Consider the following 70,946-nt stretch of genomic DNA (forward strand, 5'->3'; position numbering starts at 1 on the left):
GTCCTCTGCTCTTCCTGCAGGCCCTGGCATCTCCTGTAGCTCTGGGGGCCTGGATTTGAACAGGAAATTGCGTTGCTGCCCTAAATTCTGTTAGGCAATGTGGGGCTGTACCTGAGACAACTGGCAATGTAGTTAGCGGAGACCTGGTAAATACAGCGGAAGGAGAAGAGGGAGACTGAGCTCTCCCTATGGTGCATCCCTCCAATTGTTCAGATGAATAACTCTGTAAGCTGCCCTGAACATAATAAGTTCAACTGCCCTTCTTTTGGGCATCAGCTCTCCTTTCAGAAGGCCAAAGGAAATTCTCAACAGCCTCCAAGAGGATGCCCCCAGATCCTGCCCTGTCTGTATGAGCTGCTCCATTTCAGTTTACAGTTCCCTGCCCATGTCTTGGACGACCCCTGGCACCTCAAATGTCACCAGACATTTGCATCTCACTCCTCGCATCCCTCTCCAATGATGAGCATGGGTGCTGAGACAGGCCGCTCACATGCAGGTGCTTGTGTTCTGCACAGCTGAAATGAGGCAAGAGGAATCCCACCTCTGCTGCATTTGTGGCAGGCATGGGAGGGAGCTGAGTCCCTTTCCACCACCAGCACTACAGATCCTGATTGAGATGCCTCGATTGACTCTGTGAATCCCTTCTTTCAGAAAGTGTAAATTTTTCTGTCACTGTCTAGGTGTCCTGTCTAATGATGGGACAAGGAAAGGTGATTCTCATGCCCAAATCTTTTCCTCATAGGAGAAATGACAGTGCTAGGAATACTTGTCTCCCCTCAGCTGAGAGAGGGAACATCAGTGATGCCTTCAGCCAGTTTCACAGCAGGTTCCCCTGGAGCCCCAGGGACACCTGGAGGGAGCCCAGAGGGGCAGAGAAAGTGCTGCCTTGGGCAGGGCCTCTGCTGCTGAGCTGGGCTGGGCTCCTGGGATGGAGGGAGCTGCTGGCAAGTGGGCAGCGCTGCAGAGAGACAGCTCTGCCCAGGAGCAGCTCCTCTGCAAAGCGCAGCAGGGCTGAGGACACTGCCTGCAGGCACCGAGGGGAGAGGAGTGAGGCAGAGAGAGTTTAAAAAAAAAACTGGAGTGGGAAGACGCTGAGAGCTCACCAGCAGAGAAATCTTCACAGATAGAAAGTCTGTGGCTGCAGGGCATTGCATCTGCAGATCCTGGAGGGATCTCCTAAAGCCGGCATGTCACACAGGCTGCAAGATTTGTAAGTACCACTCTCAGAGATTCTCTGGTGTAGAGGCAGAGGATGTGCTCCAGAGCAGGGACTCCCTGCTGCACCATCAGAGGGAAAGAGCAGGATGGCTGCCTTCTCCCAGGGATGGCTGCAGGGGTGTGAAGGTGGGTGTGCAGCAAGGGGTTCCCAGGGCTGTCCTTGCGAGCAGGGTCCCTGCAGCCCAGGGGGCTGTGTGCTGGGGCAGGGACTCTGCCTGCCAGGGTCAGCACTCAGCCTGTCAGAGGAATTCACCACGGTGCTGCAGGGAGAAGCTGTGGGTGGAAGGAGCAGCCCCCAGCAAGGCAGGGTCCTTAAGCTGTTGAGTGGGTGCTGCATGGGTCAGGGCTGCTCACAGGCCCAGATCAACCCCAGAATATTTCCAAGGGGATATCTCAAGGAGAAGATCAAGGCAGGGATTAGTAGAACGATAAGGAGATTTCCTGAGTGTGTCTTTTGAGTTTCCTATTCCAGGGGGGTAGGGAAGGGGAGAGAAAAAGATCAATGGAAAAGGATCTCTGAAGTTTTAATAAGTCACTGAGACTCCTGAACTGCAATACTGAGTGATCAGTAGGTCTGTCAGAAGCCACGTAACATGCCTTCAGCCACTGCTCTGCCTATGGACAGCACCAGCATCACCTCTGCTGGACCCATCAGGGTTCTTCTGACCTGCCCTTTTCCACCTGCAAACAGGAACATGCACCCAGCCAGTGCCCTGCAAACAGGCAGGTTTCTGGAGGGCCAGGATGAGTGCACAGAGGTTGGGATGGGGTCTGTGAGCACTGACAGGGAAAAGACATGGGACAGGGAAACACCTCCCAGCAGGAAAATCTCCAGGCAGCAAGGATATGATCTGGGAATGAGAGGAAACTAAAACCAGAAGTATGTAGGAGGCGGAACGCAGAAAACTCCATTTGATCCCTTCCAGTGCAGACCCCTTCCTCTGAGCAAGCCCCCTTGCCTCCTCTCCCACCCACCAAAGCCTCTACCCTCAGGGCTGGGGGCTCCAAGGCGTGAACCACCTCCTCTGCAGCCAGAGCTCCAGCAGAGCCGTGGTGCAGCTCTGCAGCCACGGGCCCAGTTCCCTCTGCAGAGCACAGGGGCTGAGAGCAGCTGTCGGGCAATGGTGGTGTCTGGGAGGTGGCGTGCACAGCTGGGGAAGGGGAACGCTGTCTGAGTGCCCCAATGCCTCTGCCCTGGCCTCTCTCAGCCACATCCTCAATGTATATTTTTCCTTGTTTCTCCACTTGTCTTTATGATTGTTATGTCATTCTTGCTGCCAGGATCCCTGGGGCGGTGGAGCTTCAGCTGCAGAGTCACACACTGATTTTGTGGGTCCTTTCATGCATTTGTGTCCATGGGAACAAGTGTCCCAGCTTTCCTCTAACCTTTGTCGCTGTGTGCAATGCAGTGTGTGGGACTGGAGAATAAGCTGGTTTTCCCTTGATCAGATGGTGTCATTAGGACACTTGGCTATCTCCCTGAGGTTTCCTTCCCAACTTCCCTCCAGGTTGCAATCCTGTCCTATAGCACCTTTGTGTTATCTGAAATCCCCATGGAGAAGTGCAGAGATGCTATGACAGAGAACGTTCTTTTGGGTTTGTCAAATGAGCCCTGTGTGTCCTTGGGTGGAAGTGGGGTGCTGAGACCTTGAGAAAAGGTGAGACATTTAGTGGTCTGCGCTGGATCCCTCTGCTCACAGCAGTGTCTGTTTTTTTTTTTTCAGGGTAACACAAGAGTGAGATCACCCCCATCTCAAGAACAAGCCCAAGGCAGCTTGGAGGGAACAAGTCGGAGGGACAGAGCAGCTCCCCTCAGTCTCCACTAAGCCCCAGGCAATCCTTTTGCCTCGCAGGACTCCCTCTGCTCTCCCTGAGTGAAGCAGAAATGCTGAGGGTTTCTGGCATCCAAGAAAACTCCTCAGGTGAGATGGGGGGAGCTTTAAAAACCCCAAACATTTCAAACTGCCATCCGCTATCCCCGTTCCTTAGCACTGGGAGTGCAGTTGCTGACAGGCCCTTCTGCGTTAGGAGCAGTCTCATCTGACAAAGTTGAACACCAGGACTGGCCCCTGCCCCACCGTTCCCATGATCTCACTGCTGCAGAGCAGGGCTGACTCCTCAGCAGCCAGCAGGCAGAGGCCTTGCTCCCCACACTGTGCTCAGCCAGAGCTGCAGCCACTGAGCTGAAGGAAGGTCTCCTGGAAAATGAGTAGGCGGGGTGGAGGCTGTGGTAGAGCAGGGTGAAAGTGTATGAGAAAGGCTTAGATTTTGCTCAGAGAAGTCTCCCCTAATGCTTCATTGACTCTTCCTGTAGGAACAGGACCCCGTGCACAGAGGCAGCAGATGTCCAACAGCAGCTCCATCATCCAGTTCTTCCTCCTGGCATTCGCAGACACACGGGAGCTGCAGCTCTTGCACTTCTGGCTCTTCCTGGCCATCTACCTGGCTGCCCTCCTGGGCAACGGACTCATCATCACTGCCATAGCCTGTGACCACCACCTCCACACCCCCATGTACTTCTTCCTCCTCAACCTCGTCCTGCTCGACCTGGCATCCATCTCCACCACTGTCCCCAAAGCCATGGCCAATTCCCTCTGGGACACCAGGGACATCTCCTACATGAGATGTGCTTACCAGCTCTTTCTCTTTGCCTTCTTGGTAGTAGCAGAGTGTTACCTTCTCACTATCATGGCCTATGACTGCTACGTTGCCATCTGCAAACCCCTGCACTACGGAATCCTCTTGAGCAGCAGAGCTTGTGTCCACATGGCAGCAGCTGCCTGGGGCAGTGCATTTCTCAGTTCTCTCCTGCACACGGCCAATACATTTTCACTACCCCTCTGCCAAGGCAATGCTGTGGACCAGTTCTTCTGTGAAATCCCACAAATCCTCAAGCTCTCCTGCTCACATTCCTACCTCAGGGAGGCTGGGCTTCTTGTGGTCAGTGTCTTTGTGGCCTTTGTGTGTTTTGTTTTCATCGTGCTGTCCTATGTGCAGATCTTCAGGGCCGTGCTGAGGATCCCCTCTGAGCAGGGACGCCACAAAGCCTTTTCCACGTGCCTCCCTCACCTGGCCGTGGTCTCCCTGTTTGTCAGTACTGGCATCTTTGCCTACCTGAAGCCCCCTTCCATCTCCTCCCCATCCCTGGATCTGATGGTGGCTGTTTCCTACTCAGTGGTGCCTCCAGCAGTGAACCCCCTCATCTACAGCATGAGGAACCAGGAGCTCAAAGATGCTCTGAAGAAGCTCATTCAATCCGTAGTCTTTCAGCAGCAATAAGCTGCCCATGTCTCCTCACAAGTGATTTCCAATGTATCTGGGGAACCTCCTGTGCTTTGGGCATTTTATCTGTGAGAATTCTTTTTGTCCAGGAATGTCTGCATGCAGTCCACTTCTCCAGAGGCATGAACCCAGTCTGGCTGACCTAAAGCACATGTGCGTGGCCCGATGGTAGAGCTGGCCTCCCATGTCACACCTCTGTAATAAAAGGGGATTTCCTCAGTGCTGGTGTCTGGAGGTTGGGCTCTTCTTCCAAAGCTGAGGTCAGGAACAGGATAAACCATTGCCCCCGTGAGTCTGTTCTGCTGTGCTTGGTTTCTCCATGGGCTGAGGGCAGTAGGGCTCAGGGCAATGTGTTAGGGAATGGGACTGGAGGGAGCTTTCAGTTACTGGAGTGAGCCTCCCTATTTGTCCACTTGCAGCACTCTCCAATCTCCACAGGTTTATGGCTGAGTTTTGCTGCACGGCCATTTTTGCCTCCTCCTGCTGGGCTCAGGGCCTGCGCTGGGGGAATGGCCAGCCCTGCTCGACCTCTCTCCTTGTCCAGACCCTGGCAGACCCCAGAGCAGGGTTGTCTGCAAAACCCCACATGGTGTGCAGATAGGGCTGATTATGTTCCAGGACCTGGGGGAAGCTGTCTGAAATAGGAGGAACAGAAGGGGGACAGGGCACAAAGGGACGTCATGGAGATCATGCAAGAGAAGCTGTTCCTCACACTGAATACACCCTTTGCTCCCCAGTGCCAACAAGGCACTGACAGGGGCCATGAAGCAGGTGCCAGGGGGTGACCTCCTGGAGTTTGGGGCTGCAAGAAAAGTCAAGAGCAAATAGAAGAGCGTCCATTGCTGTGTTAGAGACCACGGCTGAACAAGGCAAATGCAGGGCTGCTGCTGAACAACAACAGTGATCTAATAAACAGGAGACACCAATGGGGCTGAGGGACTCAAGGCCTTCTTTGCCTGAGTCTTTACTCCCAGGTCTCTGTGCTCAATGAAGGGGTTCAAGGAGGAGAGCACGTATTGGCAGGAACCTCATGAAATCCCGCAAGGACAAATGCCAGTTTCTGCCCCTGCAGGGGACTCACCCTGGCAATGGCACAGGCTGGGGGCTGCCTGGCTGGGAGCAGCCCTGTGGGAAAGGTCCTGGTGGTCAGCGAGCTGGACAGGAGGCGGTTGTGTGCCCTGGCAGCAAGGGAGGCCACCAGCATCCTGGGCTGTGTGATCAGGAGCATGGCCAGGAGATGGAGGGAAGGGATTCTCTGGAATATTCCATCCAAATTTCAGATCCTCAATTCAGGAACAATACTGGCAAGCTGGAGTGGTTTTAGCAAAGGTCCCTGAGGACAGCCAGGGACTGGAGCACTTTGCCGGTGAGGAGAGGCTGAGGGAGCTGGGCTTGTCCAGCCTTGAGAAGGGAAGGCTGAGGGGGAGCTCATCCTGGCCTGCCAGTCCCTACAAGGAGGATATGGAGAATACAGAGCCGGGGTCTTCACCATGGTGCATGGTGGGAAGACAAAAGACAATGGGAGGAAGGTGAAAGAGAAGAGGTTCAGCCAGGACATAAGGAAACCTTTTTTCCCCATGAGCTCAGCCAAGTGCTGGAACAGGTTACCCAGAGAGGTTCTGCAGTCTCTGTCCTTGCGGGTTTTCAAACTTGGACTGAATCAAGCCTTGAACGGCTTGGGTCTGATCCTGCTTCTGAGAGGGTGGGCTGCAGCCTTCCTGAGGTCCCTTCAACCTCAGTTCTCTTACAAACCTATGAAGCTGGGCCCTGTTTCTAACTGGAGCAGAGCAGATGTTTATGGGACATGAATCCTCCTGCGCTGTAAGTGACCATCTAACCCAACATCTAGAGCAGTGAAGAGAGGTCGACACCTCAGTGTGACTCACTCTGTGCAAAGACTGAGGAGTCCTGGGCAGGGAAGGTTCTGGGGACATGGGGCTCTGTGCAAGACACAAAAGGATCTTGTTTTAATGCCTGTAGGCCTGTCAGATGTCAGTTAATGTCAATGAAAATGGAAGCAAGAAGAACTGAAGAGAAAGATCCAAAGCAAAGAAAGATGTCAACACATTTCTCAGCTTTTCTTCAGTCTGTTGTGGTTTAACCCAGCAGCGATAATGGAACCAGAGCTGGCTTCAGCATGCAACGATCCAACACCACTCACCATCTCTCCTGCCCTGAAGGACTGTTATGCCAGGTCGAGCCCAAAGTCATGGACCAAAGGAACTCAGCAGACACTTTAGAGGGATGGCCCATAGACCAAGGGACTGATCTCTGTGTGTTTATATCAAAAGAGAGGAAAAGTGGTGGTGATTCATTGGAATGTATTGGAAAGTGTGGGACCTGGGCATGAGGTATATGGTATAGAATATGGGGTGGATACTGTCCTTGGTTTGGCTGGCATAGAGTTAATTTTATTGGGTTTTTTTTCCTGGTATCTGGTATAGTGCTGTGTTTTGGATTTAGTATGAGAATAATGTTGAGAACACAGTGATGTTTTAGTTGTTGCTGAGTAATGCTTACACTAGTCAAGGACTTTTTAGCTTCTCGTGCTCTGCCAGCGAGAAGCTGGGAGGGGACACAGCCAGGACAGCTGACCCAAACTGGTCAAGGGGATATTCCATACCATATGACATCATGCTCAGTATATAAACTGGGGGGAGCTGGCCAGGGAGGGAACCAGTGCTCAGGAACTGGACGAGCATCAGTCAGTGGGTGGTGAACAATTGCATTATGCATCACTTTTTTTGTATATTCTTTTATCATTACTATTATTCTTGTTATTATTATGATGATTTTCTCTTCCTTTTCTGTCTTATTAAACTGTCTTTATCTCAAGCCATTAATTTTACTTTTTTTTTTTTTTTTTCCCCTCTATTCTCTCCCCCATCCTGCTGGGGAGGGTGAGGAGTGAGCCAACACCTGTGTGGTGTTTAGCTGCCTGCTGGGTTAAATCACGACAGTGTCTTTGGAGGGGATTTCTTTTTTTTTTGAAAGGAAGGTGTTTTCCAGAACTGGGAATGGACGTAGGACACAAATGTCTTCAGCTACAGGGACACAGACACCTGGTGCCAGTAGAGATGCCCTGGGAACCCCTGCCCAGCCTCCACCTGCAGCCTGCAAGGTGCTCTGGTCTCCCCCAGGCCCTCTGGGATAGATGCCAATCCCAGGCCAGCACCTCAGCTACACTGAGACCCCTGAAAGTGGCACTGCCTTTTTGTGGTCTGACAACTGATGTCTGCCTGGAAAGGTGCACAATTCTTTTTTTTTTTAATAATTAAAAAAAAAAAAAAAAAATACGAGCACATTTGCATCAGCTGAATCACTGGAGTACTTTCAAGAAACAACAATGTTTTCCCACCATGACAGGATAGGAATTTCCTGGAAGTGTACTAATGGCAGGAGAAGAAATATTGATCTTCGCCTGGACTTGTCTTACCACTACTCTGTCTAGTATCTCATCTCCCTCATCATTCAGGTGTTTCCACCTCTCCTGAGTAAGTGGCCATGCCTAAGGACATCTTCTCAGCAGACTCTCTGGATGCATGCCCTTCCCATTGTTGTCAGGTTTCCTCCTCCGCTTGCTCTTGGATCATTCAGATGCCTCTCAACTTTTTGGTTTCTGCTTTGAGCTTTAGGGAGTTAGAGACTTGCCCCATTTTTCAGGAGTCTAATTAACTCTTTAGTCAACACCTTAATCATGTGTTTATATCTTTGCTTTCTTATCTGTCTAAAAGTGTTCTTGTACAGAAATCCCTTGTAAAAGGCGGACCACGTTAGCTGCTGCTTGGACTCAGCAGACAGCTGAGGAGAGAGTTTTCAAGCTGATTAAATGGCATCATGTTTAACTTTTGTTTGTTGGCAATGAAGAGAAACCTTTCAGTGGCTGTGTGCAGCCCAGTTCTCTAAGGAAAGCAGGTGGGAGCTGGTGCAAAGGAGCTGTAACATCCATCTGCAGAGCTCAGTCGAGAAGTCTGGTATGAGGAAAGGGATGCAAGTCCCAGGTGGCCGATGAGGGAACTGGTGGGCTTGGGGAGGTGAGGAGCAAGGTCGTCCAGGCAGACCTCAAGGGACTACTTTTCCTTCCCTTCCAGACCTCCTGACGAATCATCTTAGATCAATATCCACTGGAGCATGCTGCTTCTTCAGTAGGCTGAAAAATCAGACAAAATACCCTTAAGAAGCAAAACTGATTTTTTTACTGAACTTTTCCTCTTTGCCTACCCCACTGAAACAGCTCCAATTAGCTGTACAAGACATGAAGTCTTGAAAAAAAGTGCAGGAACAGCAAGGCACAGTAGGGCTTTCTGCATTGTAATGAGCCCCAGGGTGCATTTGGTGCTGAGTCCTTGAGCCTGAGATACTGAGGGGAGATTTGCACAAACCTTTCCAGAAGTCAAAGTCAGAAGCAAAACCCAAAGTACCCTGAAGCATTAAGGGGTCCCTCTGAGGGCCATTACTGACAAGGCCTCCCCATGGACTCGTTAGAGCAGAAAATTGGAGGCAGTGCTGGAAGGCAGGCAAAGGCAGAGTGCAAGCGGCTCTGATGCTTTCTCAAGCCTTGATGTGTTTCTCAAGCCAAACCCCAAGCCCTGACCCTTGATCGTGTCCCTCATGTGTGGCTCAGGGCTCTTCCTGGGGCACTGGGATGTGGGCTGTGCAGTGCCAAGTAAAGGACAACGGTATCACACTGCCTGGCCTCTCTGCCAGCGTGCAAGGAGGCAAGGAGGCTCCGGTGGCATGAGGACAATGTGTCTCCTCACAGGCCTTGGTGTCAGAGGCATCAGCCATAGCCCAGGGGACCAAGGCCTCCGTTCTGTCAGGGACTTCTCAGCACCCTTGGCCATCTCTACCGCAGGCTGTCATAGGCTGTCCCACGCCTATGGCTGTTTCTCTTCACGCTGTAGACACCCAACCCGCTTCCACGCTGCAGCATCTTCCTCCCTGTACTGATGTCTCTCTGTCCTCACTGGTGACTCTTCTTTGAAACAGACTCATTTCCTGATCCAGACTCCCTCTGGGTGACCTCTTGCACCACAGCACTGCCCTTGGAGTGACATTGCTTTCTTCCTCATGTCCAGTCTGGACCTCCCAAACTGCAGGTTTTGCTGGTTTTCATTCTTCAAGCTCTTTCCCAGGTGCCACCACCTCTGAAAGCAACTTTCAAGCTGTCGTGACCTACATGATCCCACACTCCCCAGATCTTCCGATTCACTAGGCCTAAGAAGCCCAGGTCTCTCAGTCTCTCTACACATGGCCCCTAACCCCAACTTGGCAGACCTCTGGATCATCTTCAGTTTCTTGCCATTCCTCCAGAATGGGGAGCCCCACACTGGGACACACTATTCCAGATGTGGCCACACCAGTGCTGAGGCAAGACGGATGACAACTCCCTTTGTCTGATGGCCATGCTTCTCCCAGTGCAGCCCAATATGCACATGGGTATGTTCACGTTTAGCACCATCACTGGCTGCAATGGCACCCCTTGTAATGCCCAGGCCCTTTTCTTTGAGGTTGCTCCTCATCCAGCCGAGTCTGAGCCTGCCTTGATGAGGACATACTAGTGAAATGAAATTGCAAGCCAAGACAGGTATTACCACGGAGGGCATCCCAGAAATACCACATGAGGGTACAAAGCAAGACAAACCATATCTGATGAGAAAAGGGTAACCAGAGGTGGACTATTTGTATGGGAGGGCATGAGCATGATCAAAGGGAAGAACTTGGGAGGGGCAAAAGAGGGAAAAAGAAAATACAAGGTGAAGCCAAGGACATGGCCAGGGCTGTTCAGGGGTACCTGCCAAGCAGCCCTTCACCTGCAACAGGCTGATTGGAGTGGGACAAGAAAGCTGCACTTGCTCTGACCATAGTTATGCCTGACTGACTTCCAGGGTCATGGGGAACCTGAGTGCTTTCCCTCAAATCCTCAAGAGAAAAGCCATGGTGGCTGGAAACACGGAATCGTTCAGGCTGCAAGTGACCTCCGGAGGTTTCCAGTCCACCTCCTGCTGACAGCAGGGTCACCCGTGGGGTCACAGCAGGTTGCACAGGACTTCATTCACGTTGGGCTTCAAACCCACCAAAGATGGAGATGGCACCTCCTCTCTGGGAAACCTTGATCATTGGCCCTCATCATCCCATCATGCACAACAGGGAAGAGCCTGACTCTTCCGGATCACCTCCTGGTAGGTGTGGGAAGGCTGTTCCAATGGTCTCCCCAAAGCCTTCTTTTTTTCCACTGAGTCAACAAATCCAGCTTTCTTAATCTAGGAAAATTGCAAAATGACAACACTGTGACAGCGATTAGAGGAGATGTTTCTGTTTACTTTTGGAGAGACCTTAAGGTACAGTTTTAACCCTCATGTCTTCAAAGGATGGCCCCCGTTGAGCAAGAGTCCCTCGCTTGTGCAAATCACCAGACGTTGCCCAGCACGTGGGTCAGTGCACCTGGCATTAGGTATTGAAAAGTTAAGCTGCTGAGCCTGTGTTAAGTACAATTCCCTGAAGTGCCATAGATGACTATAGGAGGAGATGACACCATCCTCTGTACTGCTCCTTCCTCCTCGCTGTCAAAGGAGACCAGGCAATAAACTCATCTTTTTAGACATTACAGTCATAAAAGGCTATGTTGGAATAAGTTAATTCCCCTGAATTTGCTAGATCAGCTGAAGTATTGGGTGTGGGAGCATTGTGTCAAGGACTGGACATTTACTTCAGCAGACCTGATCTGCAGACAGCTGCCTTGTTACTCAAAACTACATTTCTGACCAATATTCAAGATTTTATACCAAAGTAGAAGAGAGGTAATTTGAGGCAGTTAAGTTGGACTTTATTTCAGGCATGTTTTTGTTCTAACCAGGAGGTTAATGGAGATGTGTCACTTGATAGAGAAATAAAGCCATTATTGTTCTTTTGATTGTCTTCCACCTATTTTCTGTCATTTCCTAAAGGCTAAGAGGTTCAACAAAGATCTGCCACCAAAATAATCAGGAAACCAGGTTTAGAAGCAAGGAGAAGTTGCATCAGAACTGGAGGAGGGTGAAGCTTGTTGAGACTTGGGTGTGCCATGGAGACATGAAGCCCTCTGCTTGTTGCTTTCTGTCTCGGTTTCCACACGTAGAAAATGCCATAGTGGTATTCACCAGGGTTTGTAAAGTGCTTGTAGGTCATTTGAAAGGCATTGCTAGGTAAGGCCTTCTTATGGTGATGTATTGCAGGAGAGAACCTGGTGTGATATTCATTTCAGGATTCTTTACACTGCTAAGAAAGAAAGGTTGCATTCCTGCAAATGTATCATCATCATGTGTTTGCCCTCCCCACCCCTGTCCCCTTCCAAAATCCACCTACAAAAACTCTTCTCAGGTGGAAAAGTGTTGCCTGAAGGTGATCACCCTTCTCTTCAAGCGTGCCTTGAGGGCATCTTTCATCATCTGGTTCCTCAGGCTGAAAAGAAAGAGACTCATCAAAGGAGTTACCACTGTGTTGAGAAGGGCCGCTGCCTTGTTGTAGGACATGTGGTGACCTGAAGGCTGGGCATACATGGATATGCAGCTGCCGTAGCCCAAGATGACAAAGGTGAAGTGAGAGGAGCATGTAGAGAATGCCTTGTGCCGTGAGGAAGCTGAGGGCAACCTAAGTATGGTGTTAATGATATAAAGGTAGGGCACTGCTGTCATGCCCAGTGAGCCAAGTAGGATGATGGATGAGGCCATGAAGGTGATCAGCTCAACAATGTGTGTTTGCACCCAGGACAACTTGATCAAAAGCACACTGTCACAGAAGAAGTGGTCAATACGATTGGCATTGCAGAAGGGCATCCTGGCAACCAGGACAGTGGAGACAATGGTGGCCAGGAAGCCTGCAGCCCACGAGCCCAAGAGGAGCTGAAGGCAAAGCTGACCGTTCATGAGCATGGGGTACTGCAGAGGGTGGCATATGGCCACATAGCGGTCATAGGACATGAGAGCCAGAAGGACAAACTCGATGTAGCCCAGAAGGGAGTAGAAGTAGCCCTGAGTTAAGCAGCCTGGGAAGGAAATGGCTTTGCTGCCCATCAGCAAGTTTCCTATGGCTTTGGGTATGATGGATGTAGTGATGAAGATGTCCAAGCAGGAGAGGTTACAGAGGAAAAAGTACATGGGCCTGTAGAGGTCTCTTCCAGGCAGAACGAGGGCAATGATCAGCAAGTTTCCCACTAAGATCACCAGGTACGAAGCAGGAGAGGGATTGCCATTAGGCGCTGCTGATGGTGGCGGGAGGGGAAGCCCAAGAGAAGGAACTCTGTGACAGGTGTGTGGTTCAACATTTCTGCATTGGAGCTGCAGTGAGCAAGGGCAGATGGTCAGTGGAGGAAACAACGCTTGAGGAGGTTACAAGAAGATGAGTCAGAGCGAAAGAATGTAGAAGGATGAGAAAAGGTATACACGGAGATATTCATGCAAAGGCTGGAAGGAAAACAGAAGAGAGGAGAGAAGAATCAAGCTAGAGCAAGAAGGCCCCATTTTACGCACTAGGAGCAAATGTAGTACGGGGGTTAGAGCAGGGATCCACTATAAACATGATGCAAGTTATTGTATTTGAGCTCTTTACCCAACAGTCCCTTTACAGGCAGTGGGGAAAAAATAGATGTTTCTCAACTGGTTTTACTCTAATCTATTTAAAGGTATCCTTTAGGATGAGCTACAATGCATTCTAGTGCAAGAATAAAACAGCTCAGCCAAGTGCCTTTAACCTTTTGATTAGGACAGAAGCAGAGAGAAGGCGGCATGAAGATGGTGACAAATGCGGAGGCGTGTGGGAAGGAAAGGTAAGAAGGCGAGTGAGAGAAGAGGAAAGTTTTATTCCCTGGGAAAGGTTTGGTTTTCAGGGAAAACCAAAGCCAAAGAGGGAGAAGACAAACATTCAGTGTTTAAAACTAGTCCATTTTCAGGACTGTCCTTCCATCCACGCTTGAACTTTGTCGGGTAGAACAGAAAGCTTTATAAACAGATTCCTCCTCTGTCACTGACAACTTTCCTGCTGAAAAACAGTTTTGATAAACCTTTCTGGCTGTCGGAGGGAAAAAGAAAAGAAGATTTGAAAAGCAGCAGAGAAGAGGGGAATAAACAAAGGAAAAACCTTTGAAACAAGGAAAAAAAAAGAGCATAACAGGATTGAAAAAGATGGGGGGGTAGGGAGGCGGAGAAGGGAAATTCATTCAGTTGGGGGATAAAAATTACCTTGTAGAGCAAACAAATAAAGAAACCAAATAAACTAATGAGAGACTGAGCCTTCTCTCTCCTGTGGTGTTTGGGGTTTTGTTTCTTTTTCTGTTTTTCTTTTCTTTCCTGTGGAATGAAGCCTGGTTTGGTAAGGAGTTCATCCTTACCAAGTCAAGAATTTATTATCTGAGGGCTTGGAACGTTTGAATTCCTGGTGCAGCGCTTCTTTCCAAACAGCCTTCCCCTATGCGGGCCATCTCCTTCCTGTCCTGCTGGTTTTGCTCACAAAACCTACACAAGCCTGAAAACCTCAGACCCATCGGGCTCTGTGCAGCTTAGCTGAGATGGGCCAACAAGCCCACATCAAAGGAAGGGGCAGAGATCCTGACACAGGTCTCGCTTCCCAAGAAATATCACAGGGAAAGGAGGAATGTCAAAGGAGGGTGGCAGGTAAGAAGGCAGGCAGGCCAGGAATTAAAAACAGCCAAATCAATGAAAACCGAGGTGAAATGTGACAAACCACTGACATGAATCTATGATGTGCTGGGAGCATTAGCGGGGGGAAAGAGAAGCCCAGCAGACTTTGTGTGAAGCACCATCTCCTTTCCTCCCACAACCCCTAAAGAACAGTCTATCAGGGCTCCTTTCAAGGCCCTTGTAAAGCCTTTGTGGGTCAGCTGGGAATGCCATTTGTGCTGAGGCACTTCCTCCAGACTGAAGGAGTCTCCCATTTTTCTTCCCCTTTTGTGGAGAACATTTCTAAGGCCTTCGGTATGTTCCCCGAGGAGTCATGGCCTTGGGTGCTAAAGGGTTCCTCAGCAGAGCAGCTCTGAGAGGGTGAGGGGAGATTAATGACAATGATAGCTGGTAGCTCGGTGACCTAATCCCTGCAGAAGTCAAGACCCATTCTGAAAAGTATTCTGTGAGGGAGAAGCACCAAATCTTAAAAGGTGCTGTCAAGAGATGTTTAACGGTGAAAGCAGCTTCTGTGGAGTGACTTCCATGCTACCCGCCTTGTCTTTATAATGTTGGACACCTAAAGGATAGGTGGTTTTTAGTGTCAGAGTAATCTCCTTAGTTTTCCTTGGGTTTGTCAATGAAGTTCAGGACACAGTTCAACTTATTGCAGAAATGGATTTCTAAAGGTAGAGGAGAGGAGTGGATTCCTCTTCTGCACTTGCAAGGGGAGCCCTGACTGACCAATCGACACCTGGCCTCTTCATTGCAGACCTCTGGGAGATTTGCAGAGATCATTCATTGCTGCCTAAGGGCCACCTGACTGTCTCCTTCCAGTCCAGAAGGAAGCCGGTGTCCTGAGGGTTTGGTGCTAAAACTGGAAACACTGTGAAGGCCTCTCAGCCCATCTTAGTGCATGTCAAAAAAGGACAAGGTATCTCTCTTTGGGTGGAATTGTTCCCCTAAAGCTGAGAGAGAGGAATCTCATTCTTCAAGGCTTTGGGAGTCTCCTCCTTGATGACATGGAAGAAGACTTTCCTTCTCCCTGAGTACAGACAGGCTCTTAGTCCCTCTTTCTCCACAGGGCTCATGAAAATAGGACCTCCTTTGCACTCCATGTCGGCAGGCCAGCCCCATCCTCTGGCACTCTCTGGCAGAGCACAAACCTCTGCCCATGGACTTCTTCCTGATCTCCCGACTTCACAGTGGACTGGATGACCCTGCACTTGTCTAAACTGGGCCCCAGATCACTTCTCCTTTCAACCCCTTTCTTCCTTTCCCAGTGCAGGCAGGGGGTGTAGAGCAGGGGCTGATAGAACCCACTGCTCCCTCCATTTCCTCACAAGTCTTCCAGGAAAGATGGACCCATGCCTTTGCACTTCCAGCCAACGCGCCACTTTGTGACGAGCTGGCACACAGAGATGTTTAGCCAGTCTTCCCACACCTCGAGACCCATTTTGACCACAGCACTTTGTTTGCAATGGGTTGGCAGTCGGGGGAAGTGAAGAATGCAGAGAGTGTGATGTGAGTAATTGTCCGTATTACACACATCCACCCGGACTGGAAGAGTGAAACCATGTGCACCACCAAGGGTGATGGTTAATTCACAAGCAGGGTGGCTCCTCTTCTGTGTGAGGCCAGATTGCAGGGACGAGGGGCCCATGAGCGTCCATCACTCAAGACCCAAATGCAGGACCCGAGACTTAGCCCTGTTGGACCTCCTACAGTTGGCCTCGGTCCATCGACCCAGCCTGTCCAGATCCCTCTGTAGGGCCTTCCTACCCTCCAGCAGATCAACACTCCTGCCCAACTTGGTGTCGTCTGCAAACTGTCTGAGGGTGCACTCGATCCCCTCATCCAGTCATTGATAAAGATAATAAACAGAACTGGTCCCAATACTGAGCCCTGGGGAACACCACTTGTAACCAGCTGCAAACTGCATTGAACTCCATTCACCACCACTCTTTGGGCCTGGCCATCCAGATAGTTTTTTACCCAGCAGAGAGTACACCCATCCAAGCCATGAGCAGCCAGTTTCTCCAGAATGCTGTGGGAAAGAAAATCAAATGGTGCCAAACACGCAGTTGTGCTGGAGAGCCCTGGCATCTCGCATAGCACTACAGGCCTGTATTTGGCCGTTGAGTAGCTGCCCTGAATTAGGTTAGGCAACGTAGGGATGTCCACGGGCGTTGTGCCATTACAGTCAATTGTGATCTAGTATATGCAGCTGATGGAGAAGATGGCTGATGGCTATGGCAATGGCTACATCTGCCCCCCTGACTACCTCAATAGGCTGCCCTGAACATAAGGGGTAGGGAAAAGTTCAGATGTCCTAAACATGGGCATCTGCTGTTGGCCAAAGGAAGTCCCCTCTAAGCTCAAGCATGATGCCTCCAGATACTGCCCTCTCTGTGAACCGCTGCATAACAGCTTGTAGTTACCTGCACATACCTCGGACCACCTCTGACACCCCAGATGTCACCAGGTGTTTGAGTCTGAACAGCTCACTCCTTGCCTCCATCCCCAGCAATTACCATGGGAGCTGAGACAAGAGGCTCCCAGGCACCAGGTTCCTATTTCGTGTCCACCTGAACGGATGCAAGAGGAATACCACCTCCTGTGGGTTTGTGGCAGCCATAGATGAGAGCTGAGGTCCCTTCCAGCCCCAGGACTACAAACAAAGGATGAGGAGCCTCAATTGACTCAGCTGAATCCCTTCCCGCAGCAGGGGTAAAGGAGCTCTGTCACTGTCCAGGTTTTCTGTCCCATACCAGAAGTAAGGAACGGTGATTCTCATGCCCAATTCTCTCTCTGATAGGAGAAATTGCATTGCTGGAAAGAAGTATCTCTCCAGAGGTGGGAGAGGGGCCACAAGTTATTACTTCAGTCTGTTTCACAGCAGGTTTCCCAGGAGCCCCAGGGACACCTGGAGGGAGCCCAGAGGGGCAGAGAAAGTGGTGCCTTGGGCTGGGCCTCTGCTGCTGAGCTGGGCTGGGCTCCTGGGATGGAGGCAGCTCATGGCAACCAGGCAGTGCTGCTGAGAGACAGCTCTGCCCAGGAGCAGCTCCTCTGCAAAGTGCGGCAGGGCTGAGGGCACTGCCTGCAAGTGCTGAGAGGAGAGGAATGAGGCAGAGAGACTACAAAGGCAGCCTGGAGTGGGAAGATGCTGAGAGCTCACTGCATGGGAGAGATCTTCACATCCCTGTATATGGTAAGTCCCTGGTTGCAGGACAATGTAACTGGTGTTCCTGGAGGGATCTCCAAAAGCTGCTACATCCCACAGCCTATGGGACTTTCAGGATGACTCTCAGAGTTTCTCTAACGTAGAGGATGAGGACGTGCTGCAGAGGAGGACTTCCCTGCTGCACCATCAGAAAGAAAAGGCAATACAGCTGCCTTCCTCTGGGGTTTTGAAAATCAGTGCGCACCTGTGGGTGCCCAGGGCTGTCCTTCAGAGCAGGGTCACTGCACCCCAGTGGGCTGTGCACCAGGGCAGGGACTCTGCCGTCTGACCGGGTCAGCACTCAGCCTGCCCAGGGAGCGCCCTTCAAAGCTGCGGGGAGAACCTGTGGGTGGAAGCAGGGCAGGATCCCTCTGCTGCCCAGAGGGTGCAGCGTGGGTCAGGGCTGCTCAGACTTCTACATCACCCAAAGGACATTTGCAGAGGGTCATTCTAAAGAGGGATGTCAAGGTAGGGGATTGCCTGAAAGGGAAGAAATCCCTGCTTTGAGTTTTTCCACTCTTGGTTGTCTGGGTGGGCAGTAGGAGATGGGAATTTATGTCTCTGCTCTGGAGTAGGCAATGAGACCCCAGTTCTCACTAGGACTTGTCTGAGCTGTTGCTTAGCCCCTGCACACACAGAGATGCCCCTGGGCAGTGCCCTGCTGCCAGGAGGTGCCTGCAGGGCAGAGCTTAGCACACAGCAGGTGGGATGGCCTCTGTGAGCATGAAAAGGGAGAAGATGTGGGTATCAGGCATCTCCCTGCCATCCCCTGCAGTACAGATGCTTTCCTTTGAGCAACCCCCTGGTCTCCTCACTCACACAGCAGAGCCTCTGCCCTTAATGGCACAGAGACATGCTCATGATTTACCTTCCCAAGCAGCCTGACCACCAAAGAGAGTTAAAACTCAAGGGTCTCTCTCTGTCTCCCTCTCCTGCCTCCCTTGGCAGGGCTCCTTTGGCATGTTCTCCTCTTCTCCCTGACGCCCTTCTCACTGTTACACTCACTGGTGTGGGGGGTGAGGATTCACGTGCAGCTCAGACACCAACGCTGTGTGTGCTGTCATGCACATACGGCCATGGAGGAAAAGCATCCAGCTCGCACCCTGTTCACCTGTGGGGCTCTGGGTACTGCAGTGTGTGTGGCTGGCAGTGATCTCACCCTCCCTTCAGGACATAACAAATTCAGGACAGTTGATTCTGTCCTTGGGAGGTCCTGCTGGGCTGCAGGCTGCCCTCCCGTGGGGCACAGCTCTCCCAGGGCATCTCTATGTTTTGCAGGAGCCCCATGGAGAATGCTGCTGGGTGGCTGCATGTGGGCAGCTGTAATGAGCCCTCTGTGTCCCTGGTTGGGAGGGCAGAGCTGAGATCCTCCTCAGGTACGGTGAGATGGAGTGAGGGCGTTGGAGATCTGCACTGGGAAACTGGATTCCTCTGCTCCCAGCACTGGCTTCTTTCTTTTGGGGGGAACATCCAAGTGCGATAGTCCTCCAGGTGGAAGAGCTGCCAGCACAGGGCAGCTGAGAGCAGGGCTGATGGACAGAGCAGCTGTCCTCACTCTGCACTAAGGGACAGTCCCTTTGCCCAATCTCAGGACCCACAAGGTTTCCCTTGCAGTGCAGCAGAAATGCCAGGCATTGCTGCATTCAAACCACTCCTCAGCTGTGCTGGGGCAACTAGAACAGAAGGCACAACCCAAACTCCCCACAGCTCTGCTCTACAGTCAGGTGAATCGAGAGCCACAATGCTGAGAAGTTTTCTTATATCACAAGCAGATTTAATCTGAGATCACTCCGAGTTCCTATTTACCTACTGCTGTAGGGCAGGACTGAATCCTGCAGAGTCCCCAGCAGAGCCTCCTGCTCCCTGGGGCACCCTCAGCCAGCACCAACCAGAGCTCACCAAAGGTCTTCTGGAGAAGTGAAAGGCAGTTTGGGGGCTTTCTATAAGAAAGTGAGTAGATTTTTCACAAACCAGTCTGCCCTAACTTCTCCCTTCTTTTACCTCCTTGAACAGATCCCCATGGGCAGAGGGACACAATGTCCAACGGCAGCTCCATCACCCAGTTCCTCCTCCTGGCCTTCGCGGACACACGGGAGCTGCAGCTCTTGCACTTCTGGCTCTTCCTGGCCATCTACCTGGCTGCCCTCCTGGGCAACGGCCTCATCATCACCGGCGTAGCCTGTGACCACTGCCTCCACACCCCCATGTACTTCTTCCTCCTTAACCTCTCCCTCCTCGACCTTGGCTGCATCTCCACCACTCTCCCCAAAGCCATGGCCAGTTTCCTCTGGGACACCAGGGCTATCTCTTACTTGGGATGTGCTGCCCAGCTCTTTCTGTTTGTATTTTTGATTTCAGCAGAGTATTTTATTCTCACCATCATGGCCTATGACCGCTACGTGGCCATCTGCAAACCCCTGCACTACGGGACCCTCCTGGGCAGCAGAGCTTGTGTCCACATGGCAGCAGCTGCCTGGGGCAGTGGGTTTCTCCATGCTCTCTTGCACACTGCCAATACATTTTCCCTCCCCCTCTGCCAAGGCAATGCTGTGGACCAGTTCTTCTGTGAAATCCCACAGATCCTCAAGCTCTCCTGCTCACACTCCTACCTCAGGGAAGTTGGGCTTCTTGTGGTCAGTGTCTTTGTGGACTTTGGGTGTTTTGTTTTCATTGTGCTGTCCTATGTGCAGATCTTCAGGGCCGTGCTGAGGATCCCCTCTGAGCAGGGACGCCACAAAGCCTTTTCCACGTGCCTCCCTCACCTGGCCGTGGTCTCCCTGTTTATCAGCACTGGCGTGTTTGCTCAACTGAAGCCCCCCTCCATCTCCTCCCCATCCCTGGATCTGGTGGTGGCAGTGATGTACTCATTGGTACCTCCAACAGTGAACCCCCTAATCTACAGCATGAGGAACCAGGAGCTCAAGGATGCCTTATGGAAACTGATCCAGTGGATGCCGTTTCACTGACAATAACCTGTCTTCCCTCCTCTGCCTGTTTCCCTGAGTGTATCTTAGGCCACAAGTTTACTTTTTTTATCCTGTGATAATTCTACTTAGGGATAGTTTTCTGGTTTTATACTCCTGTGGAAGTTTGATCCTGTTGTGTCTGACCCTTGCAGAACACCATGTCAGATGTGGCCCATCAAATTGTAGCTCTTCAAGAAAAGGGCACCTCCTGGGTGCAGTGCCTGAAGGCTGGGCTCTTCTTCCAAAGTTCCTTCCAAGAAAATGTCCAAGGAATTGGTCTTTTAATGTTTCCGGTCTCCTTGTGTTCTCAGTCATTTTGGGGTTAAGCTCATGGTAACGTTGGTTTCCATTGAATAAAATGGTCTGGTTTTAAAGGCTCTCTTCTTGGTGTCCAATGGCAGGGGAGACGGTCCATGAGCTCCCCATTATCTCCTCAGGTTCCTTCGTGTCTGACAGGACTGATGGTATATACCAGACTTTTTGGAAATGAATTTGGAGGCGTGAGGAGAGGATGGGGACTCAGCACATGCTCTGGTGTTGGAATGAATGGAGACTCAGAGGTGAAACACCCTCAGAGGTGAAGTCCCCCAAATGTAAAGCACTAAATTCATGTATCCATGAAGAAGGGCTAAGGCAGTGCCATAGGAGTCAGTGGGAACCCAGCAGGCACAGGGAAGGGAGGGTGGGGAGAGCTGCAGAAGCTGCCTGAGGACCCCCAGGGCCAGGACTCTGGGGCTGTCCTGGGGAGTGGGGCTGGCGCGAGTAGAGGAGGGGGCAAATTCAGTCAGGTTTGGCGATCACCTACAAGATGAATTGAGGAGAGCCAGAGAGTGCCTAGCCTCTGGTTCCTCATGCCCTTGTGGCCAGCACCAGCCGTGGGGCTGATGGGGAGCCTGAACCCCGCTGCCTGCCCCCCAGCAGCTGCTGTGGCCTTCAGAGGGGCTGGGGCTGTGGGGTGAGTGCCCAGAGCTCTGCAGCAGCCTGCCCTGGGCAGTGCCATGGAGCCAGCCCAGGCTGGGCTGCTCTGGTGGGCTGGGCTGGAGAGAGGGCAGGGGAGGTGGGGAGAGGTGGGGAGGGGCTGGGCTGGGCTGGAAAGAGCCTGAGAGAGAAAAACACCAGTGCAGAGCTAAGGTGTGTGAGTGTGCGGGGTAGGGGCAGCCAGCACTCCCAGTGCAGAGCCAGGTGTCATGGTGAAGAAAGCAAGGCATCAAAGGTGCAGAAGAGAGGGGCGTTGTCTGCGCCATGTTTCCAGGACACCCTGGGGAAGCTGCCCCAGGAAATTTGTCCCAGACCAGTCCCACCCACCGGCCATTTCCATCTCTGGCCATCCACCCCAGCCCTGAGGAGGATCCTTTGCTGCATGGTCACCACCATCCTCCTATGGGGCTCAGTCATACCCAGCTCCACTGCCATTATTAATCAAAAGGGATGCAGTTTCCTACTGACAGCCATTACACACCAAGTCCCACAGCTCTTGCCACAGCTGGACTCTCAGCCAAGCCTCTTCTCAGACACCTCCAGCTCAATCAGGTGCTTGTCTCGACTGATTTTTAAAATCTCCATTAACTGAGTTTTTACCAGCAGGCCTGGGTCTTTGCTCCGATGTTTGGCTCTGAGAGAGTTCGTATAAACTCAGCTTTCTCAGCCTCTCCTTGTCCATTATGTGATCCAGGCCCCAACCTTCCTTCCGGCCTCTGCAGCACTTGCTTCAGTCTGTCAGGATCTTCCTTGTGCTGCCGAGCCCCAGGCTGGACACAGCAGTCCTGCTGTGGTGGTCCTGTAGTGGGTTAGCCTTGGCCAGCAGCCAGACACCCACCCAGCTGCTCACTCACACCCCCAGCTCAAAAGGACAAAGGGAGAAGATAAGGTGGACTAGCTCATGCGTCAAGATAAAGACAGGGAGATCACTTACTCATTACTGTCATGGGCAAAGAAGAGATGACTTGGGGAAGATCAGTTGAATTTATTGCCAATTAGAAGACATTTGGATAGAGAGAAAGCATAGCAAAAATATTCAAGACCGTTTCCCCACCCCACTCCTTCCCAGGCTCAAATTACTCCATTGCTCCCAATTCTTCTACCCACCCCAACCCCAAGAGGAGCTGGGGGGATGGTGAATGGGGGTTACGGTCAGCACAGAACATCTCTGCCACTCCTTCCTCCTCACACTTCTCCCTTGCTCCAGCGTGGGTCCTCTCCACAGGATCCCACTGTGTTTGCCATCAAGGCTATGTGTTGTTCATTTCTTTCCGTCTTACTTTTCTCCTTCACACTCACAGAATGACAGAGATGTTGAGATTGGAAGGCACCTCTGGAGTTCATCAAGTGCAACTCCCCAGCTGAGACACGGTCAGCTAGAGCAGGTTGCTCAGGACCTTGTCTAGGTGGGTTTGAAATACCTTCATGGATGGAGGCTCCTCAGCCTCTCTGGGCAACCTGTTCCAGTGCTTGACCACCTTCACCGTGAAAAAGTGTCTTCTTGCATTCAAATAGAATGACATGAGTTTTCATCTGTGTCCATCAGCCTTTGTCTTGACAGTGAGAAGAATTTGGCTCCCTTGTCTTCATTCCTTCCCTTCAGCTATTTATGCACATTCATAATATCCCCCAAGCTCTCCTGGATAATTAGTGAAAAAAGTATGCTTTTTCTAATGTTTCTCTGGAGTGTTCCATACAGGAAAGACATGGACCTGTTGGAGCTGGTCTAGGGTGGGCCACAAAAATGATCAGAGGGATGGAACACCTCTGCTGTGAGGAAAGGCTGAGAGAGTTGGGGTTGTTCAGCCTGGAGAAGCAAAGGCTCTGGGAAGGCCTTCTTGCTGCCTCTCAGTAATTAAAGGGGGCTTAGAAGCAAGATGAGGACAGACTTTTGAGTAAGGCCTGTAGTGATAGGACAAGGAGTAGTGGTTTTAAAGTAAAAGAGGGGAGATTGAGACTAGATATAAGGAAGAACTTTTTTATGATGAGGGTGGTGAAACACTGGCACAGGTTGCCCAGAGAGGTGGTAGATGCCCCATCCCTGGAACCATTGAAGGTCAGGTTGGACGGGGCTCTGAGCAACCTGATCTAATTGAAGATGGCCTTGCTAACTGCAGGGGGGGTTGGACTAGATGACCTTTAGAGGTCCCCTCCAACCCAAACCATTCTATGATTCTATGATTCTTTCTATGATTCTGTGATAAGTAAGTACAGTGCTGGGATATCTTAGGTGACTGAGGAGCATTAGCAGCAGAGCCACCTGCACATTGCCTTGGTCACCTGGAACCAGTGCTGACCTCTTGCCAGTTTAAGGCAGCCCCCAGGGAGGGGTACCTCCACCCCTGCTTCCCTTCATGGCTTCATCTGTGATGGCCCTCAGGGGGCCCACTGACACCCTCAAGAGTCCTGGAGATTTGAATCACATTTTAAAGGCTTCTGCAGCAGCTTGTTCAATCTCCTTTCGGTAGCTGCAGTTCAGGAACTTGGCAGCAGAGGGCTCATGGAAATGCAGATACCCTAACATGCCATGGCCCTCTGCAGTTCTCTTTAATGCCTCCCTTCTTGTGTGGTTCATTAGAGAGAGTTCAGGAGTACAGTCTAAATGAGAAGATGTCAAAAAGAAATAACATTTGTAAAAGATTTATGCATTTTCATTATTTTCCTGCTTACAGAATAAACAATATAGACAATCTCCAAGTCATATTGATCCCGAGGGTCTCATGATGAAGTATGAACATGCGGGCAAAGCAAGACCCTTTCTGTCAGACACTCTAGAGACACTCTTCATCCCACCCACCCAACACCAACCTGCCATTTCTCTCACCGGTCACCTGAAACTCACATCACTTATGTTAAAATTGAAGCTTTTCCCACTCAGGCTGGAGCTGAATGTCTCAGCCTCCATTTCCTTCTGCTTTCCTTGGAGAAGTGGCTGCACAGACACACAGCATTTCTCTTAGTTAACAAGAACAAAAGCAAAAAGAAAGAAAAAACAAGAGTAGTTCAGTAAAGAATAAAATATATTCGTCAGCTGTCCATGAAGTCCAAGTTGCCTCCACTAAATCCCACTTGTACTTTTGAGGGGAAAATCTGCAGTGAGATTAGTAGGAAAGGGCAGAGAGAAAGGCAATGAAGGAGTTGGCTACAGAGACAGTCAGGAGACAGGAGCAGCAAGCTTTCAACTGCCTGAAGCTCCAAGCAGCACCTGGGTACTTGGGAGGGGTCTGAGGGAATGGAGAGTAATGGGAGGAGGAAAACCAGATGAACACTCAAAAAGGCATCTGTGCAGACAGTCTGCTGGAGAAGATGACTTGAGAAATGGTCAGTTGAATCAGGACATGTGGGAATACCTAGAAGATTAGTGAGATTCAGTACACTCCATACTGCACAGAGCAGTGGTCAAGCAAGTGCCGGGAAGATCAAGGTTTCTTCTCCCGAGAGCAGTACACATCCTGGAGAGTTTCATGATGGCAGCACAGGAAAACATTCTCTCTCTCTGAAAAGTATTCAAACATTTCAGCTGATGAAAATATGCCCGTCCTACATACATGTTGAGAAAAATTCTTTGCAGGCCGAGCTCAGTTCCTGACCAGAAGCCTCCAGTGCCACTTCAGGAGGTCCTGGTGTGCCTGATACACTCACCTGGGACTGGGAGTGACCACCAGGGACTGTGAGAGACCTGGACCCTCCAATGAAAACTGCAGATGGAGGGTGACACCGGGCATCTGTGCTCCTGTAACTCAACCCATCCTGGTTTCCAAAATTGTTCTTAAAAAAAAAAAAAAAAAAGGCACTCCTATTTCTAAATTCCTCCTTCTGAAGTGACTCTCTGCACCCTCCTCCTCTCTGATTCCATTACCTATGGAGCTTCCTCATGAGTTCCCTCTTCACCCAAGCTGGTCTTGTCAGCTATGTACTCTTCCTATTTACCTACTGCTGTAGGGCAGGACTGAGTCCTGCGCCATGTTCCCTGAACACCCCAGGGAAGCTACCCCAGGAAAATTTGTCCCAGACCAGTCCCACCCACCGGCCATTTCCATCTCTGGCCATCCACCCCAGCCCTGAGGAGGATCCTTTGCTGCATGGTCACCACCATCCTCCTATGGGGCTCAGTCATACCCAGCTCCACTGCCATTATTAATCAAAAGGGATGCAGTTTCCTACTGACAGCCATTACACACCAAGTCCCACAGCTCTTGCCACAGTTGGTCTCTCAACCAAGCCCATTCTCAGACAGCTCCAGCTAGATCACGTGCTCATGGCCTAGTTATGACAAATATTGAACATTTCCATTGAGTGAGATCCGAAGTCAGAGGACTGGTTTAACTTCTGTTTACAACCCAAAGCACCCCACGCTCTGCAGATATCTCATTGCCTTATCTCTATCCAGAAACTTCCTCATTTCAGCATCTGACGATTGCCTATTATTCTCCTGCCAAGCAATATGGGTACAAGACCGGTTTCATATTCCTGAAAACCTCCCCATGGGGACTGGCAGGTCACTGTAAGGTTCTCAATGCCTTCCCTTCTGCAGGCTGAACAAGGCCCTTTCCTCCACTTTCTCCTCCCAGGCAAGTGCTCCAGCCCCTCAGCAGCTCGATGACTCTCCACTCAGCTCCCTGCCAGTTACCAACACCTCCCTTGCTGTGCTGGTGATCTCTGGCCAAGAGCCCAGCAGGCCCACAGGCACTGCCTCCCTCCTCCCCTTCCCCAGTGGGGGCCGAAAAATGGACACGGTTGTGTACAGGTGATCTAAGGAGTGATGAGCAGGGGGAGACAATCACTGCCCTCGCTCTTTTGGTGAGACTCCAGGACACTGCTGGCTGCCTTGGCTACCAAGTTGCACTGCTGGGTCCTGTTTTGCCTTCTGTCCCCCACCACCACCAGCACCTTTTCCGCAGAGCTGCTCCCCAACCAGGCTGTCCCCAGCCCCTGCAACTGCAGGCTGTTAGGCTCTCCCAGGCACAGGACCTGTTCTTTGTCCTTCTTCTGTCTCCTGAAGTTCCTGACAGGACAGTCCTTCTGTCTGTCAGGTTTGCCCTGAATGGCATCCCTAGGGCACAGGAATGGTCCTCCCAATTTTATGCCATCCACAAACGTGGTGACAGTTGCCTCCTCTGGGTCATGGATACAGGTGTTAAACTGCACAGGGCTCAGGAGAGTCCCCTGTGCTGCCCCACAATGCCCCAGCATGTCCCACTGGCCTCCAGGTGGGGTATGACCCCCTCTCCACTGCTCTCTCAGCCTCATCATCCAACTGGTGTTTCACCCATCTGTTTGTTGACCCATCCAGACTGTAATGGCTTAACGTGGGTACAAGGCTATTGAGGGAGACCATGCCAAAAGTCTTGCTGAAGTGGAGGTAAAGGACATCCACTGTTGTCCCCTCGTGCATAAAAGCAGTTCCTTCATCAGGAAGGCCATCACGTTGGTGGGGCGTGATTTACCCTTGGCTAATCCATGCTGACTGCATTTGGACACCTTCTGCTCTTTGAGGTGCCCAGCAATGTCCCCCAAGAGCACTCATGGGAAGGCTCACTCCTCCCCCAAGTGAGCTTGTACAGCCTGGCGTTCCCGGGGTTGCACTTTTGGCCTCTTTCAATGATGGGTGAAACATTGGCTTGTCCTCACTCCCAAGAGACCTCTACCAATCCCATGACCTTTCAAAAGGGATATTCCAATGAAATATCGATCTTCCAGTGTCACTTCATTACCACTGTTCTGCCTGTTATACAGTGTATTGAATTTATATTTAAATTAAGTTTAAATTTACATTATTAAAAGAAATTAAAATGATTTATATTAATTTAATTTTTATCTGTCATATCTTTTCACCTCTCTTGGTAGAAGAACCATTTCTAACGTCATCTTTTCACAGGCAGACTGCCTAGACAAAAGCCCTTTCCCTTATTCTTCAGTGTTCTGCTCCCCTTACTCTTTGTTCATTCAGATTCCTCTCACCCATCCAGTTGCTGCTTTGACATCAGGGGTTTAAAAGTTTGCCTGTCTTGCAGCAGTCTAATTGTCTCCTTAGCCAACTCTTTAATTATGTTTATATCTCTCTTCTTTGTATCTCCCTACCTAGAAATAGTTCTCCTAAGATTATCCCCTGTAGAAAGGCAACCTCATTAGAGGCAGCTTGCAGTTCGCAGATGCTTGCAGAGTCGGTTTTCTTTATGGAACTTAACCGTGCTTGACTTTTCCTTTGCTTGCAAATAGGAAAAACCCTTCTGTGCCTGTGTGCAGCCAGGTCTCTAAGGAGAGCAGGGGGCAGATGGTGCAAAGGAGCTGTACCATCCAGCTGCAGAGATCAGTGGAGAAGTCTGCTGTAAGGAAAAGTCGCAGGTGGGCAAGGAGAGAAATGGTGGGGTTGGGGAGGTGAGGTGGGAGGTTGTCAGAGCTCAAGGGACAGCTTCTCCTACCAGTCCAGGTCTCCGGAGGAGACACCCAGCAGCAATATCTATTGGAGAATGCTGCCGTCACCTCTTCTATAAACTGAAAAGTAATAAACTACACCCTTGGAAATAAAACCTCATTTTTATTAGAAGCTCTTTGAAATCTTTCTGCCTAACTATGCTAGGAAACAGCTCTAATTATCTGTACAACTCTTGAAGACTTGAAGAAAATTACAGGAAGAGACATAGCTCGTTAGGGCTTGCTTTATTTTAATGAGCCCCATGGTGTATTTTGTGCCAAGTCCTTGAACCTCAGGCACTGAGAGGAGATTGCACAAACCTCTCCAAGAGTCAACCTCAAAAGCAAAACCCAAAGTACCTTGAAGTATTCATAAGCCCCACTGAGGGCCATTACTGGCAAAGCCTCCCCAGGGACTCGTTAGAGCAGAGAATTGGAGGCCATGATTGCAGGCAGGCAAAGGGAATGTGCAGGCAGCTCAGATGCTGAGGAAACCCTGGCTTTGTTTTATGAAGCAGCAAGGCCAAGCTCTGACCCCCAGCCCCGGGGAAGGCAGGTCCTGTCCCTCACGCATTGCTCAGGGCTCTTCCTGGGGCAGTGGGATGTGGGGGGGTGATGCTGAGTGCAGGACAAGGCTATGACAGCTCCCAGCCTTACTGGGGGTGTGCAAGGAGGCAACGAGGCCCCCACTGCCTTAGGACAACATGTCTCCTCATAGGCCTTGGTGGCAGAGACGATTGCCATAGTTAAAGGGAACAGCCTTGGGTTCTCTTGGCCACTTCCAGCCTTGCTAGTGCTCTTTGCCATCTCCACCACAGCTTGTCCTACGCTGTCCCACAGCTGCTTCTTTTGCCCTGCAGGCTGCAGACACCCATCTCACTTCCTCACCTTGCTCTCACCCTGCCATTTCCATACATTCACCGACGTCTGTCCACCCTCACACTTTGTTCCTTCAAACACCAGGAGATGGACTGATCTCATACTCCTTCTGGAGGACTTCATCTACCACAGCACCACCCTCTGAGTGGCATTTCTTCCTCCTCATGTCCAATCTCCACCATCCAAGCTGCACTGTGTGGCACTGTTTCTCTCTCCTGCTCTTTCCTACATCCAGGGAAAGTTCCAGCATCTGGGAAACCACCCTTGTAAACAGGCATCCAAACCCATCAGCCTTCTTGCAGCCCTTCATCTGACCAGACAGAAGTAACCTCACCATGAACTTCCAAGGCTGTGAGCCTTTCAGCTTCTCGGATAGACACGACCAAGCTGCGTGCCTGTGGCTGTCCCATCCTGTACTCAGGCAGAAGAGACAGGACAGCCAAAATAGAAGCCCCCTTCCTGCACTGAGCCTAGGTCCTTCGGCAGAGGGGGTCTCAGAGCCAATGTGCCAACCAGGTGCCTTCTGCTGGCCTGTCAGAGACACTGGCAGAGGTGAGTTTAGAAGCACATATCCCAGCCATGAGTCAAGGGCTGACCTATCGGCTGTTTCAGGAAGAAGTGACCTCACAGTGCCTTTCCCAGACACATTCCTGCTGTTGGCCTCTCACCTCTAGAGGCAGAAGGGACCTCACAGCCCCCTTCACAGCCATTGGCTTCCTAATGGATTATGAGTTCCTGGGACACATTTGACCACATGATACCGTATCCAGCCATCACCCTTCAGCAAGCAGATAGATGTACGTGAGCAGATACAAGTAAGCTTGTTTCATCATATTTATCTAATAGATTTCCTACCAACCATTTGAGCAGAGAAATGTTCCTCAGAGGAACGTTGTATTTATATTGGTGCATTATATGCCTCTTCTTTTGCCTCTCTGTTTCTCCTTCTTCCTCTGTCTCTTCTGTCTTCAAAAAGCTCACCAAGGAAAACATTCATTGAATCCTAGAATAACTCAGCTTGGAAGAGACCCCTGAACATCACCTTGTCCAGCTATCCTGCTCCAGGCAGGGTGAACAAGATGAGGATGCGGAATGGGTCTGCCCAGTTTGGCATCATCCACAAAGGAGCTGAAAAGGCACTCTGGCACATTATCCAGGCAGTTAATGAAGACACTCAACAGTGTTGGCCCCACTGCTTGCACTGAGGGATGCCACTAGGAATGGCCACAAGGAGGACTCTACCACTGCTGACATTTGGGCTGGATCCACCAGCCACCTTCCAACCCACTACATCACCCACTTCTTCAGTCCAGATACCTGGACTGGGGACCAATCTGGCTATAAAGAGATTACAGGAAACCATGTCAAAACCCTTGCTAAGGTCCAGGAACAAAACATCCCCTTCTTTCCCCTACCCGCACAGGTTCAGTGATGCCTTTCTTCTCCTACAAGTACCTGGAAATGGCTGCAGTAGTATTTGGCCCATTCCCTTCCCGGGGAAAGATGTAACGATGACCAGCCTGTAATTCTCCCAGTCCTTCTTCTTGCGTTTCTTGAAGAAAGGTTTGATGTCTGCCTTTTCCAAGGACCCCAGAACCTCTCTGATGCCTCTGACACCTTTGAGGGCACAACCCGGAAAGGGTAGCGTGAGCAGACAGGAGCATTTGCAATGAGCCTGTCCGAGGCGGGTGAGATGAATCTCCCTGGGCCAGTGGGGTTTGTTCCTGGAGTCACACACATCTGTGAGGTGCCCATATCTCAGCTGGCCTCATGCACTCCTCATACACACAGGGGTGTTCAGAGGCACGAGCCCTTCCCTTGCATGTGCGGAGGCAGGGCACTGCAGCAGGCATAATGGCTCTATGGCCTCCTGCTGCCACTGCCAGAGGCTGGGAGGCACCTCAGCCCTGCGGTGTATCGCCCTGCTCTGCACCTGTCTGAGATGCCCCTCGTCATGAGGAATGGACCCAGGGACCTCGGCTCAAGGAAGCACATCCCAATGCTGCATTCGGGTGGTTTCCCAGGGGATGTTGCTCCCAACGTGAAGTGACCTGGAGGCAGTGTCTATCCCACAGGCCTCCTTGGAACCTCAAGGAATAGCTGATGGCATTTCTGCTCACTCAGGTTCATTTCACGTCATGTACGTGATGTGCATGCTTACATTTCCTCTGTACAATGCAAACATGGACTGCTGACCTACTCCTTTGGTGTCCTTCTATGGAGGGACAAAGAACCTCTCCGAGCTGGAGTGAGAGGCCAGTGCTGGGAATGATGGTTGCAAGGGGCTGGTCTGTGGCCATTGCCCCAGGGCACCTTGCCCAGGGTGTCAGGCAAACACGGGCACAGACCAGACCCTGCTCTGCTGGTCCTTCAAATCTTTCGCAGGAGGCCTGGCTGTGCAAGGGACACTGCTGTGTGCCCCAGCCCTGCACACTCACACACATTAGATGTTCACTTATGTTTTCCTCCCCAGGACACTTTCTTGAGCTTGTTCTTGACAGCAACTCTGAAAGAAGACCTAAGCCTTCAGGCATGGCCCTGAGGAGATCACCCTTCTTTATGGAAGTGCTGCTATGGAGGCCAGCTCTGTCATGGAAGTGCCCATTGGGACCAAGCTGCCAGAGCACTCAGGGCTGACACCAACACAAGGGATCAGAAGGAGAGTGTGGAAGTGGCAAGAGAACAGCTCTTGAAGACCAAGTGCTGGTGCTCCCTGGCAGTGCTGCCATGCCGGGACTCTTTTCCCCTCCACCCATGCACACAGGAACTGTCCCTGCAGCTCTAAAAAGGCCTTGGAGGAAGGATGTCAGGAAAAAAATAGTTGCTGCAGGGTCCTTTATTTTGTTTAAAAACACAGGGAGCATGGCTCCTCATTTACGCTGCCACTCAGTCAGAAAAGCAAAGCAGACAGTGAATTAGAAAGGAGATGACAACATTATCACAATTGAGAAACCCCCACAAACAACAAAAAATTCAGAAGTCAGGTGGGTCCTGCAATGAGTTACATTATAACTACTATGCAGAAGACGATGGGCAGTTTATTGCTTCGAAAAAAAAGGCAGTCATCATTTTCCACACTGCATGCTTGAGCTGCTGGTTCCTCATGCTGTAGATGAGGGGGTTCACTGCTGGAGGAACCACTGAGTACAGCACTGCCACCACAAAGTCGAGCAGAGGGGAGGAGATGAAGGGGGGCTTCAGGTAGGCAAACACGCCAGTGCTGAGAAACAGGGAGACCACGGCCAGGTGAGGGAGGCACGTGGAAAAGGCTTTGTGGCGTCCCTGCTCAGAGAGGATCCTCAGCACGGCCCTGAAGATCTGCACATAGGACAGCACAATGAAAACAAAACATCCCAAAAAAAGAAAACCACTACCCACAAGAAGCCCAACTTCCCTGAGGTAGGAGTGTGAGCAGGAGAGCTTAAGGATCTGAGGGATTTCACAGAAGAACTGGTCCACACTATTGCCCTTGCAGAGGGGGAGTGAAAATGTATTCACAGTGTGCAAGAGACCATTGAGAAACCCAGTGCCCCGGCAGCTGCTGCCATGTGGACACAAGCTCTGCTGCCCAGGAGGGTCCCATAGTGCAGGGGTTTGCAGATTGCCACGTAGCGGTCATAGGCCATGATGGTGAGGAGACAGAATTCTGCTGAAATCAAAAATGAAAACAGAAAGAGCTGGGCAGCACATCCTGCGTAGGAGATGGCCCTGGTGTTCCAGAGGGAATTGGCCATGGATTTGGGGAGAGTGGTTGAGATGCAGCCCAGGTCAAGTACAGAAAGTTTGAGGAGGAAAAAGTACATGGGGGTGTGGAGGCAGTGGTCACAGGCTATGGCAGTGATGATGAGGCCGTTGCCCAGGAGGGCAGCCAGGTAGATGGCCAGGAAGAGCCAGAAGTGCAAGAGCTGCAGCTCCCGTGTGTCTGCGAATGCCAGGAGGAGGAAGTGGGTGATGGAGCTGCTGTTGGACATTTACTTCCGCTGGGTATGGGCACTGTCATAGGAGGAAAAGACAGTGACAAGTTAGGGAAGACTTCTCTGAGCAAAATCAAAGCCATTTCTCATACTCCCTCACCCTGCTACATGCAGACACCCTTTTCCTTTTCAAGGAGACCTTCCTTCAGCTCTGCGGCTGGAGCCCTGGTTGGTGCTGGCTGAATGTGCCATGAGGAGCAGGGGCTCTGCCCGCTGGCTGCCGAGAGGTCAGCCCTGCTCTGCAGCAGTGGGTTCATGGGAAGGGTGGGGGCAGGGGCCAGTCCTGGTGTTCGACCTTGTCTCATGAAACTGCTCCTAGTGCAGAAGGGGCTGTCAGCATCTGCACTCCCAGTGATAAGGAACTGAGGTGGCAGAAGGCAGGTTGAGAGGTTTGGGTTTTTGACAGCTCCTCCTCCCCTCGCACCCTGGGGAGTGTTCTTGGATGTCAGAAAGCCTCAGCATTTGTGCTGCACTCAGGGAGAATAGAGGGAGTCCTGCGAGGCAAGAGGAGTGCCTGTGGCTTAGTGCAGAGGGAGGGGAGCTGGTCTGTCCCTCCATCTTCTTCCCAGCTTCTCTGGGCTTGCACCTTTCTGAGCTGGAGGGTGATCACACTCCCATACTACCCTGAAAAGCCACCAAGCGCTGCTGTGAGCAGAGGGATCCACCTCAGACCACTAAATGTCTCACCCTTGCCTAAGGTCTCAGCTCCCCACTTCTAGCCAGGGACACACATGGCTCATGTCACAAATCCATCAGCAGCATCTCTGTCATAGCATCTCTGCACTTCTCCATGGTGCTTCCAGATAACACAAAGGTGCTATGTAGCAGGTTTTCATCCTGCTTCCACATCTTGGAAGGAATCCTCAAGGAGATAGCCAAGGGTCCTAATGATGGCATTTGAGTGAGGGAGATTCAGCTCATTCCCCAGCCCCACAGATTGCATTGCCCACAGCCCCACAGGTTGGATGAAAGTTGGGACATGTGTTCCCATGGACACACCTGCATGAAAGGACCCACAAGATCCACCTGTGACTTTGCAGCTAAAAATTCCCATCCCTGGAGAACCTGACAGCAAGAAGACAACAATAGCAAGAACACAGACCAGTGGAGGAACAAGGAAAAACATACATTGAGGGTGTGGCTGAGAGAGGCCAGGGCAGAGGCATTGGGGCACGCAGACAGCGTTCCCCTTCCCCAGCTGTGCACGCCACCTCCCAGACACCACCATTGCCGGGCAGCTGCTCTCAGCCCCTGCGCTCTGCAGAGGGAACTGGGCCCGTGGCTGCAGAGCTGCACCACGGCTCTGCTGGAGCTCTGGCTGCAGAGGAGGTGGTTCACGCCTTGGAGCCCCCAGCCCTGAGGGCAGAGGCTTTGGTGGGTGGGAGAGGAGGCAAGGGGGCTTGCTCAGAGGAAGGGGTCTGCATTGGAGGGGATCAAATGGAGGTTTCTGCGTTCTGCCTCTTACAGTACTTCTCGTATTAGTTTCCTCTCATTCCCAGATCATATCCCTGCTGCCTGGAGATTTTCCTCCCGGGAGGTGTTTCCCTGTCCAGAAACCCATCTGCATTGCCCTGTAGCCAGAGACTTACCGTGTCAAGGGCTGTGAGGATCTCTTCCACAGTGAGCTCTCACCTGTCCTCCCATGCCAGATTGCCTTTAACCTCTCTGTTACTTCTCTCCTCACCCATTGGTGCCTGCAGGCAGTGCCCTCAGCCCTGCCGCACTTTGCAGAGGAGCTGCTCCTGGGCAGAGCTGTCTCTCAGCAGCACTGCCTGGTTGCCATGAGCTGCCTCCATCCCAGGAGCCCAGCCCAGCTCAGCAGCAGAGGCCCAGCCCAAGGCACCACTTTCTCTGCCCCTCTGGGCTCCCTCCAGGTGTCCCTGGGGCTCCTGGGAAACCTGCTGTGAAACAGACTGAAGTAATAACTTGTGGCCCCTCTCCCACCTCTGGAGAGATACTTCTTTCCAGCAATGCAATTTCTCCTATCAGAGAGAGAATTGGGCATGAGAATCACCGTTCCTTACTTCTGGTATGGGACAGAAAACCTGGACAGTGACAGAGCTCCTTTACCCCTGCTGCGGGAAGGGATTCAGCTGAGTCAATTGAGGCTCCTCATCCTTTGTTTGTAGTCCTGGGGCTGGAAGGGACCTCAGCTCTCATCTATGGCTGCCACAAACCCACAGGAGGTGGTATTCCTCTTGCATCCGTTCAGGTGGACACGAAATAGGAACCTGGTGCCTGGGAGCCTCTTGTCTCAGCTCCCATGGTAATTGCTGGGGATGGAGGCAAGGAGTGAGCTGTTCAGACTTAAACACCTGGTGACATCTGAGGTGTCAGAGGTGGTCCGAGGTATGTGCAGGTAACTACAAGCTGTTATGCAGCGGTTCACAGAGAGGGCAGTATCTGGAGGCATCATGCTTGAGCTTAGAGGGGACTTCCTTTGGCCAACAGCAGATGCCCATGTTTAGGACATCTGAACTTTTCCCTACCCCTTATGTTCAGGGCAGCCTATTGAGGTAGTCAGGGGGGCAGATGTAGCCATTGCCATAGCCATCAGCCATCTTCTCCATCAGCTGCATATACTAGAGCACCATGGACTGTAATGGCACAACGCCCGTGGATATCCCTACGTTGCCTAACCTAATTCAGGGCAGCTACTCAACGGCCAAATACAGGCCTGTAGTGCTATGCGAGATGCCAGGGCTCTCCAGCACAACTGCGTGTTTGGCACCATTTGATTTTCTTTCCCACAGCATTCTGGAGAAACTGGCTGCTCATGGCTTGGATGGGTGTACTCTCTGCTGGGTAAAAAACTATCTGGATGGCCAGGCCCAAAGAGTGGTGGTGAACGGAGTTCAGTGCAGTTTGCAGCTGGTTACAAGTGGTGTTCCCCAGGGCTCAGTATTGGGACCAGTTCTGTTTATTATCTTTATCAATGATCTGGATGAGGGGATTGAGTGCACCCTCAGTCAGTTTGCAGACGACACCAAGTTGGGTGGAAGTGTTGATCTGCTGGAGGGTAGGAAGGCCCTACAGAGGGATCTGGACAGGCTGGATCGATGGGCCGAGGCCAACTGTAGGAGGTCCAACAGGGCTAAGTCTCGGGTCCTGCATTTGGGTCTTGAGTGATGGACGCTCATGGGCCCCTCGTCCCTGCAATCTGGCCTCACACAGAAGAGGAGCCACCCTGCTTGTGAATTAACCATCACCCTTGGTGGTGCACATGGTTTCACTCTTCCAGTCCGGGTGGATGTGTGTAATACGGACAATTACTCACATCACACTCTCTGCATTCTTCACTTCCCCCGACTGCCAACCCATTGCAAACAAAGTGCTGTGGTCAAAATGGGTCTCGAGGTGTGGGAAGACTGGCTAAACATCTCTGTGTGCCAGCTCGTCACAAAGTGGCGCGTTGGCTGGAAGTGCAAAGGCATGGGTCCATCTTTCCTGGAAGACTTGTGAGGAAATGGAGGGAGCAGTGGGTTCTATCAGCCCCTGCTCTACACCCCCTGCCTGCACTGGGAAAGGAAGAAAGGGGTTGAAAGGAGAAGTGATCTGGGGCCCAGTTTAGACAAGTGCAGGGTCATCCAGTCCACTGTGAAGTCGGGAGATCAGGAAGAAGTCCATGGGCAGAGGTTTGTGCTCTGCCAGAGAGTGCCAGAGGATGGGGCTGGCCTGCCGACATGGAGTGCAAAGGAGGTCCTATTTTCATGAGCCCTGTGGAGAAAGAGGGACTAAGAGCCTGTCTGTACTCAGGGAGAAGGAAAGTCTTCTTCCATGTCATCAAGGAGGAGACTCCCAAAGCCTTGAAGAATGAGATTCCTCTCTCTCAGCTTTAGGGGAACAATTCCACCCAAAGAGAGATACCTTGTCCTTTTTTGACATGCACTAAGATGGGCTGAGAGGCCTTCACAGTGTTTCCAGTTTTAGCACCAAACCCTCAGGACACCGGCTTCCTTCTGGACTGGAAGGAGACAGTCAGGTGGCCCTTAGGCAGCAATGAATGATCTCTGCAAATCTCCCAGAGGTCTGCAATGAAGAGGCCAGGTGTCGATTGGTCAGTCAGGGCTCCCCTTGCAAGTGCAGAAGAGGAATCCACTCCTCTCCTCTACCTTTAGAAATCCATTTCTGCAATAAGTTGAACTGTGTCCTGAACTTCATTGACAAACCCAAGGAAAACTAAGGAGATTACTCTGACACTAAAAACCACCTATCCTTTAGGTGTCCAACATTATAAAGACAAGGCGGGTAGCATGGAAGTCACTCCACAGAAGCTGCTTTCACCGTTAAACATCTCTTGACAGCACCTTTTAAGATTTGGTGCTTCTCCCTCACAGAATACTTTTCAGAATGGGTCTTGACTTCTGCAGGGATTAGGTCACCGAGCTACCAGCTATCATTGTCATTAATCTCCCCTCACCCTCTCAGAGCTGCTCTGCTGAGGAACCCTTTAGCACCCAAGGCCATGACTCCTCAGGGAACATACCGAAGGCCTTAGAAATGTTCTCCACAAAAGGGGAAGAAAAATGGGAGACTCCTTCAGTCTGGAGGAAGTGCCTCAGCACAAATGGCATTCCCAGCTGACCCACAAAGGCTTTACAAGGGCCTTGAAAGGAGCCCTGATAGACTGTTCTTTAGGGGTTGTGGGAGGAAAGGAGATGGTGCTTCACACAAAGTCTGCTGGGCTTCTCTTTCCCCCCGCTAATGCTCCCAGCACATCATAGATTCATGTCAGTGGTTTGTCACATTTCACCTCGGTTTTCATTGATTTGGCTGTTTTTAATTCCTGGCCTGCCTGCCTTCTTACCTGCCACCCTCCTTTGACATTCCTCCTTTCCCTGTGATATTTCTTGGGAAGCGAGACCTGTGTCAGGATCTCTGCCCCTTCCTTTGATGTGGGCTTGTTGGCCCATCTCAGCTAAGCTGCACAGAGCCCGATGGGTCTGAGGTTTTCAGGCTTGTGTAGGTTTTGTGAGCAAAACCAGCAGGACAGGAAGGAGATGGCCCGCATAGGGGAAGGCTGTTTGGAAAGAAGCGCTGCACCAGGAATTCAAACGTTCCAAGCCCTCAGATAATAAATTCTTGACTTGGTAAGGATGAACTCCTTACCAAACCAGGCTTCATTCCACAGGAAAGAAAAGAAAAACAGAAAAAGAAACAAAACCCCAAACACCACAGGAGAGAGAAGGCTCAGTCTCTCATTAGTTTATTTGGTTTCTTTATTTGTTTGCTCTACAAGGTAATTTTTATCCCCCAACTGAATGAATTTCCCTTCTCCGCCTCCCTACCCCCCCATCTTTTTCAATCCTGTTATGCTCTTTTTTTTTCCTTGTTTCAAAGGTTTTTCCTTTGTTTATTCCCCTCTTCTCTGCTGCTTTTCAAATCTTCTTTTCTTTTTCCCTCCGACAGCCAGAAAGGTTTATCAAAACTGTTTTTCAGCACTTTGCAGAGGAGCTGCTCCTGGGCAGAGCTGTCTCTCAGCAGCACTGCCTGGTTGCCATCAGCTCCCTCCATCCCAGGAGCCCAGCCCAGCTCAGCAGCAGAGGCCCAGCCCAAGGCAGCACTTTCTCTGCCCCTCTGGGCTCCCTCCAGGTGTCCCGGGAGCTCCAAGGGAACCTGCTGTGAAACAGGATGAAGGCATCACTCATGTTCCCTTCCTCAGCTGCGGGGAGACACTTGCTTATCGCAGTGTCATTTCTCCTTTCAGGAAAGGACTTGGGCATGAGAATCCCTCCCCCTTTTTTTTTTCCCCATCATTAGGCAGGACACCCAGGAAGGGGACCAGGAAAGATCTAATGTTTTCAAGCTGGGGACTTATCCTCAGTTCAATGAAACAGGCATTTCATGCTGGGTCTTTAGACATGGTGCTAGGAAGACATGCAGCTCTCTTTTCTCCACGCCATCCCTCTGCTCTGAAGAAAAGCTTTTGCACACATGGGGTCTTGGACACTTGGTACCAGGATTCCTTACAGCAAGTCAGATCTTGCCTGGTTCCACAGCTTTGTTGCTTCAGCCCAAATGTGCAGCAGTGCCCTCAGCCAGGGGCACAGGCAGGAAGAGCTGGAGCTATTCCTGAGCAGACAGAGCTGTGACATGGTGGCAGAGTTCAGGACAGCTGCTCTTCAAGGACAGCATCCTCCAAGCACAGCAAGGGTCCAGATCGAAACTCAGTCAAAACTTGAAAGGCAATTGAAGGGCACCATAAGGAGTGTTTACTGCTTCAGGAACAGTTACAGGAAAAACGGAGTTACTGTGTGGCCACTGCTGAATTTAGGAAGAGCAGGTGTAGATAGATGTGAGATTCTCGGTGTCCTCTTTGCCTCAGCCTTCCCCAGCAAGGTCTCCCAGGCCTCTGTGACTCAGGGCAGGACTCTGGAGGAGATCAACCAGCAGTGGATGGGGATCAAGTCAGGGATCACTTGAGAAAACTCCGTCCTTCCCAGTGCATGGGACAGGAGGGGCAGCATTCCAGGGAGCTGAGTGAGCAGGCCCATGTCACAGCAAGGCCACTCTCCATCATCTTTCAAAGGTCGTGGAGACTGGGGGAACTCCCTGACAATGGGGAAAGTGCAAATGTTGCACGCGCCTTTCAAAATGCCCAAAGGATGTGCAGAGGAGCAAACGGCTGTGCCCCAGGTCATGTTCACTCGAATTCTGTTTCTGGGTGTCTAAAAGAGAAGGATTTACCCAGGGCAGCTTGTCTTTCACTGTCTTTTTTGCTTTCTGTGCTGAAAGGACAGGATTGCTGGACCCAGGGAGAGCAGTGGTTGTCTTTTGACCTGGAAGTCAGTGAACTTTTCAACATCACCCCCCTCACCCTCCCAATATTCTTGTGCCCAAGTTAGGATATTCTGGTCTGCCTGGGTGGATGTGGAGATGGGTAAATAAGCAGACAGATTGTTGGTCTCAGAAGGCCTTTATCTGTGTCTGGTACTCTGCCTGGAGGCACCTAGCTAGTAGGGTCTTGCAGGGGTCTGTCCTGCCACCTGCCCTGTTTAATGTGTTTTTAATGACTCAGTGGACAGGAGAGAGTGCTTTTTCATAACATTTGTAGAAGACACCACACTGAGGAGAGCAGACCACTGGAGGGCAGGGTGGCCATCCCAAAGAACAAAGAGAAGCTGGAGTAATGGGCCAATAGGAACCTCAGGATAGCCAGTAAGTTGTGCCCTTGAGGTCCAGTAAGCCCACGCAACGACACTGGGCAGGGACTGCCCAGGTGGGCAGCAGCTCTGTGGAAAGGCTTTGGTGGTCCTTGGGTTCCATTAGGCAAAAGAGGAGCAATCAGGAAAGAAGGCCAACAGCATCCTGGGCTGTAGGAGCCGGAGCACAGCCAGTCTGCTGAGCACTTCTCACACCATAGCCAAAATATTTTCCTAGGTTTTGACATGCCACAATGCCAGAGAGACCTGGGCAAACTGGAGCCAGGAAAGTGGAGGGCCACCAAGGTCAGTGGGGTGGGGGAACTTGCTCTGCTGAAGCAGAGGCTTAGAGAGCCGGGCTTGTTCAGACAGGAGTAGAGAAGATCTTGTGGGAAACATGTAGCAGCATCGCACAGTTCCCAGGAAGACGGAGTCAGGCTCATGTCCATGACACAAGGACAAGAGGCAGTGGGCTGAAACAAGAGAAGGTCAGGCTAGATAGAGGGAGAAACTTTCCCAGCAGAAGGAGAGTCAAGTGCTGGAAGCTGTTTCCCAGGGAGTGTGCACTGGTTCTATCTTGGAACGTGACCACAATGTGTTTGGATAAAGGCTGAGTACTCTGTCTGACCCTGCTTTGAGCAGGAGGTTGGTCCAGACAGCTCCCGAGGTCCCCTCCAGCCTGAATGATGCTGTCCTTCCTTCCGCTTCATGGTTTCCAATTTGGGAGAGCGCTCAGGTTCTCCGTGACCCCAGAAGTCATTCACATCAGGTTGAGGGCTGCTTCACAGGTGTCCCCAAACAGCCCTCACCACATCTTTTGCTTCCCTTTTCAGTTGCCCAACGCCAACTTCTTTTTTACTGTCCTTATACCCTCCAAGAATAACAGCCTAGCATGTTAATCCTTTCAGAGCCAGTTGCTCAAGGAATGTCAGCACCCACATACAGAGTCTACAAATGAGCCTGGCATTGAAGCCATCATTGCGGAAAGAGACAAAAGGCATTTGACCAGCTCCTTGAACCCAGGAATTGGTATGCCATGCCTCCTGAGATTTCCAGGAACGCCTGAAATTGAAGTGCAGAGAAGTGTGAGTCCTCTTTAGATGTCCAGGAGACAGGGAGAAGAGAGCACGTTTCAGGTTCTCAAATCCCATGACAGTGCGCAGACCATCCTTCCCTTGGCCTCTGGCATCCCATTTCTTGAGATGCAAACCTAGTGCGTCTTCTGTCGATAATGCATCAATAATCCTTCAGGTGTTTCTGTGATTTCCTTAAAAGCGGCAGTATCTATGAGTGGCCCTGAGCAGCAGTGATTGGCCATGTGTAGGTCTGGGACAGAGGGTCAGGGGATGTCGGTGAGAAAGAAAGGGGGTGGCTGATGGTGTTAGTGAATCCTTAAAACCATGTCTGAAGCCAGCAATGGAAAGCAGTGGATGTCTGATGGTGGAGGAGGAAGAAGAAGAAGATTGTCCTGGGAAGATGGCAGGAAGGAAGGCCCCTCCTGTGCAAATCAGGGATGATACAGGCATTTCCATCGCATGTGCATGGCTCAGCCTGACAGATGGGGAACGCCCACTGCTTGAGGTGTCTGTGCTGAGTTGTGCCCCATGACCTGACCTGGCTCTCCTCCCCTCCTTCACTCCTCACACTTGGGTGGGTGTCAGGAAACCTCCCGGAGCCTGGAGGATGCACAGCCCTCCTGGGGTGAGGTCCCACCACTGCAGGGGAAGAGGAAGGGTTGGTGAGACACATGGGCATGCAGGGGGAGAGCAGTGCAGGTGCAGCAGTGAGTGCATTGAAGGCAGGAAGAAGACTTGACATGTCGGGGGCTGTCATGCTGAAGTGAAACAGGTTGAGTCTTGATTTGGAGGCAGCAGCAGCAGGAGAATGGGCAGCTGAGTGCTGGGATGGGGAGCTAAACAGAGGATTCTAGCATGTCTGGGCCTTGGAACTCTTGGGTGAGAAAGGAGCATTAGCAAGGCTTTGGAAGAAATTGGATGGGTTGTGGGGAGCTCAGAGGCATTGGCAAATGCTCAGAGACCCAGAGCTTGGTGCTGGAAGCAAGGAAGCAGGCACAGGCACAGGTCAGTGTAGCTGTGGTGGCGATGGCCAAGGGCCTTGGTGGGGCTTTGACACCCCAACAGAACTGGGACCCTTGTCCACTCAGCTATGGCTTCTGTCTCTTCCACTGAGACCCATGAGAGGACATGAGGTCCTTACAGCTCCAGCGCCTTGTTGCCTCCTCCTCACCCACCCTCCATAGAGCCTGGCAGGTGTCCTACCACTGACCTGCGCCTGCCGTCACACACTCCCATATCACAATGCCCCAGGAAGAGCCCAGAGCATCACAAGAGGGAAAGGATCTCTGAAATGGGAGTCAGGCCTTGGCCATCCTGCTTGGCGAAGCACATCAAGGGCTTTCACGGTGATCTCCACATTGAAATTTCCTCCTGTCCCAAGTGCCTCCGACTCCCTGCTTCACCAGCCCCCAAGGACAGGAACCTTGTCTGCTCATTCCCTGCATGGTCTCTTCAGCGATGGCCTTCAGCAGGGCCTGCTAACACCCTCCCAAACCTTCAGCTGTGCTTCTTTTACTTCTTTGGAGGCTTGGTCAGCCTTTCAGGAGCTGCAGTTCAGGAACTCGGCACCAGAGGGCTCATTGCCACACAAAGCACCACAAGGAGCCAATTCTGGACAGAATTTTCCTTTAGGCTTCAGTTCTTACGTGGCTTATTAGAGAGATTTCAGGAGTGTGGTCAAAGTGAAAAGATGTCAAAGCAAAGAGGCAAAGTGAATCAAATGCTTGATTTTGAATAGTCAATTCCGCATGGCCCTCTAAGCCTCTATCAGCTCATTTTGCTTTTGCTACCCATCCCTGCAACTCTCAAGCCTATGGGAGCTTTCGCTTTGACATCGTCCTTACGTACAAGGGTAAGGCTTCTAAATAGCAAATCTACGAAACCAGATAGTTGTTGTGAACTCACATGCATTGGGACATCTCCGGAAAATCACAGCTTTGTCATTCAAGAAACAGAATCTGCCACCCACCTGCCTCCTGCCCCTGCCACAGCCCCCACTCACACTGACCCTAGGCAGAGTCCCGAGCAAGGCATGAAGGACCTCCTGTACCAGGTCCTGAGGGTCAGGGCCTGGCCACTCTGATCATAAACAAACACCAAGAGCTTACCTGGCCTCAGAGCCACCAGCACGTGGCCTTTGCATCTGCAACCAGTGTCTCCCAGTTTTTGCTTGATGAGCCCCCAGGGACCAACATATTGACTGGTCATTGCCTTCATGGCCTTGTCAGTGTTGGCCCTCAGTGGGGCCCCCAGCGCCCTCAGAAACTTGGTGTTTGCTTCTGCCTTCCACTTCTTTAGAGGCTTGTTCATTCTTTCAGTCTTTGCCGTTCAGGAACATGGCACCAGAGAGCTCATTGACATTGAACACCCTATCAAGCCATGTCTCTGTGCATCATTTTCCTGGTTCTTCAAGTCTTCTGTAGCTAATTTGAGAAATTTCTGGAATGTAGCCAAGGAGAGAAGATTTAAATAAGAAGGAACAATAAATCAGCTTTTCTTTTTATTCCAGTTTTCTTTATTTTTCTGCTTACAGAACAAGTGAGATCAGCCTTCTCCAGTTCATATTCATCCAGAATATCTCCTGATGAAGTCTGCAGATGTAGGAAGCGTAAGGTTGTTTCTGTCAGACACTGTACAGCCCATCTTTGTCCCGTGTCCCATCATCATCCTTGCCCCGCCTTGCCCCCCAGTCATTTCTCTCAGTGGCCACCTGGGACTTGCATCAGGATTTTTCAACTCTAAGCTCTTTCCACTAAAGACTGTAGCTCAGAGCTTCAGCTCATTTCCACACATTCTCATCTGCTTTCTTTGGAGAACCAGCTGCACACACTCACAGAAGAATGTTTCTTACCTCCCAGGGGAAAAAAAAAAAAAAAAAAAAGCTCATTAAAAAATAATAGATGCAGTCCAAGTTTCCTCCACTGAAGTCCACTTCCCACTGTCGGTAACCTTAGTGGAACACTTTCAGTGAGATACATGGGAAAACAGGTAGAAACACAAGTGAGGAGATGGCTCAAGAGGCCATCAGGCAGCCTGCTGAAAGGCAAGGCAAGCTGTAAACTGCCTGAAGCTCAGGGCAGCACCTGGGGAGCTGAGAGGTGTGGGAATGGGTAGAGACCAATGGGAGGAGGAAAGCTGGATGGACACTGGGAAATGCGTACGCCCAGGCAGCCTGCTGGAAAGATGCCTTTAGAAGTGGTCAGTTCAAGCAGGACGTGTGGAAAGATGTGAAAGAGTGCTGAGAGTCAATACACAGTACACTGGGCAGAGCAGGGTCAGGGGTGTGACAGGGGAGATGAGTATTTCTTTTCCTGAGTGTAGTACTTGGGCTGGAAATGTCCATGTTGGCATCACGGGAAAGTATTGTCTATGGATGAAAACTGTTCAGTGCATTTCAGCTGATGGAAAATGTGCTCATAGTTTCTTTCAATGTTGGTGTTCGTTCCCTCATCTTTTCAGGCAGGGCTCAGTGCCCAGGCACAGCCCTGTCACTGCAGTGCTTGTACAGCTGGGCCCAGAGGGTGCTCTGCAACAGAAATGTCAGCACCAAAGAAGCTCCACCCCAAGCCTTGCACGAGCCCATGGAACTCAAGGACAGATGTGCCTCAGGGAGGTCTTCCTCTCAACAAAATGTGCTTTCTCAAGTGGTAGGTAGGGGTCCATGGATGTTGAATGGAGAGACATGGTCATTTCTGGAAGGGGAAATGGAAAGCCCTGCTGAGAAACCTGGCTGCTGTGTGGGGCAGGTCCAGAGAATCAGCCGCCAGGGAAGCCGTCCGAACTCCGTACCTTACCCCCAGAGAATGGGGTAGCTTTCACCCAGACCCAGCCTTTTGGCTCTTTCCAGCAAGCTCTTGATTCAGTTCTTCATTGACTTACCTCATTGCTTTCCAATACCATTTAATTTTCTTTATTGACAGCACCAGCCAGCCTGCCAGATGCCTCATTTAGGTGTGTCACTCATCCTGTGTCATGTGAATCTATGACATCCATAGCAGCATGTAGGTGCCTCAGTGCCGTTAGGTTAATTTGGAGTTTGCACTCCTTAGTTAATAATCTTCATGAGTAAAATTCACCTCTTCTCCACACATGTCTGTAGGACAGCTGTTTATGTTGGATGATGCTTTTCTAGACTACCTTAAAAGAGACGAACACAATGTCTGAACACTTTCAAAAAATCGTGCTTGGTAGCAAAAGTAACCTGGATTAAACCTTTGATAGTAGGACAAAATTCAGCTCTGTGTGTGGACTGCAAAAGCAGTGAGGAACCCTCTCCTTTCTTCCTTTCTCCCCATCACTTGCTCAGGTCTGGGGAGGAGAAGAAATGAATAAAGGTGACATTCCTGGCTGCCAGTGACTGAATTCTGCTCCCATGAGTGCCTGATGTCGGGACCCTCAGCTTCAGCTGAATCTCTTCTCTTTGGGAACACTGCAAGGCAGTGGCTCCGATGTCACGGTATGTGTGCAGATGCCCGACACTCTGACAAGATAACACCGTGAGCAATTGCAGGACACTACAGGTAATGTAAGGGGTGACCTGTTTCATGGATTTGCTGCCCAAGGTAGAAAGTACTTCAGCAACCATCCCAGAAACACCACAGGAGCATCTGAAAAAAAAGCATGTGGAAAGGATTTACATGTGTGGTGGGTTGACCCCAGCCAGTAACTAATCAGCCACCCAGTCACTTGCTCACTCCCCCAACAGCAGCCTGGGGAAGAGAATTGGAAAGGTAAAAGTGAGAAAAACTCATGGGTTGGAATTAAGGAAGTTTCATAAGTGAAGCAAAGCTGCATTCACAAGCAAAGAAAAAAAGGAATTCAGGCCATTGGCAGGGAAATGTTCAGCCATTTCCAGGAAACCTTCCAGGCCTTCATCACATCTAACAGTGACTTGGGAAGGCAAATGTCATAACCACAAATGTCCCCCCTTCCTATTCCTTTCCCTGATCTTATATTGCTGAGTGTGATATCCTGTGATACGGAATATCCCTTTGGTCATTTGAGGTCAGCTGTCCTGGCTGAGTTCTCTCCCAACTTCTTGCCCAACCCCAGCCCACTCATTGGAAGGGAAGCATGAGAAACAGCATGAAAAGGCCTTCCTGTTGTTTAAGCACTGTTCAGCAATAGCTAAAAGAGTTTTGGTCACAAATCCAAAACATGGAACCCTCCGGGCTGCTATGAAGACAATGAACTCCCTCCCAGCCAGCCAGGGCAGGCTGGCCTTTTTGGAAGGTGTGAGAATGAGAACAGTGAAGAATTTGAGAGGGGGGAAAAGGGAAGCAGTAACTTAAAGATGAGGCCAGGGATGGCATCGGGACCGTTTGTGGTGCCTGTGCTGCTGCCTTGTACCTGATGTGAATTATTTCCACAGTCAGAGGGAACCTGAGGGCTTTCCGTAGTGTCGAGGACATGGAGAGGTGAGGAATGAGAGCGTCATTCAGGCTGGAAGGGACCTTGCTAGATATCTGTAGGAAACATCCTGCTCAAAGCAGGGTCACACCAGGTTGCTCATGATTTTATCCACATGGGTCCGAGAAACTTCCAGGGATGGAGGCAGCGCACACTCTCTGGGAAATGGCTTCCCATGACTGACCATCGTCAGGTTGCAAAAGTTTCTCCCTGTATTGAGCCTGACCCCCTCGTGTTTCAGCTCATTGCCTCCTGTGCTCCTGCCTTGCACCACAGCGTCTTCTTGGGAACCTCACCGTAGGCAATGCAAGTCTGTTGCATCCTCCCCACAAAGCCCTCCATTCTCCAGGGTGAACAAGCCCAGCTCCCTCAGCCCATCCTAACAGGACCAGTGCTCCAACCTTGACCGTCTCTGTGGCCCTCCACTGAACTTTTGCAGATCCTCCAGCTTGCCAATGTCTCTCTGGCATTGCGGGCAACCAAAACCTGGGCAAGTATTCTGGATGTGGCGTCACAAGTGCTGAGCAGAGGGAGAGAATCCCTTGCCCTGGCTGTGCTCCTGCTCACACAGCCCAGGCTGTTGTTGGCCATCTTTGCTGATGGCTCATCTTTTGCCTAATGGAACCCAAAGACCAGCAGACCCTTTCCTGCGGAGCTGCTACCCACCTAGCCAGTCCCTGTCCTAGGATATTTCAGAGCCTACATCTACTTCAGGAGCAGGACTTTGGTTGAATCTTTATTGGCTATCATGAGGTTCCTATTGGCCCATCCCTCCAGACTGTCTATGTCCTTTGGGATGGCAGCCCTGCCCTCCAGCCATGCCCTGCTCTCCTCAATGGGATGTCTTCTGCAAATGGTATCAAAAAGTACTCTCTCCTATCCTCCAGGTCACTCAAAAGATGTGAAACAGGGCAGGTTGCAAGCTAGGCCCCTGCAGGACCCTACTAGCTAGATGCCTCCAGGCAGAGCACCACGCATGTACCACACTCCTCCAAGCCCAACTACTCTCCAGCTGGTTTTTTACTCAGCGACTTATCCACCCAGGCAGCCCATACTGTCCTGACTTGGACACAAGAAATTTCTGGAAGGATGATGCTGAAAGCCTTGATGACTTCGAGGTAAAAGAGCATCTCTGCTCTCCCTGCATCCAGCACTCCTATTCTTTCCCCACAGAAAGCAAAGAGGATGGCCAGGAATAAGGTTCCCTGGGTAAATCCAGTCGCCTTCTCTTTCAGACACCGAGAAATGGGATCCGAGTGCACACACACTGGGGCACAACCTTTCATTCCCCTGCTCATCATTTGGGCATTCTGGAAAGGTGTATGCATTGTAGAGGTGCTGCCCATCATCAGGGAGTTCCCAGAGTCTTCGTGACCTATCAAAGATGCTGGAGTGTGGCCTCGCTGTGACATTGTCCTGCTCACTCAGCTCCCTGGGATGCTGCCCCTCCTGTCCCATAGACTGGTAAAAGATTGATTGTTCAAGGCACCCCTGACTTGGTCCCCATCCACTGCTGCCTGGTCTGCTCCAGAGTTCTACCTCAAGGCACAAAGGCCTGGGAGACCTTGCTGGGGAAGTCTGAGGAAAGAGGACACAGAGATTCTCACATCTATCTACACTTGCTCTTATTAAATTCAGCACTGGCCACACAGGATCTTTGTTTCTTCTTTAACTGTTCCTGAAGCAGTAAACACTCCTTATGGTGCCCTTCAATTGCCTTTCAAGTTTAGACTGAGTTTTGATCTGGGCCCTTGCTTTGCTTGGAGGATGCTGTCCTTGAAAAGCAGCTGTCCTGAACTCTGCCACCATGCCTTGGCAGTTTATTCCATCAGCGTAACAGCTCCATCTCCGACATTAACATTCCGCTCATCCTGTCTACGCCCCTGGCTGAAAGAACTGCTGCACATTTGGGCTGAAGCAACGCAGCTGTGGAACCAGTGTAGCTCATATTTGCCATAAGGAACCCTGGTACCAAGTGTCCATGACCCCGTGGGTCCAAAGGCTTTGCTTCAGAGCAGAGACAAGGCACAGGCAAAAGAGAGCTGCATGTCTTTCTAGCCCCAGGTCTAAGGACCCGCGATGAAATGCCTCAATTCACTCAACAGAACACATTGTCCCAGCTTGCAGAAATTAGATCCTTCCCGGTCACCTTCCTGGGTGTCCAGTCTAATGATGGGACAAAAAAGTGATTCTCATGCCCAACTGTTTTTCTAATAGGAGTAATGACACTCCAGGAGAGAAGTTGAGGGAGGGAACATCAGAGATGCCTTCAGCCTGTTTCCCAGCAGGTTCCCCTGGAGCCCCAGGGACACCTGGAGGGAGCCCAGAGGGGCAGAGAAAGTGGTGCCTTGGGCTGGGCCTCTGCTGCTGAGCTGGGCTGGGCTCCTGGCATGGAGGGAGCTGCTGGCAAGTGGGCAGCCCTGCAGAGAGACAGTTCTGCCCAGGAGCAGCTCCTCTGCAAAGCGCAGCAGGGCTGAGGGCACTGCCTGCAGGCAGCGAGGGGAGAGGAGTGAGGCAGAGAGAGGTTAAAGGCAGCCTGGAGTGGGAAGGCTTTGAGCTGAGAGCACACTGCATGGGAGAGATCTTCACAGCCCTCTACATGGTAAGTATCTTGGTGCAGGGCAATGTAGCTGGTGTTCCTGGAGGAATCTCCAGAAGCTGGCACATCCCACAGCCTACGGGATCTTTAAGGAAGATTCTCACATTTTCTCTAGTGCAGAGGAGGAGGACATGCTCCAGAGCAGGGACTCCGTGCTGCACCATCAGAGGGACAGAACAGAACGGCTGCCTTCTCCCAGGGATGGCTGCAGGGGTGTGAAGGTGGGTGTGCAGCCAGGGGTGCCCAGGGCTGTCCTTCCGAGGAAGGTCACCAGCACTCAGCCTGCCCTAGGAGCTCCACATGGTTCTGCAGGGACAATCTGTGGGTGGAATGAGAAACCCCTGGCAGGGTAGGGCAGGGTCCTTATGATGCTGAGAGGGTGCTACATGAGACAGTGTGACTCACACATCAAGCTCATGCCCAGGTCATTTCTGAGGGGACTTTTCAGGGCAGGGCTCTCCTGCTTCAGTCTCCGCTTTCCTCAATTTGTGCTTCCACTTTTCTCTGGCTCGGCTTGGTGGGAATGGAAACACAGTTGTGTGCGTTAGAGAAAGGGCTGAGACTCCTAAGCCATCACACTGACGTTTACTGGGAACTTCAGCAAGTGCCTTCACCCGCACCAGCCCACAGATAACACCAGCATCACCTTTCCAGGTTCATCAGGGTTTGCGTGACCTGTTCTTTAACACCTGCACACACAGAGCAGGGCAGTGCAGCGCTACGCACAGGGGCTGGGCTGGGGTCTGTGAGCACTGGCAGGGAAGAGACACCGGGCCAGAGAAACAGCTCCCGGCTGGGACAGCTCCAGGCAGTGGAGACAAGGGCAGGGAGGGAGGGAAATGCTAAGGGAAATCCTGTTGCAGGGGAGATATGGGCACCTCCCGGCCACCCCTGCAGTGCTGATGCCTTCCCTGAGCAACACCCCTCGTGTCTCCTCTCCCGCCTAGCAAAGCCCCCAGCCAGTGCATGGGGTCTAGGGTGTTAGTCACCTCCCTGTCCATCTGCCAGCAGGAGAGACAAAGTGCATCTCTCCTGCCATGTGCCCCTTTCCCACTGAGCAGGGGCTGAGGGTGACTGCCCTGCACTGTCACTGTCCGGGAGGTGGTGCGCAGTGCTGGGTAAGCGAAAGGCTTTCCTGAGTGCCCCCTGTCTCTCTCTTTGCCTCCCTCAGCTGCTCTTGGTGTTGATGTCAGGCTCTCTGGGAATGGGAGTTTCAGCTGCAGAGTCAGGCACTGATCTTGGGGGTCCTCCCATTCAGGTGTGTTTATGGCAATGAGGTGTCCCAGCTTTCCTCTAACCTGTGACGCTCTGGGCAATGCAGTCTGTGAGGCTCGGGAATGAGCTGACCCTCCCTTAACCAGATGCCATCATTAGCACAGCTGGCTATCTCCTTGGGGTGTCCTTCCAAGCTGTGAACTGCCTTCCAGGATGCAAACCTGCCCTATAGCACTTTATGTTATCTGAAGGCCCCATGGAGAAGTGCAGAGATGCTACAACAGAGAAAATGCTGATGGGTTTCTGAAATGAGCCATGTGTGTCCTAGGCTAAAAGTGGGGTGCTGAGACCTTGAGAAAGGGTGAGACATTTAGTGGTCTGCACTGGATCCCTCAGCTCTCAGCAGTGTCTGGTGGCTTTTCAGGGTAAAGTGGGAGTGTGATCGCCCTGCAGCTCAGAAAGATGCAAGCCCAGGGCAGCTGGGAACAAGATGGATGAAAAGACCGGCTCTCCTCACTCTACACTAAGCCACAGGCACTCCTCTTGCCTCGCAGGACTCCCTCTGTTCTCCCTGAGTGCAGCACAAATGCTGAGGCTTTCTGACATCCAAGAACACTCCCCATTGGAGATGGAGGGAAGCTGTAAAACTAACCTCTCCAACTGCCTTCTGCCATCGCCGTTCCTTAGCACTGGGAGTGCAGATGCTGACAGGCCCTTCTAGGGTGGGAGCAGTTTCATTTGACAAAGTCAAACACCAGCACTGGACCCTGCACCCACCGTTCTCATGAACTGTTCCCTGCAGAGCAGGGCTGACTCCTCGGCAGCCAGCGGGCAGAGGCCCTGCTCCTCATGGCACACTCAGCCAGCAGCAACCTGAGCTCCAGGCACGGAGCTGAAGGAAGGTCTCCTTGAAAAGGAAAAGGGTGGGTGCGTGTGTCAGGGAGAGGGTCCAGGGGAAATGGACTTGATTTTGCTCAGAGAAGTTCATCCTAATTTGTTGCTGCCTTTTCCCCCTTGGACAATGCCCCATGCCCAGAGCAAGGACATGTCCAACAGCAGCTCCATCACAGAGTTCCTCCTCCTGGCATTCACGGACACACGGGAGCTGCAGCTCTTGCACTTCTGGCTCTTCCTGGCCATCTACCTGGCTGCCCTCCTGGGCAACGGCCTCATCATCACCGCCATAGCCTGTGACCACCGCCTCCACACCCCCATGTACTTCTTCTTCCTCAAACTTTCATTTCTTGACCTGGAATCCAACTCCACCACTCTCCCCAAATCCATGGCCAATTCCCTCTGGGACACCAGGGACATCTCCTTTTTGGGATGTGCTGTCCAGATCTTTGTGTTTGCATTTTTTATTTCAGCAGAATTGTGTCTCCTCACCATCATGGCCTATGACCGCTACATTGCCATCTGCAAACCCCTGCACAACGGGACCCTCCTGGGCAACAGAGCTTGTGTCCACATGGCAGCAGCTGCCTGGGGCGGTTGCTTCTTCTGTGCTGTGCTGCACACTGCCAATACATTGTCACTACCACTCTGCCAAGGCAATGCTGTGGACCAGTTCTTCTGTGAAATCCCCCAGTTCCTCAAGCTCTCCTGCTCAGATGCCTACCTCAGGGAGGTTGGGCTTATTGTGGTTAGTCTCTTAGTAGTATTCAGCTGGTTTTTTTTCATCGTGCTGTCCTATGTGCAGATCTTCAGGGCTGTGCTGAGGATCCCCTCTGAGCAGGGGCGCCACAAAGCCTTTTCCATGTGCCTCCCTCACCTGGCCGTGGTCTCCCTGTTTATCAGCACCGGAATGTTTACCTACCTGAAGCCTCCCTCCATCTCCTCCCCATCCCTGGATGTGGTGGTGGCTGTTCTGTACTCATTGGTGCCTCCAGCAGTGAACCCCCTCATCTACAGCATGAGGAACCAGGAGCTCAAAGATGCAGTGTGGAAAATGATGACTGGATGTTTTTCTGAAGCAACACACTGTCCATTTTCTTATGCATATCATTTATAATGTATCTCATTACACGGTCAGCCTGTCTTCTGGAGGTTTGGTGGCTGTGGCGGTTGTCTTTTTGCTCAGATTTGCTTGTGATAATGTTGTGCACAAAGATTTGTCATTATTCATACCATTTCTAATTCACTATCTACCTTTCTAGTCTTACCCAGAGCCTTGAAAGGAGAGACATGTTCTCTGTGCATTTAAAAAAATAAAGGACCCTGCAGCAACTTTCTTGTCTGAGACTTTTGTTTTTTTGAGACTTTCTCTGGAGCTGCACGGCACTGCCTGTGTACAGAGGTGGAGAGGAAAAGAGTCTCAGCACAGCAGCACGGCCAGGCAGCACCAGCGCTTGGTCTTTCCAGAGCTGCTCTCTTTTAAATTCCCACTCTCTTTCTGAGCCCCTCTCTTGGTGTAGGGAAGGATTGCTCTGGCAGCTTGGTCACAGGCCTTTTGTGTGGCAGTCCTGTGACTGCAGGCAGGGACAGGCAATGGGCACTTCTGTGACAGAGCTGACCTCCAGAACAGAGTTTCCATCATACAAGGGGATCTCCTGATGGCAGTGCCTGAAATCATAGGTCTTCTACTTTTTCGCTCAAGAACAAGCCCAAGAAAGTGCCCTCAAGAGGAAAACACAGCTAAACTGTTTGAGTATTCAGTGTGGGAGCACGTGGCAATGTCCTTGCACAGCCAGGCCTCCTGGGGGAGAGAGGAAGGACCAGCAGAGCAGGCTTTGGGCTGAGCCCGTGGTCGCTGGACACCCCAGGGAAGCTGCCCCAAGGCAACCGTCACAGAGCAGCCCATGACAATCACCCTTTCCAGCACTGGACTGTCACCCCACCTCGTACAGGTTGGTTATCCCCCCACAGTGGCACACCAAATGACTAGGTCAGAAGTCCATGTTTGTGTTGTACAGAGGTGAGATCAGGGAGGAGATATTCCTGGAAGACATGTCAAAGCATATTGAAGAGAGGGAGGTGATTAGAGAAAGCCAACATGGCTTCACAAAGGCCAACTTGTGCCTGACTACTCTAGTGGCCTTCCACCACGGAGTTACTGCATTAATGGACAAGGGAAGAGCTACAGACATCACCTGTCTAGCCTTCTGTAAGTCCTCTGATATGATCCCCCACAACGTTCTTGCTGCTGCTAAGTTGGAGAGATACAGATGTGACAAATGAATTCTCAGATGGATAAGGAACTGGCTGGATGGGTGCATCCAAAGAGTTATAGGCAATGGCCCCATGTCTGAGTACTAGTACTAGTGCTAGTACTTACCGAGTGGTGTCTCTCAAGGGTGCATACTGGGACCAGTACTGTTTAATATCTTCATCAATGACATAGTCAGTGGGATTGAGTGTACCCTCAGCAAGTTTGCAGATGACACCAAGCTGAGTGGGACAGTTGATTCGCTTGAGGGGAGGGACGACATCCCGAGGGACCTTGACAGGCTGAGTTGTAGGTCCATGCAAACGTCATGAAGTTCAACAAGGCCAAGTGCAAGGCCCTGCAACTGGGTCGGGGCAACCCCCACTGTCAGTAGCGACTGGGAGATGAATGGATTGAGAGCAGCCCTGCAGAGAAATGCTTGGGGATATTGGTGGGTAAAAACTTGGACATGGGCCGGCAATGTGTGCTTGCAGCCCAGAAAGCCAACCATATCCTGGGCTGCCAAAAAAATCATATCCAGTAGGTGGAGGGAGGTGATTCTCCCCTCTAAAAGGAATGAGAAACGGGAGACAATCACTTCAACTCACTCTTTTGGTAAGGCTCCTCTTTATATGTTCTAGGACAGTGCTGGCCACCTTTGCTACCAGGTCTCACTGCTGGGTCATGTTTTGCCTTCTGTCTCCCAGCACCACCAAGGCCTTTTCCACAGAGCTGCTCCCCAGCCAGGCAGTCCCCAGCCCCTGCAACTGCAGGCTGTTAGGCTGTCCCAGGTGCAAGACCTGGTGTCCCGATTTAACCCCAGCTGGCAACTAATCACCACACATCCGCTCACTCGCTCCCTGCCTCCAGTGGGATGGGGGAAGAACTGGAAGGGTAAAAGTGAGAAAGAAACTTGTGGGTTGAGATTTAACCAGTTTAATAACTAAAAAGAAATAATAATAATAATAATAATAACAACAACAACAGCAACAACAGCAAAGAAATGTAAGGAAAAGAAAAAAAAAAGGAAAGTGAGAGGAAAATAAAACCCAAGAAAAACAAGGGATTCAAATGAAAACAGTTGGTTAAATACAACTGACTGATGTGTAGCCAGTCCTCAGTCAGTGGCCCCCCCGCCAGCCTCCCCTCCCCACCCTGTTTTATTGCTGAGCATGACGTCATATGGTCTGGAAGATCCCTTTGGTCAGTTGGGGTCAGCTGTCCCAACTGTGTCCCCTCCCAACTTCTTGTGCACCTCCACCCTACTCACTGGTGGGGTGGAGTGAGAAGCAGAAAAGGCCTTGACGCTGTGTAAGCACTGCTCAGCAGTAACTGAAACATCTGTTTTCAACACTATTTTCATCACAAATCCAAAACATAGCCCCATACAAGCTACTATGAAGAAGTTAAACTCTATCCCAGCCAAAACCAGTACATCTGGCCTTTGTCCTTCATCTATCTCGTGAAGTTCCTGACAGGACAGTCCTTCTGCCTGTCAGGTTTGCCCTGAATGGCATCCCTAGGGCACAGGAATGGTCCTCCCAATTTAGTGCCATCCACAAACGTGGTGACAGTTGCCTCCTCTGCGTCATGGATACAGGTGTTAAACTGCACAGGGCCCAGGAGAGTCCCCTGTGCTGCCCCACAATGCCCCAGTATGGCCCACTGGCCTCCAGGTAGGGCATGACCCCTTCTCTCTCAGCTCACTGCTCTCTCAGCCTCATCATCCAACTGGTGTTTCACCCATCTGTTTGTCGATCCATCCAGACTGTAATGGCCCAATGTGGGTACCAGGATATCGAGGGAGACCATGCCAAAAGTCTTGCTGAAGTGGAGGTAAAGGACATCCACTGTTGTCCCCTCGTGCATTGTCCTGGTTTCAGCTGGGATAGAGTTAATTTTCTTCTTGGTAGCTGGTATGGGGCTGTGTTTTGGGTTTAGGATGAGAACAATGTCGAGGATACACTGAGGTTTTGTTCTTGCTAAGTAGTTGCTAAGTGGCGCTCACAGTGGTAAAGGACTTTTCAACTGCCCATGCTCTGCCGGGTGCACAAGAAGCTGGGGGGGGGCACAGCCAGGACAGCTGACCCAGACTGGCCAAGGGGCTATTCCATACCATGTGACGTCATGCTCAGTATATATAAACTGGGGGAGTTAGCTGGGGGAGGGGGCAACGATCGCTGCTTGGGGGACGGGCTGGCCATCGGTCGGAGGGTGGTGAGCAATTGTAGAGGGTATCGTTTGCTTTGTATTACTATTGTACTATTATTACTTGTTATTATTATTATTGTTATTATTATTATTACTACTGTTCTATTTTTATTTTACTTTAGTTATTAAACTCTTCTTATCTCAACCCACGAGTTTTCTCCCTTTTACCCTTCTGATTCTTTCCCCCATCCCACTGGTGGGGAGTGAGCAAGCGGCTGAGTGGTGCTTAGTTGCTGGCTGGGGTTAAACCACGACAGTCCTTTTTGGCGCCCAACGTGGGGCTCGAAGGGTTTGAGATAATAACAGATTAACTAGAGGGTATTAAGGAATTTCATTCTGTTAACAGTTATCGGTTGTAATATTGATTCATCCGTTCTCGGTACTAGTCTACCTGATCTGCACTATGCTCTTGTTTTTGCTGTGCTTTGCCATAATGAGTGATGTGTTGCCTGGAAGACTGGTTATTAAAACACTGGCCTTGAGTGCTATCTGGTATTTGGGTTCTGTAGTGAAGCCATTACTGTCCTTCGGGTACCACCTCACGGAGACAATTAGCAATTATACCTTCTCTTCTGAGAGTTTTTTAATGGAGGAAATACAGGATGGCACCTTTGTTACTTTCTTCTATGATGTTTTCTCCTTCGTTACAACAATTTTTCATTATCTTGAGCATCCTTGGGTAGTTAAGATATATCCGTTGATAGTTCTTGGGAATTTTGTTTCAGTTTTATCTAAGGTTAATAAGCAGCTTAAGAATATCATCCAGAGATCTCCTCGAAGGCTGGATAGTTATGAGTGGCAGGGTGTGTGGGAGAGTTTGGGCAAGTACCTAGGACAATGGGCACCTCCAGTGTTTTGGAACTTCACCCCCGAACAAGTGCAGAATCCTGAAAAACTAGTAAAGTATTTGGAAAATGTATGTTGTCACCCTGGCAACTCCAGAGAGACACAGATCACTGCAACGTGCTGGGGCCTGGCCCATGCCTACCGAGCCCTATTCAACACTATTCAGTACCCTCAAGGGAAAGAGAAGGTCTCTGGATCGGACGACAAAATGATGGCCCCCATGGCTGTGCCGGCCCCTGCCACAGGCACTGCGGCTGCGCCAGCCCCTGCGCCGGCCCCCGTGGCTGTGCCAGCCCCCACGATAGGCGCTGCGGCTGGACCAGAGAACCAATCCGTGCCAGTATCACTTGCCCCTATACAGAAGAAAAAATACACAAGGAAATCAGCTCGTTTAGTAAGGGCTGATGATGAGCCAGGGCCATCAAGAGAACAGAAGGAGGAAGAGGCAGAACCCATAAATGAGATGGTAACCACCCGATCCCTCTCCCTGAGTGAGCTGCGAGATATGCGAAAAGATTTCGGTTGTCGTCCAGGTGAGCACATCATCACCTGGCTTCTCCGATGCTGGGATAATGGGGCCAGTAGCCTGGAATTAGAGGGTAGGGAAGCCAAGCAGCTGGGATCCCTTTCTAGAGGAGGAGGCATTGACAAAGCAATTGGAAAAGGGGCAAAAGCCCTCAGCCTCTGGAGGCGACTCCTGTCAGGTGTGAAGGAAAGATATCCCTTCAAGGAAGATGTTATATGTCACCCAGGCAAGTGGACCACCATGGAGAGAGGTATCCAGTACCTGAGGGAATTAGCTGTGCTGGAAGTGATTTATAATGACCTGGATAATGAGCAGTTATCCAAAGACCCAGACGAAGTCCAATGCACACGACCCATGTGGCGGAAGTTTGTACGGAGCGCACCATCATCACATGCAAACTCATTGGCAATAATGACCTGGAAAGATGAAGAGGGACCAACAGTGGACGAAATGGCTGGCCAGCTCCGACAATACGAAGAAAGTCTCTCTTCCTCCCTACAGGCCTGCGTATCGGCTGTGGAGAAACTGTCCCAGAAGGTCCAGCAACTCGAAGAGGATATATCCTACTCCTCACCTGTACGGAGCAGTATCTTAGCCATTAGGAGTAAGCGTCCCTCTGTTCAAGAGAGAAGATACAGTGGATACACACCACGGGGCACCCTGTGGTTTTATCTGCGTGACCACGGAGAGGACATGAGGAAGTGGGATGGAGAATCTACCTCGACCCTAGAGGCACGGGTACGTGAGTTGCAAGGAAAAACAACTACAAAAGGTGGTTCTCCCAGGAGAGTTGCGGCTCCAGTTTCCAGCGAGCAGTTCCTCGGACAGGGTAGAAGGGCTGATTCTGTTTCCGATCCTAATAAAGGGATTTTTGACTCGCATTTACAAGAAGTGAGTAACGAATGCTATGACCAGGACTAGAGGGGCCCTGCCTCCAGCCAGGTGGAGGAGAGGGACAATCGGGTGTACTGGACTGTGTGGATTCGATGGCCTGGCACATCAGCCCCACAGGAGTATAAGGCTTTAGTAGACACCGGTGCACAGTGTACCCTCATGCCATCAAGCTGTAAAGGGGCAGAACCCATCTGTATTTCTGGAGTGACAGGGGGATCCCAAGAGCTGACTGTATTGGAGGCCGAAGTGAGCCTAACAGGGAATGAGTGGCAGAAGCACCCCATTGTGACTGGCCCAGAGGCTCCGTGCATCCTTGGCATAGACTACCTCAGGAGAGGGTATTTCAAGGACCCAAAAGGGTACCGGTGGGCTTTTGGCATAGCCGCATTGGAGACAGAGGAAATTAAACAGCTGTCTACCCTGCCCGGTCTTTCGGAGGACCCTTCTGTTGTGGGGTTGCTGAGGGTCAAAGAACAACAGGTACCAACTGCTACCACAACAGTGCACCGGTGGCAATATCGCACCAACAGAGACTCCCTGATTCCCATCCATAAGCTGATTCGTCAGCTGGAGAGCCAAGGAGTGATCAGCAAGACTCACTCACCGTTTAACAGTCCCATATGGCCAGTGCAAAAGTCTAATGGAGAGTGGAGACTAACAGTAGGCTATCGGGGCCTGAATGAAGTCACGCCACCACTGAGCGCTGCCGTGCCGGACATGTTAGAACTTCAATATGAACTGGAGTCAAAGGCAGCCAAGTGGTATGCCACCATTGACATCGCTAATGCATTTTTCTCAATCCCTTTGGCAGCAGAGTGCAGGCCACAGTTTGCTTTCACTTGGAGGGGGGTCCAGTACACCTGGAATCGACTGCCCCAGGGGTGGAAACACAGCCCCACCATTTGCCATGGACTGGTCCAGACTGCGCTGGAACAGGGTGGGGCTCCGGAACATCTGCAATACATTGATGACATCATTGTGTGGGGCAACACAGCAGCAGAAGTTTTTGAGAAAGGGAAGAAAATAGTCCAAATTCTTCTGGAAGCTGGCTTTGCTATAAAACAAAGTAAGGTCAAGGGACCTGCACAGGAGATCCAGTTTTTAGGAATAAAATGGCAAGATGGGCGTCGTCAGATCCCAATGGATGTAATCAACAAAATCACAGCCATGTCCCCACCAACCAGCAAAAAGGAAGCACAAGCTTTCTTGGGAGTTCTGGGTTTTTGGAGAATGCATATTCCACATTACAGTCTCATAGTAAGCCCTCTCTATCAAGTGACCTGCAAGAAGAACGATTTCAAATGGGGCCCTGAGCAACGACAAGCCTTTGAACAAATTAAATGGGAGATAGTTCATGCAGTTGCCCTTGGGCCAGTCCGGGCAGGACAAGATATTAAAAATGTGCTCTACACTGCAGCTGGGGAGAACGGCCTTACCTGGAGCCTCTGGCAGAAAGCACCGGGGGAGACTCGAGGTCGACCCCTGGGGTTCTGGAGTCAGGGATACAGAGGATCTGAGGCCCGCTATACTCCAACTGAAAAAGAGATATTGGCAGCATATGAAGGAGTTTGAGCTCCTTCAGAAGTGGTTGGTACTGAAGCACAGCTCCTCCTGGCACCCCGACTGCCAGTGCTGGGCTGGATGTTCAAAGGGAGAGTCCCTTCTACCCATCATGCAACTGATGCTACGTGGAGTAAGTAGGTTGCACTCATTACACAATGGGCTCGAATAAGAAACCCCGGTCGCCCAGGAATCTTGGAAGTGATCATGGACTGGCCAGAAGGCAAAGATTTCGGAATATCGCCAGAGGAGGAGGTGACGCATGCTGAGGAGGCCCCACTGTATAATAAAGTACCAGAAAATGAGAAGCAATATGCCCTGTTCACTGATGGATCCTGTCGTCTTGTGGGGAAGCATTGGAGGTGGAAAGCTGTATGGAGTCCTATAGGATAAGTTGCAGAAACTGCTGAAGGGGAAGGTGAATCGAGTCAGTTTGCAGAGGTGAAAGCCATCCGGCAGGCTTTAGATATTGCTGAACGAGAAAAGTGGCCAATGCTCTATCTGTGCACTGACTCATGGATGGTGGCAAATGCTCTGTGGGGGTGGCTACAGCAATGGAAGCGGAGCAACTGGCAGCGCAGAGGCAAACCCACCTGGGCTGCTGAATTGTGGCAAGATATTGCTGCCTGAGTAGAGAACCTGGTTGTAAAAGTACGTCACATAGATACTCACGTACCCAAGAGTTGGGCCACTGAAGAACATCAATACAACCAGCAGGTGGATCAGGCTGCTAAGATTGAAGTGCCTCAGGTGGATCTGGACTGGCAACAGAAGGGTGAATTATTTCTAGCTCGGTGGGCCCATGACACCTCAGGCCACCAAGGAAGAGATGTAACATATAGATGGGCTTGTGATTGAGAGGTGGACTTGACCGTGGACACTATTACACAGGTTGTCCGTGAATGCGAAACATGCGCTGCAATCAAGCAAGCCAAGCGGTGCAAGCCTCTCCGGAATGGAGGTCAATGGCTGAAATATAAATATGCAGAAGCCTGGCAGATTGATGATACCACACTCCCACAAACCTGCCAAGGCAAGCGCCATGTGCTTACAATGGTGGAAGCAACCATCGGATGGCTGGAAACATATGCCGTGCCCCATGCCACCGCCTGGAATGCTATCGTGGGCCTTGAAAAGCAAGTCCTGTGGTGACATGGCACCCCAGAAAGAATTGAGTCAGATAACGGAACTCATTTCCGAAACAGCCTCATAGACACCTGGGCCAAAGAGCACGGCACTGAGCGGGTATCTCACATCCCCTATCGTGCGCCAGCCTCCGGGAAAATCGAACGATACAATGGACTGTTAAAGACTACACTAAAAGCAATGGGTGCTGGGACATTCAGACATTGGGATACACATCTAGCAAAGGCAACCTGGTTAGTCAACACCAGGGGATCTGCCAATTGAGCTGGCCCTGCCCAGTCAAGATTTTTACGTACTGTAGAGGGGGATAAAATCCCTGTAGTGCACCTAAAAAATATGATGGGGAAGACAGTCTGGGTTACTCCTGCCTCAGGCAGAGGTAAATGCATTCGTGGGATTGCTTTTGCTCAAGGACCTGGGTGCACTTGGTGGGTGATGCGGGAGGATGGGGAAGTCCGATGTGTACCTCAAGGAGATTTGATTTTGGGTGAAAATAGCCAATGAAGTGAATTGTATCATGTTAGTTGCTATATAATACTGGATGTCATCACTTCTATGATTACTATGTGCCATATCTACAGTATACAGTAAGAATCACCCAAATTAATGAAGAATGAACTCTGAGGAAACCGAGCAAACTGCAGCGGTGATGGAACCAGAACTGGCTTCAGCATGCAACAATCCAACACCGCACACCATCTCTCCTGCCCTGAAAGACTGTTAGGACAGATAGAGCTCAAAGTCATGGACTAAACGAACTCAACAAACATTTTAGAGGGATAGCCCATAGACTAGGGAAATTATGTCTATGTGTGTGTGTATATCTATCTATCTATCTATCTATCTACCTATCTATCTATCATCTATCTATTTATCTGTCTATCTGTCTGTCTATCTATCTATCTCAAAAGACTGGAAAAGTGGTGGTGATGAATTGGAATGTATTGGAAAGTGTAAGCCCTGGGCATGACGTAGATGGTATAGCATAAGGGGTGGATACTGTTCTGGTTTCAGCTGGGATAGAGTTGATTTTTCTTCCTAGTACCTGGTATAGTGCTGTGTTTTGGATTTAGGACAAGAATAATGTTGAGAACTCACTGATGTTTTGGTTGTTGCTAAGTAGCGCTTACACCAGTCAAGCACTTTTTAGCTTCGCATGCTTTGCCAGCTGCACAAGAAGCTGGGAGGGGGCACAGCCAGGACAGCTGACCCAGACTGGCCAAGGGGCTATTCCATACCATATGACGTCAGGCTCAGTATATAAGCTGGGGGGAGTTGGCTGGGGGGCAGCAATTGCTCGGTGACATGCTGGGCATCGGTCGGCAGGTGGTGAGCAATTGTATTGTGTATCACTTGCTTTGTATATTATTATTGTACTATGTATATTATTATTACTATTACTACTATTCTATTTCATTTTACTTCCATTGTTAAACTTTTCTTATCTCAACCCACGAGTTTTCTCACTTTCACCCTTCCAATTCTCTCCCACATCCCACTGGGGTGGGGGGAGTGAGCGAGCGGCTCTGTGGTGCTTAGTTGCTGGCTGCGGTTAAACCACAACATCAGTAAAGACTCAGACAAAGTCAACATTAAGTCCCTCAGCCCCACCTGTATCTGCTGTTATGAAATCCCCCTCCCCATTGAGTGGCAGCCCTGCATTTTCCATGTTCAGCCTTGCTCTCTCACCAGCGATCAAAGTTCTTTTTGCTCTTCACTTTTCTTACAGCCTCCAACTCCAGGTGAGCTTTGCTCTTCCCCAAAGCATACCTCCACAACAAGGCAACTTGTATAAATCCCTTCTGTGTAACCTGTCCCTGTTGTCACCTCTTGGCAGCTGCTTCATGGTCCCTCTCAGCGCTTTTTCCCTGCACTGTCCCAGCACCACTACCCCGCTCATGGCCTCACAGCCCTGTTGTGAAGGCACACCACACAGCAGTATGCATTCAGGGCTGGGTAAAGGTCCCCCACAACATCCCCATGACAGTCATCTTTGCCCCTTCTCTCCATGGCCATCATGTTTTGGAAGCCCCAGCCCCAGCTACGTCCCATGTGGGGATTCGCCGACAGCCCTGTTCTGGGGTCTGCTGCAGTCTGGGCCAGGATGGAGCCCAGGCAGGGCTGGCCACTTTCCCCGATGCAGGCACTGACTCCAGCAGGAGGATGGAGATGGCCTCACAGCGAGACTTACCCATTAACCTGGGGTGAACGGCCAGGGCTGGAAATGGCTGGTGAGAGAGGCTGGGGGGTGACAAAGGCTCTGGGCCACCTTCCCGGTTTGTCCATACATAAAGGGCACAGACTGGCCTCCTCTCTCCTGCACCTGTTGTCTTTGATCCCTTCCACAACCCCTGGCTCGGCACCACAAACCCCTGGTATGAGACCTCACCCTGCATGGTCACACAGTACAAGCTATACACTGATGTTTTTCACTCCTGGGCGCTTTCCAGCACAACCCAGCTCCCTCCAAGCTCTTCCACCTTCCCTGCCCAATTCCTAGCACTGCTCAGCCTGGGCTGGCCCCACGGCAGTGCACACCGCAGGCCGCTGCAGAGCTCTGGGTACTCACCCCACAGCCCCAGCCCCTCTGAAGGGCACAGCAGCTCCTGGGGGACACAGAAGGCTCAGCCCCAGAGATGGGGGACACCTGTGGTGGTCAATTGGACCCAGTGACCTCCTCTCCAGGATATTCTGAGAGGTCTGCAGCCCCTCTGGGCCATCCCCTCTCCCCAGGCCAGCACAAGAGCCCAGGACAGGGGTCCTCAAGCAGCTCCTACTGCCCCAGTGACAGAGTGGCCTGCCCCAAGCTGCTGCAGCCAGAAGGGTCTTTTCATTTCCTTTTCATTCATGGTCTGATGATGATGGATCTCAGACAAAGAAATTGCTGCAGGTTCATTTATTTTGCTTAAACACACAGAGACACTGACTCCCCATTTACACAAAGTCACTGGATCACACAAGACAGGTGGATTCTTAAGTAGGAGGGGATGAATAATGACATTTCGTTGCAGACAGCATCATCAGAAATGGAAAAAAGAAAAAAAAGAAGGGAAAAAAAGAGAAGGAATGACAGGCTTGGCCTGCCACAACATACACTGGCAGTCATTTGCAGAGGAAGGTACGCAGTCTATGGCGGCTGAAAAAATGTCTAATCAATGTCCTCAGGGCATCCTTGAGCTCATGGTTCCTCATGCTGTAGATGAGGGGGTTCACTGCTGGAGGCACCACCGAGTACAGAACTGCCACCACCAGAACCAGGGATGGGGAGGAGATGGAGGGAGGCTTCAGGTAGGAAAACACTGCAGTGCTGATAAACAAGGAGACCATGGCCAGGTGAGGGAGGCACATGGAAAAGGCTTTGTGCCATCCCTGCTCAGGGGGTATCCTCAGCACAGCCCTGAAGATCTGCACGTAGGACAGGATGATGAAAACAAAACAGCCCAAAGAGAGAAAAGCACTAACTGCAAGAAGCCCAGCCTCCCTGACATAGAAGTGTGAGCAGGAGAGCTTGAGGATCTGCGGGATTTCACAGAAGAACTGGTCCACAGCATTGCCTTGGCAGAGTGGTAGTGAAAATGTATTGGCAGTGTGCAGCACAGCATGGAGAAAGCCACTGCCCCAGGCAGCTGCTGCCATGTGGACACAAGCTCTGCTGCCCAGGAAGGTCCTGTAGTGCAGGGGTTTGCAGATGGCAACGTAGCGATCATAGGCCATGACAGTGAGAAGAAAATACTCCGCTACAACCAAAAAGAGAAACCAAAAGACTTGAGCAGCACATCCCCAGAAAGTGACGGCTCTGGTCTCCCAGAGCAAGTTGGCCATGGCTTTGGGGACAGTGGTGGAGATGGAGCCCAGGTCGAGGAGGGAGAGGTTGAGGAGGAAGAAGTACATGGGGGTGTGGAGGTGGCGGTCGCAGGCTATGGCGGTGATGATGAGGCTGTTGCCCAGGAGGGCAGCCAGGTGGATGGCCAGGAAGAGCCAGAAGTGCAAGAGCTGCAGCTCCCACGTGTCTGCGAATGCCAGGAGGAGAAACTGGGTGATGGAGCTGCTGTTGGACATCTGCTGCCTCTGGGCACAGGGACCTGTCCAAGGAAGAGAAGTCATTGACAGGTTAGGACAAACACCTTGGCATAAAACTCAATGTTTCTCATAGAAATGCTCCAATTGTCATTCCTTGGTAACGTCTTCGTTCAGCTCCTTTTCTGGAGTTCCTTTGCTGTCTGTTTGAATGTGCCGTGAGGAGCAGGGGATCTGCTGTGTGCTCCAGAGTGTGCAGTCCTGCCATACAGTGCAGCAGGGAGGGGAATAAGCTTTCCTGCTCAGAATTTAGGTCAGATATTACCCACTCGTAAGTTTACCAGGGGAGTGTTCTTTTGGAGCAAAAATTGTCAGCATTTTTACTGCACTCATTTTAATTTCTCATTCATCACCCAGCTAACCAAGAGTAGAAAACTCAAAGCACAGTCTCCTTCACTTTCAGGTAACCCCCACATAAACTTTCCTCTTGAAAAGTCACCTCAGAAGCATTCTGGGGGTGATCTGGATCTGAGAGCACTCTGGACGCATGCAGCAGCCTCTCAACAGCAGAAAGACCCTGCCCTGCCCTGCTGGGAGCGACTGCTTCCACCCACAGCTTCTCCCCGCAGTGCCATGGGGAGCTCCCCGGGCAGGCTGAGTGCTGACCCTGGCAGGGGGCAGAGTCCCTGCCCAGCACACAGCCCCCTGGGGACATAGGGACCCTGCTCTGAAGGACTGCCCTGGGCACCTCCAGCTGCACACCTGGCTTTACACCTCTGCAGCTGTTCCTGGGAGAAGGCAGCCATCATGCCCTGTCCCTCTGATGGTGCAGCAGGGAATCCCTGCTCAGGAGCATGTCCTCCTTCTACACTAGGAAACCTGTGAGTGTTCTTCTTAAAGATTCTACAGGCTGTGCGATGTACCAGCTTCAGGAGATCCCTCCAGGAACCACAGCTTCACTTCCCTTTACCCAGAGACTTACCGTATCGACGGCTGTGAAGATTTCTCCCCCAGTCAGCTCTCAGCATTCTCCCATTCCAAACTGCCTTTAAGCTCTCTCTGCTTCACTCCTCTCTCTTTGTCCCTGCAGGCAGTGCCCTCAGCCCTGCTGTGCTTTGCAGAGGAGCTGCTCTTGGGCAGAGTTGTCTCTCTCTGTCCCAGGAGCCCAGCCCAGCTCAGGAGCTGAGGACCAGCCCAAGGCAGCACTTTCTCTGCCCCCTCGGGGCTCCCTGCAGGTGTCCCTGGGGCTCCAGGGGAACCTGCTGTGAAACAGGCTGACGGAGTCACTGATGTTCCCTTCCCCAGCCAGGGAGAGACACTTACTCCCAGCAGTGGCATTTCTCTTCTCAGAAAAAGATTTATGTCTAAGAATCACTTCTTCTTGTCACAGTGTTAGACAGGACACCCAGGCAGTGACAGATCTCCTTTACCCCTGCTGAGGGAAGGGATTCGGCTGAGGCAATGCAGGCATCTCACTCTGGGTCTCCTAGGGCTAGAGGGGGACTCAGCTTCCCTCCATGCCTTCCACAGTCCCACAGGAGGTGGGATTCCTCTTGCCTCAGTTCAGGTGTGCACCAAATGGCCACCTGCATGTAAGCTCCTTGTCTCCGCTCTGATGCTAATTAATGAAGCTGGAGGGTGCAGTGAGCTGCTCAAACACCTGGTGAAATTTGAGGTTCAGGAGGTGGTCCAAGATACCTGAAGGTAACTGCAAGCTCTAATGGAGCAGTTCATAGCGACAGGGCAGCACCTGGGAGCATCTTCTTATAGGCTGGTGTGGAACCCCCTTCACCAACAGAAATGAAAGAAGATGCCCACATTTAGGACAACTGACCTGACCCTGATTTGTTAGTACTGCACAGAGCTGTCTTTGAAAAACAGCGATGAACAGGTTGAGAGGTTATGGGTAAAAATTAGGGGCTAAGCCAAGAAAGGAAACCTCGTGGCTGGTGTTTACTGCAGGCCACCCGACCAAGAGGAGATTGTTGATGAAGCGTTTGTACTTCAATTACAGGAAGCATCGCACTCGCAGGCTCTGATCCTGCTGGAGGACTTCAGTCCCCTGCACATCTGCTGGAAAAGTGGCACAGTGAGCTGTAAGTGGTCCAGGAGACTCTTGGAGTGCATTGAGGATAATTTCTTAGGCCAGGTGGTAGACATCCAGAGCAGAGGCGATGTGTTACAAGACCTGTTGCTTACCAACACAGATGAACTACTTAAGGATGCGAAGACTGATGGCAGCCTGGGCTGCAGTGATCATGCCCTGGTGTAATTCACAATCTCAAAGGATATGGGCTAGGCAAAGAGTAAGGTCAAGACCCTGAGTTTTAGGAGGCCAAATGTTTGATTGTTTAAGGAGTTAGTGGATAGGAGGCCCTGGGACACTGCCCTCAGGGATACAGGACTGAACAGAGCTGGCAGCTCTTTAAGGAAATCTTTCTTGGCACAGAAGAGCTCTTGATTCCGATGTGTAAGAAATCAGGCAGGAAAGGCAGGAGACCGGCATGGCCCAGTAAAGACCTCCTGGTCAAACAAAAGTGTAAGAATGAAATGCACAGGCAGTGGAAACAGGGATGTGTATCCTTAGAAGAATATAGGGATGCTGCCTGGATGTGTAGGAATAGGATCAGAAAATCTAAGGCACAGTTGGAGGTGAATTTGGCAAGAGACGTGGAGAATAATAAGAAGGGTTTCTACAGATATGTTGATCAGAAAAGAAAGATTAAAGAAAATGTATTCTCCTTTCCCCTTCCCCTTCTCCACGCCCAGCCCCCCTCTGCCCCCCCAAATAAGACAGGACAACTAGCACCAACTGACACGAAGAAGGCTGAGATAGAATTTTTTTGCCTTAGTTTTCACTGGCCACCACTCTTCCCACCTCTGTGAAGTCCTCGAAACTCAAAGCAGGGACTGAGGGAATGAAGTCCTTCCCATTGTAGGAGGTTCAAGACCACCTGAGGTACCTGAACATACTTAAGTCCATGAGATCCGAAGAGATGCATCACGGAGTCCTGAGGGAATTGGCTGATGTAGTTGCCAAGCCAATCTCCATTATATTTGAAAAGTCATAGCAGTCAGGCGAAGTCCCCAGTGAATGGAAAAAGGGAATATCACACCCATTTTTAAAAACTGGTAAAAAGGAGGACCCTGGGAACAACCAACCAGTCATTCTCACTTCTGTGCTGGGTAAGATCATGGAGCAGATTCTCCTGGAAGATCTGTCAAAACATACGGAAGACAGGGAGGTGATTAGACAGCCATCATGGCTTCACCAAGGGCAAATTGTGCCCGACTAATCTAGCGACCTTCTGTAATGGAGTGACTGCATCAACAGGAAGAGCTATGGATGATATCTATCCGGACTTCTGTAAGACCTTTGACACGGTCCCCCACAACATTCTTGCCACTAAATTGGAGAGATATGGATCTGATGGATGGACTATTAGATAGATAAGGGATATGCTGGATGGTGGTGTCCATGGCTCAATGTGCACGTAGTAATCTGTAACAAGTGGTGTCCCTCAAGGGTCCGTACTGGGACTAATACTGTTTAATATCTTCATCAACGATATACACAGTGCGAATGAGTGCTCCCTCAGCAAGTTTGCAGATGATACCAAGCTGAGTGGTGCAGCTGATTCACTAGAGGGAAGATGTCATTGAGAGGGACCTTGACAGGCTGGAAGAGCAGGCCCATGTGAAGCTCATAAAGTTCAACAAGGCCAAGTGCAAGGTCCCGCACCTGGGTTGGGGCAATCCCCAGTATCAATACAGACTGGGGGATGGAGAGATTGAGGGGAGCTCTGCAGAGAAGGACTTGGGGATATTAGTGGATGAACAATTGGACATGGGTCGGCAATGTGCGCTTGCAGCCCAGAAAGTCAGTTGTATCCTGGGTTGCATCAAAGAAGCGTGGCCAGCAGGTCGAGGGAGGTGATTCTCCCCCTCTACTCCGCTCTCGTGAGACTCCACCTGGAGTACTGTGTCCAGCTCTGGGATCCCCAGTGCAAGAAAGGCATGGACCCATTGGAGCAGGTCCAGAAGATGAGCATGAAAATGATCCAAGGGCTGGAACACCTCTCCTGTGAAGAAAGGCTGAGAGAGCTGGGGTTGTTCAGGCTGGAGAAGAGAAGGGTCTGGGGATATCTTCTCATGGCCTTTCAATATATAAAGGGGGGTTACAGGAAATAGGGAGAGAGAATTTTTACCAAGGCCTGCAGAGAGAGGAAAAAGGGAATGGTTTTAAACTGAAAAAGGTTAGGTTTAGATTAGATATAAGGAAGAAATTTTTTACGATGAGGGTGGTGAGACACTGGAACAGGTTTCCCAGAGAAGTTGTGGATGTCCCATCATTGGAAGTGTTCAAGGTCAGGCTGAATGGGGCTTTGAGCAACCCGATGTAGCGAAAGATGTCCCTTGACATTGTATTGGAATTGTGTGGCAAGGTTTTGGTAGCAGGGGGGCTACAGGGCTTCCAGTGTTTCACGACCCTCATCGTAAAAAATTTCTTCCTTCTATCTAGTCTGAATCTCCCCTCTTTTACTTTAAAACCATTACCCCTTGTCCTATCGCTACAGACCCTATTACAAAGTCTGTCTCCATCTGTATTGGGTTTCTGTGGCAAGGTTTTGATAGCTGGGGGGCTATAGCATTGGCTTCTGTGAGAAGATGCCGGAAGTTTACCCCATCTCCAATACAGCCAATGCCAGCCAGCTCCAAGACAGACCTGCTGCTGGCCAAAGCTGAGCCATTCAGCAATGGTGGTAGCACCTCTGTGATAACATATTTAAGAAGGGGAAAAAGCTGCTGCACAACAGCAGCTGGAAGAGAGGAGTGAGAAAATGTGAAAGGAACAACTCTGCAGACACGAAGGTCAGTGAAGAAGGAGGGGAGGAGGTGCTCCAGGCCCCAGAGCAGAGATTCCCCTGCAACCTGTGGGGAAGACCATGGAGAATCAACTTGTCCCCCTGCAACCCATGGAGGTTAACGGTGGAGCAGATATCCACCTGCAGCCTGTGGAGGACCCTGTGCTGGAGCAGGTGGATGCCTGAAGGAGGCTGTGACCCTGTGGAGAGCCAACGCTGGCGTATGCTCCTGGCAGGACCTGTGAACCCGTGGAGAGAGGAGCCCACTCTGGAGGAGGTTCGCTGGCAGGACCTGTGATCCTGTGGGGGACCCACGCTGGAGCAGTCTGTTCCTCAAGGACTGCACCCCGTTGAAAGCACCCATGCTGGAGCAGTTCATGAAGGACTGCAGCCTGTGGGAAGGACTCATGTTGGAGAAGTTCATGTAGGACTGTGTCCCGTGGGAGGGACCCCATGCCGGAGCAGGGGAAGAGTGTGAGGAGGAAGGAGTGGCAGAGAAAACATGTGACGAGCTGACCACAATCCCCATTCTCCATCCCCCTGTGCTGCTCGTGGGGGAGAATGTAGAGAAAATCAGGAGTGAAGTTGAGCCTGGGAAGTAGGGAGGGGTGGGGGGAAGGTGTTTTAAGATTTGATTTTATTTCTCATTACTGTATTCTGATTTGATTGACAATAAATTAAGTTAACTTCCCCAAGCTGAGTCTGTTTTGCCCATGATGGTATTTGGTGAGTGATCTCTCCCTGTCCTTTTCTTGACCCACAAGCTTATAGCCTGTCGTTATATTTTCCCTCCCCTGTCCAGCTGAGGAGGGGGAGTGATAGAGTGGCTTGGTGGGTACCTGGCATCCAGCCAGGATCAACCCACTACAGCCATGACGGGGGCGGGGTTGACTAGATGAGCTTTAAAGGTCTCTTCCAACACAAACCTTCCTGTGATTCTATGATTCTGTGCTTGAGGTGAGCTGTATGTGATGGTGGATGAGCCACCGCCATCCTCTAACAGCCTGTTTGGATTATTTTATGTGAAGAAAATGACCCCAAGAAGTTGCATGAGAAATCACAGTGCTGGACTTGGATTTCTTTTTCTGATCACACCAACCGGCTTGCGCTTCACACTCTTCCTGATCATCTACCTCATGGTCCTCATAAGGAATGGCCTGATGGTGCTCATCACAGTGGAGGACTCAAGCCTTCACAGCCCCTTGTACTTCTTCCTGAGGAACTTATCCTGAGGACTTATCAGGTGTTCACTTTGCCTTTGGGCATTCCATGACCTTCATCACTTTTTCTGTGATGCCCTCCTCTCTGCTAGAACTCGCCTGTGTCCTGTGAGATTTTTCCTCAGTTTCCAACCTGAAGGGGAAACTTCTCTCTGATTTTTGTAGATTCTGGAATGTAAAGAGCTCAACTTGGCCATCTGATCAATACATTTCCAGTGTTGCAACAATTCATCTAACGGTGACCTCTTCACTATACTTTGCCTTCCATTATTACAAAAATCAACTCTATGCTGCCAAACAAGATCCACAGTTCACTACCGCCATGCCTGAGTATCTCGAGGGGAACTCACCCGCAGGCCGGCAGTGCAGATCATTGGGGTCGGAAGGCAGCCATCTTCCACCTTCCCTGTGCTTCCTTTTCATGTTTGCTTTTTGCCACGAGCTCCTTTTTCATCCACGCCAGCCTCCTGCCACCTTTGCTTTACTTC

The 70,946-nt window shown here is 51.1% G+C and overlaps 2 protein-coding genes across 2 annotated transcripts; one reads left to right on the plus strand and one right to left on the minus strand.

Annotated features, from left to right (window-relative positions):
- Window positions 1-3,561: 3,561 nt before the first annotated feature.
- On the plus strand, window positions 3,562-20,342 carry LOC309603865 (olfactory receptor 14A16-like; the record flags this gene model as incomplete). Its single annotated transcript, XM_082338754.1, has 2 exons — window positions 3,562-3,876; window positions 19,707-20,342. 2 exons carry the CDS (start codon window positions 3,562-3,564, stop codon window positions 20,340-20,342), a joined length of 951 nt encoding a protein of 316 aa, XP_082194880.1.
- Window positions 20,343-63,458: 43,116 nt separating this feature from the next.
- LOC309603867 (olfactory receptor 14J1-like) lies at window positions 63,459-64,301 on the minus strand (the record flags this gene model as incomplete). The annotated part of the gene is made up of 1 exon (XM_082338755.1): window positions 63,459-64,301. Exon 1 carries the CDS (start codon window positions 64,245-64,247, stop codon window positions 63,459-63,461), a length of 789 nt encoding a protein of 262 aa, XP_082194881.1. The 5' UTR covers window positions 64,248-64,301.
- Between the last annotated feature and the right edge of the window lie 6,645 nt (window positions 64,302-70,946).

The sequence above is a fragment of the Platalea leucorodia genome (genome assembly GCF_965183815.1).
Source record: "Platalea leucorodia genome assembly, contig: HAP1_HAP1_SCAFFOLD_224, whole genome shotgun sequence".
Lineage (NCBI taxonomy): Eukaryota > Metazoa > Chordata > Aves > Pelecaniformes > Threskiornithidae > Platalea > Platalea leucorodia.